The sequence below is a fragment of the Hyla sarda genome, chromosome 7, assembly GCF_029499605.1.
Source record: "Hyla sarda isolate aHylSar1 chromosome 7, aHylSar1.hap1, whole genome shotgun sequence".
NCBI classification, from domain to species: domain Eukaryota; kingdom Metazoa; phylum Chordata; class Amphibia; order Anura; family Hylidae; genus Hyla; species Hyla sarda.
Window position 1 is genome coordinate 48,253,048 of NC_079195.1, and position 72,089 is coordinate 48,325,136.

Genomic DNA, 72,089 nt, shown 5'->3' on the forward strand with positions numbered 1-72,089 from the left:
GTGAAGGGGTCGTTGACCCTTTTACAAGACTTTCAAGTGTTCTCATGAAGAGTATTGACTGACCACAGTGGTTTATTTCAGACCGAGTCCTAGCAAAACATCTATGGGAGGAATGTAGAAAATCAATGAAACTGTATAAAGAGGAGGATTTATTACAAGTGTCAGTAAACCATAGGGAGATTTTGAAATATTGTACAAATAAAACTACTAAAATGACTATTAGTGGAAAATAATAAAGTATATTTGGAATCATTATGGAGGGCGCTGAAATTAATATTAAATTGAAAATATGTTTAACCTAACAAAAAGCTTGCGTAAACCTAGAGAACCATAGAATAACCTTTTGTATGCCAGATAGGTACATAAGTAGTGCATTGGCTTCACTGATGTTTTACCAGAGCTCCTAAGGATATATATATATATATATATATATATATATATATATATACATATATATATATATATATATATATATACTGTACATGTATACCTTATTCTTTAGTTTTTTTTTGTTTTACATCCTTATGTGACTGTTTAAATGGGTACTCCAGCCCTAAGACATATTATCCCCTATCCAAAGGGGATAGGATGTCTGACCGCGGGGGTCCCGCCGCTGGCGACCCCTGCAATATTTCATTCGGCACCCACCTCTTTGAGCTGCACGCCGCGCTGCCAGCTCATAAACTGCCGACCACAGTATCGTGACATCATGATTCTGCCCCCGTGTAACGTCACGCCCCCCCCGCTATGCAAATCTATGGGAGGGGGCGTGCATTCGGCACCCACCTCTTTGATCTGCATGCCAAGCTGCCAGCTCACAAATTGCCAAGTGCAGACCAAGTGGCCGGAGTATTGTGACATCACGACTCCTTCCCATGTGACATCACCCCCCCACCCCCGCTATGCAAGTCTATGGGAGGGGGCGTGATGGCCGTCATGCCCCCTCCCATAGACTTGCATAGCAAGGGGGTGACGTCACACGGGGGGCGGAGTCGTGACGTCACGATACTCCGACTTCGTGGTCGGCACCCGGCAATTTGTGAGCTGGCAGTGCGGCGAGCAGATCAAAAAGGTGGGTGCCGAATTCAAGATTGCGAGGAACCCAGCGGCGGCACCCCCACAGTCAGACATCTTATCCCCTATCCTTTGGATAGGGGATAAGATGTCTTAGGGCCGGAGTACCCCTTTAAGCCTTACAATGACCTTGACATTAAAATCTTTTCAAAATTTCAAAAATATTTTTTATTCCTGACAAATGGTTTTATATTCATGTTATACGTTGAATTTAGTGGATTTTTGGATTTTTTTTTGCATAACTTTCAATTGAAACCTCAAACACCAAAGCCTCAATCAGTACTAAATGTAATATTTTATACGTGTTTAATGTTGCATAGCATTTTTCCTTGATATCTATGATATATATTTACAGTGGTTGTATTACCATTTTCCTAATACCGAGATCCAAAATGAATATTAAATTGGATGATATAACACTATAAAAGCCAAAAATGATTCACTAAAGAATTTTGGATCTATTTAGATTGTGGTGTGAACATATACATTGTCCCAAAGACGTTTTAGCCCAACCTAAATACCATACACAGTTCTAGGACTCTTCCACATATTGATCATGATGGGAATAACTTAAGAACACTTGTATAACACAGCAATGAGTTTTCAGTACCCACACATTACCATATAAATAATGTTATTCTAAATTACTTAAAAACTATTGCAATAAGAGGTACCAAATCTAGTTTAGATCTATAAACCAGCAAGACACTGTCATAGGACAATATATTGAACCATAGTGGATGAAATAATGTTTACAGCAAATACAGCGGAAAGCAGTCACACTAAGTAGTGAGTATACAATAAACCAAGACTGTGATGTGTCTGCTCAGATTGCTCCTACGAGCAGACATGCAGGACACACGGGCGCAGCAGAGAGTTCTCTTTATTGACAGTCATCGGTGCATCTGCAGCGTGAAATATGCTGCTGATGTGCTACGTGTGATCCTACCCTTACACTAACCTATGCTGATAACAATAGTGTGTGTCTGGGCGTAGTAGAGAGTTCTCTCTATTGACAGCCATCGGCGCATCCGCAGCGTGAAATACGCTACAGATGTGCTACGTGTGATCCTACCCTTACACTAACCTATGCTGATAACAATAGTGTGTGTCTGGAACCCTAAGGGGAAAAAAACTGAATGTCGGTGAACCTTAAAGGGAAACACTGGTGCTACAGCATTCTGAACATTTTGTTCAGATCGTTTGGAGCCGGAGGCCATGATCCTGGCGTCACAACCAGGAACCCCCCCCATGATGTCATAAATGGAGGGGGTGTGGCTGTGACATCACTACCACTGCTGCAGGAACCCAACATTTGTTTAGAACGCCAGGGGCTGTGGGAGATCACGGGGGCCCCAACAGCGGGCCCACCATGATCAGACATCTTATATAGGAGCTAAGATGTCTAGCAGCGGGTATCCGTTTAAAGGGGTACTCCAGTGCTTAGACATCTTATCCCCTATCCAAAGGATAGGGGATAAGATGCCTGATCGCGGGAGTCCCGCCGATAGAGACCCCCGGGATCTTGCACGCGGCTCCCCGTTTGTAATCAGTCCCCAGAGCGTGTTCGCTCCGGGTCTGATTACCGGCGACCACATGGTTGGCGGCGTCTGACGTCACGCCTCCGCCCCGTGTGACGTCACACTCTGCCCCTCAATGCAAGCTTATCGGAGGGGGCGTGACGGCTATCACACCCCCTCCCATAGGCTTGCATTGAGGGGTGGAGCGTGACGTCACACGAGGGCGGAGGCGTGACGTCACATGCCGCCGGCCGTGCGAACACGCTCCGGGGACTGATTACAAACAGAGTGCCGAGTGCAAGATCCCGGGGTTCCCCAGAGTTGGGACTCTCGCGATCATGCATCTTATCCCCTATCCTTTAGATAGGGGATAAGATGTCTAAGCACCGGAGTACCCCTTTAAGGTCTTGGTTGGGGATCAATGCTGTAGACAAACACAGTAGATAGTACAATAAACATTACTGAAATAAATAGTTATGAGGGATGTATTTTTGTGTCTGTATTACTAATGGGATCTCCATTAATCCTTACAGTCTCCTATGCTAAAAATCCATTACTTCCCTTACTGTAACCCTCTCAAAAATATGCTCATATTATCCTGTACCAGCCACTTATGTAGCTTTAAAAATAAAATAAAACTACATTTTCAGATTGATTTTAATACTGTCAGTATCCCATTTATAAAGCTATGAAAAAACATGGTGCGTCTAAATGTGAGGGAAATCTTTTGCTTTTGGGTTGATTTGTGTACTTTCTATGTGAACTATTTGAGACACTTTATTAGAGAGATTAGCTAAATCTATGGTATTATCTGGGAGCTGGGGTGTAAAGTTTACTAGAACACTATAACCTATAACTTATACAAAAAATCCATGGTTTTATTTGCCTGCGTGGCAGATTGGAACAATAAAAGTGCATACTGCAGCAATGTAAACCTAGTTATCATGACAGGACCCGTATTAACCCCATTGCGGTGCCTCAGAGCAGATATTTTTTTATTTGACAAATGCTGATATTCTGGATTACTTTCACAATACTAGGGTTCAACTGCTAAAAAATATGCCAATACAGTGCAATATTTCCCATCCTAAACATTATGTTTTGTGAGCAGCGAATGTAATTACAAACACATTTTCTGCATACGAGGAGGTGTTGCGAGCTCCAGCATTTGGCAGGAATTGTAAAATGTGTGAAAACAAACACTCTACACTTTTAAAATAACACAGCATGACTCATTGCATCTTCCCCTACAAAGCACCACAGCACCTACACTCAAGGTAAAGCCGAGCCATCTTATTATTCCTCCCGTAAAACGTGCCTAAGAGACGTTAATGTGATTTTTATAAATGACATTTTTTTTCCTCCCCTCTTGCAAATAACAGTCTTTCCATTGTACGTCTGTATTTCGCATCTTAGAACATCTGTGCCGCAGAATATAGGATTATGCCATGAAACCTTGGATAAAACACAATGTTCATTTTGTCGGTAACTACAGAGATCATAACAGATGCTTTAGAGGAAACAGATGATGCTCTTTTGGCTAATAATGACTTTATGCATTCTGTGTATTCATTAAATAATATTAAAGTGATCTTGTTAAGCCATCATTTCTTTTTTTTTATACCAACATTAGACATATGACAAACACACAGATATAGACATCTTTACATTGCACATATGTGGAAATGTCCAGAAAAAAAGATGAATAAATAAATAATAAATAAATAAACAAAACATTAGATAAGACAACAGAATCAGCAGGATGACGCTGTAGGCTGTAATGGAGCCAACAAATGCTAAGTGGAAATGGAAGACATTGTTGACAAGTGGATCTGGAATAGCCATGTTAACAAAATAGTGTAATAGGACTTCTGATATGGTCTTAAGGAAAACACATGCAGATGTAGTCAAACAAAATATGTGGCTAAAGAATTCTTTTATGCATTAAGGACAAACACATGCTGTCACATTCCCCTGCAGATTACAGTGGATTAGTCTATATCAAGGGAACCCTTCAGACTTAAATTAAGTATTCATATGACCACCTTCCCATAGGGTATTCCATGGATGTTTGATCGTTGAGGGTCCAACCTCTGGGACTTCTTGTAATCTACAATATGATGGTGCCCTTATTGTTTATCCAGACACATTTAGGTACATACTGAGAAGTGATGAGCGGCATTAGCCATATTCGAATTTGCGATATTTCGCAAATATATGGACGAATATTCGTCATATATTCGTGAAATTCATATATTCATTATATTCATTTTTTTTTGCACATATGCGAAAATATATGTGCATATTCGCGAATATTGAGCCCTCCCTTCTTTAATGGTATAGGGAACTAATGGGATAGTGCAGTGGTATCCAACCTGCGGACCTCCAGATGTTGCAAAACTACAACTCCAAGCTATCCGGGCATGCTGGAGTTGTAGTTTTGCAACATCTGGAGGTCTGCAGGTTGGAGACCACTGCACTAGCCCATTAGTTCCCTATACCATTAAAGAAGGGAGGGCTCAATATTCTCGAATATGCGCATATGTGAAGAGCAGAGAGGGATGCAGTGATCACTGTGATGGGTAAAACATGAAAAGCAGAAGACTTGAAAAAAGCTGCTCTCACCCACTGAGAAGTATTTGCCAAACGATGCTTTATTCCACGTGTCCATACAGCAGACGGCAAGTCAATAGCTGGAGGTGCGGGGGCCAAAGCTATCAGGAGCGGGGGACGTACCACTAGACATCACTGTCATGTGTACTGCGAACAAAGAAAAAAAAAGCGAATATTCGTAATTGCAAATATATAGTGCTATATTCGCAATTTTCGTGAATTCGCGAATATGCGATATTCACGATTAAAATTCGAATTTCGAATATGAGTAAGGTGGCCCAGTGTTTAACGCGGGCAATATTGCATGGAGTTTGTATGTTCTTCTTTGTCTGTGTGGTTTCCCTTCCATTATTACTGGATGATTTATACTGCACACAGGGGAACTTTTGTATGGGCAATATGATGAAATATGGTCAATCTGATATTTCTATGGCCTTTTATTTACACGCTATGTATTTTATATGGACCTAAGTACAACACTGTATACACTGTATTTATGAACGCAATATTGATCTTTTGTAAATTTTTACATGATTACATAATGAGTTGTGATGTCATAGAAATAGGAAAATGTATAAAAAGGAATGTACAAAAAAAAAACCTTCATCTCGGGTTACAATATTTATTCCATACGATGGTCTTTTCTGGACCATTTTAACTTGAAACCTGACTCACTATACAATGCTACGGGCAGTCCAGATTTAAGAAACGTGTCAATGGCTGCAAGAACTGACCAATCAGAATGGGCATTCACTGGTAAAGCCCCTGTATTACTTAAGTGCCTGCACTGAATTCCTGTCTGGTAGCACCCCCTACAGTACAGGGAGGTATTACATGTTCTGTACTACTCTTTACCTGTGCCAGTGTAATCTGCTCATTTGGACACCAGGTGAGGGCAGCTTGTTCTTACTTTTTGAGATACTGGGGGAGATATAAAAAAAAAAATTGCGCCACTTTTTTTGCTTAGGTGCGCCAAATTTTCTAAAAATGTGACATACACTATTAGTATAGGACCCTGAAGAAGCTCCTGTCCTCTACATAGACAGTGATTACAGCTCCCAGCAGATCTTTTTTGCTTTATCAGGGGGCCATCACTGATTTAGCTATGGGGCCATATAAAGTTTAGTTACGACCCCAGTAAAGAGGTTCTTTGATTCTGACGATGCCTAAAGATTCCAGTAGAGAGAGCAATGTGGCCTCTGATGGGTGTCTTCCCGGGGGTTGGACCCTTGTGATTATACATTGGGGAGGAACAGATATCAATTTTAAAAAAAAAGCCCCTTTAAAGGGGTACTCCAGTGGAAATCTTTTTTTTTTAAATCAACTGGTGCCAGAAAGTTAAACAGATCTGTAAATTACTTCTATTAAAACATCTTAACCCTTCCAGTACTTATCAGCTGCTGTATGCTCCTTTCTGTCTGACCACAGTGCTCTCTGCTAGCACCTCTGTCCATTTCAGGAACTGTCTGGAGCAGGATAGGTTTGCTATGGAGATTTGCTCATGCTCCGGACAGTTCCTGTCGTAGACAGAGGTGTCAGCAGAGAGCATTGTGGTCAGACAGAAAGGAAATTAAAAAAAGAAAATAATTTCTTCTGTAGTATACAGCGGATGATAAGTACTGGAAGGATTAAGATTTTTATATAGAAGTAATTTACAAATCTGTTTAACTTTCTGGCACCAGATGATTTAAAAAAAAACGTTTTCCACCAGAGTATCCCTTTAATATACAGTATAGTAATTCTCTATATACGCTCATCTCTATGGTAATTGCCAATACTCATTTTTGAGATTGTGGGAATCCCAGCCATTACCTTCTTAAATCAGATCTAATGCAAATCTCAGGGAAATTCCTTTGGGGTAACGACTGCAACTACTTGTTTTTGCTTGTTTGTTTAGATATTGATTTTTTATTTTATTTAGCATTCATGTTTATTTTAATAGCCAATACAAATGCCTATACTATCTGTATTTAAAAAAAACACATTTTCATTATAATGGGATTGTGACAAACCCAGCTAGCTCTGAATTGTGAGCGCACAGTCACTTCTGGTCAGTTGCACCCAGTAATCCCAGCGGAGCGCCAGTTCAAAATGTAGAATTAGCCGCTGTCTATGTAGAATTATGTTAAACATGGACTAGACTGGAAATCAATATTCTGTGTAAGTAGCTCGCCCTGGAGTCCCTTAATGAAGCTCCAGTTCATTTCATAGAGTGGAAGGAAGCGGATTTACTTTGTTTGAAAACATTATTTTCACATTTATTCTGGATATTATTATTACTAATGCTTTGTTTATTTTTGTTAAGCAGAATTTTAAGAGTATTAACTGTATCCTGCTGAGCACTGTAACAAAACATAAAACTATGCTGTGCACTGTATTTCTATTCCATTGGATAGCAGTGGGGTGAGTGTCCATTGTTTTCATGTGCTCTTCCTTACAGAGTTTTTTCCCATTTTGTAAAGTTATTCCCTATATGAATCCTATAAGGTCCGACTGTTGGGCCCCACATCACAATCTCAAGAATTGGGACCCAAATCTCCTGTTGGAAAAGGGAAGCAGGTTGCGCATGGTAGAGTCACAGGGAACAGATCCACAGCGTGACCCTACAGTTTGTCTCTAGCTTTGCCTGCTCGTAGCGGCAATCCATTGCTATGAGCAAACACACAGTGTGCGCGCAATGTATGTGCAGTGAACTCGCACACATCGCAGCTGCTTTCAGCCTAGCTCAGGGAGCAGGAGGAGCGGCCATGATGTCTGCGAGTACACTGCGCAAATTGCCGCTACAAGCAGGCAGGCACTACTGGTTATCAACGAATCCATAGCTAAAAATATGCTGCAGATCCGTTCCTTTTTACCCTACCCTAATACAGCGTTTGGCTGTCTCCATGGCAACCACAGAAAAGGAATTAAGCTACGTTGCGCATGCATGACCCACCACTCTGTTTTTTCTTTAAGTTGCAGAGAGCCAAAGCAGATAGACCCGCTGCAGCCAGATAGTTATTCCCTATCCTGTGCATATGAGATAACTTCATAAGATGGGAAAACTCATCGAAAGATGTTACTATACAGATGAAGTGGCCCTGACTTTGTCATTGAAGGGCATTTTGAGAATTTTTTTTAATGGAAAACCCAGTGATTATTATTAGAGTTGAGCTTTCTGTTGCTAAACTGAAACTCCCATCATTCCCATACATCTTTTCGCTGTCTGGGAATGATGGGAGTTGTAGTTAAGCAACAATTGGAGGCTCACTATTGCTTAACTACAACTTTCATCATTCCCAGACAGCCAAAGGGTGTCTGGGAATGATGGAAGTAGTAGTTAAGCAACAGCTGGAGGCTCACTGTTTGGAAACGCACTGGCAGAAACGGTCTGTTTACTTCATACATTTTAACCATACCTTTTTAAAACAAAAAAAGCATGCTAAAAATGCATACAGACCCATACTTACCAACCTTCTTCTTGGTCGTTGGCTCTTCTTCTGTAGCTCTGCCTCTAAAAACATGATCATTAGAGGTGGGGCTACAGAAGAAGAACCACAGACCAAGAAGAAGGTTGGTAAGTAGATCTTCTTCTGTATACTGTATACAACAAAGGCAGTATACTACATAACCCCCCCAAGAGTTAATTAGCACTTTTCAGTGCTAATTAACTCTTTACTTACTGAGCTGATGCATAGCACTCAGCCCAGAAAGAAACAACTTTTTACGTGTCAATTAGACATGTCAAACGTTGTTGATCACAGCGGGTATCAGTCCTTAGACCTGCTTTGATCGTTAATGACAGGCTGGGGAAGTGAGTGGCATTGCGCTCCGCTCCCCGGCCAGCACAGAGATCTATCATTTCTCTGCATAGACTTTTATGCAGAGAAATGATAAATCTCTCTGCTTGCCATGGAGCTGAGCACAATGCAACCCGTCTTCCCGGCCTGTCATTAACGATCACAGTGGGTCTTAGGACTAAGACTTGCTGTGATCACAGCAGTGCAACTTAACTCTTTAATTGCCTTGCTCGCCACAAGCCGAACACTTTCCATCACTGGGTAGGAAAAGCTGATGAATGTGCTGCCACATCTTAGCTTTTCTCTCTATAGATTGTAGACATTGGGCTTATCGAATTAACATCATTATAGATCGTAGAAAAAGCCCCCACAAATATCACTATTGAAACGGTAAAAATGGCTGCAGTAATAGCCTCTAGTGCTTCAGATCTCTGTCCATTTCATTTAGTAAGAAAAATCCAGCAATTCTGAATGAACATCAGTCACATTATAGGCACTTAGATAAATCAATACGGAACTGTTCATCAATTTACATGGATAAGTATTGATGTTGATAAGTGGAAATATGATATGCCTAAAGCAAAAGGAGAAAACCGAGGACTCTGCTATAACTTTCCAGCTCTGAACGGCATCCACCCAGTGAGGTCATACACTACATGTACATGGAAATGTTATGCTGCAACAATAATTTATAGCAATGTTATTTTCCAAACTGAATTGTTTTGTAAATGTCACAGTGGATTATACATGTTTCTGATATGTCTTTTTGCAGTACATACTTGGAAAGATCTCCGTCTCTTTCTTTTGTGGCTGTGGTTTGGCAATGGTAATACTGTGCATTTTTATTTAACTGTCAGTTCATTCTAAAATGAATTCAGGGAGACCATAATAAATCTCAAGATTGATATAATCATAATGCAATTCTACTATACTATGTACAGGCATAGAACACTACACCTCCCAATATGAACTAACAACTGAACATTACCTTATAGGAGTACTGAGGCATAGGGGATAAGTGTCTGATTGCAGAGGGTCCAACCCCTGGGACTCCTGTGATCTCCTGCCTGGTGCTCTGGCAATCAGCATGAGAGGAGCTGTGTTGACCACGGTAGGAAGCAGTGGTTGACACGCTCCCTCCATGCAGCTCTGTGGGAGAGCAGGAGATACAGCATTTGTGTATCTCCGGCTTTCCCATAGAAATAGATGGAGGGCGTATGTTGAACAAGACTTTGTGCGGAGGTCGCTCTATGCATGAGGAGAGCTGGGCACTGGGCGGGAGATCACAGGGGGTCCCCTCGGTCTGACCCCCGCAATCAGACACTTATCCCTTATCCTTTGCATAGGGGATAAATTATCCTACGCCTCGGTACTCCTTTAATCAGTTTTGTAGCTATGGAGGTCACAATGATCACAACTGCGACCAGGCCTAGTTGCCAGGGGGCTCACAGGGTGTGTCTGTCAGTAGCTGCATTGCTGTGTCACACAGACCTATCGATACAATGCGGGACGGCCTGCAAAGAGAGAAACTAAGGTTTGGTGGAGGGTGGGGGTTGAGCTAGGGACAGGGGTGGACTGACCCGCCGGTCCGTTCGGTCCGAGGGCCGGCTGGGTAAAGGGCCCGCTGCTGCTGTTGGGGATCCAGGCCACTTGTCCCGGATCCCCAGGCAGACAGCTCTTCTTTCGGCTGCATGTGAGGCTCACGCACATACAGCAGAAAGTCTCCTCTCTGTGTGAGCCGCATCTGCAGCCCACACTGAGAGAAGTGACTCCCCCACGCAGTGCAAACGCCGATGACGTTACTCATTGGCGTCTGCACTTTGCAAGCAGAAAAATGCGGCTGGCGGCAGTGGCATTGCAGTGAGGGTGCGGGGAGAGGGAATGCGGTGTGAGAACCTGACTAATCCTGTCACTGTTCTGCCCCATGTGTAACCATCCCCACAGAACTAAATTATTATGCTGAGGCCGATGTTGACATGGAAGTGAGAAAGCAGCACAAGAATCAGCAAGGCCTCAAGGAGAACCCTTCTGGGTTAGTTATTAGCCTGGATTTGGGCGGGGGGGGGGTTGGGGTGCTGCTGGGTGCAGGCAGGTGATCACAGTAATACAATGCAGGCATAGGCATAATAACAGAGATGGGCTAGGCATGAGAAAAATAACAGAGGGGGGGCACAGTAGTGGTGAGGGGGGGCAGGCATGAGACCCAACAATGTGGGGTCTAAGGGGACATGAGGCACAGTAATATGGAGGTCAGGGGGTTTATAATGTGACATAAGGCCCAAGGGTTGGGATGCAGACCTTTACACAGTATATAAAAGGGTGCTGTGTGTGGCAGTATTGTATACATAGAGCGCAGTGTGTGGCGATATTATATACAGAGGGCACAGTGTGTGCTCCAATATTATATTCAGATGGCGCACTGTATGGTAGTATTATATTCAAAGGGCACATTGTGTGGTAGTATTCTATTTAGAGGGTACAGTATGCAGTAGTATTATATACATGGGGCGCAGTGTGTAGCAGTATTATATATAGAGGGCACAGTTTGTGCTCCAGTATTATATTCAGATGGTGCTGTGTGGCAGTATTATATTCAGACGGTACAGTGTATGGCAGTATTATATTCAGAAGGCACATTGTGCAGCAGTATTATATACAAAGAGTGCAGTGTATAGTAATTATTTATTCAGATGGCACAGTGTGGCAGTATTATATTCAGAGAATGCAGTTTGGAGTAGTATTTGAGTCAGAGGGCACAGTGTGTCAGTATTATATTCAGAGGGTGCAGTGTGTGGTTTATGTTCAGAGGTCACATTGTGTTGTAGTATTATATTAAGAGGGCATGGTGTGTGGTAGTATTACATTCAGAGGGTGCAGTGTGTGGTATTATCATATTCAGAGAGTACAGTGTGGGGCAGTATTATATTCAGAGGGTGCGGTGTGTGGTAGTGTTATATTCAGAGGGCGCAGCGTGTGGAAGTATTATAGACAGAGGGGGCAATATGTGGTTGTATTATATTCAGAGGGTAGAGTGTGTGGTAGTATTATATTCAGAGGATGCAGTGTGTGATAGTATTATATTCAGAGGGTGCAATGTGTGGTAGTATTAAATTCAGAGGGTGCAGTGTGTGGTAGCATTATATTCAGAGGGCACAGTGTGTGGTAGCATTAAATTTAGAGGATACAGTGTGTAGTAGTATTATATTCAGAGGGTGCGATGTGTGGTAGTGTTATATTCAGAGGGCGCAGCATGTGGAAGTATTATAGACAGAGGGGGCAATATGTGGTTGTATTATATTCAGAGGGTAGAGTGTGTGGTAGCATTATATTCAGAGGGCTCATTGTGTGGTGGCATTATATTTAGAGGATACAGTGTGTGGTATTATATTCAGAAAATACAGAGTGTAGCATTATTATATTCAGAGGGCACAGTGTGTGGTAGTAATAATTAGAGGGCGCAGTGTGTGGTAGTATTATATTCAGAGAGTGCAGTGTGTGGCAGTATTATATTCAGAGAGTGCAGTGTGTGGCAGTATTATATTTAGAGGATACAGTATCTAGCTGTATTATATTAATTATTGTTTTTATGTTGATGATCAGAATCCACTGATGAAGTAAGGAGCCAATGCCATCTGGAAGTCAAGTTCTACTGAAAGAAGATTTAGCTGGAACAAGTCACAGCGTTATGTACTATCTGAATAAGATAAGGAAAGACTTTAGAAAAGACATCATCTGTGAGCAATATAATCATGTATTCTGCCAGATTGTGTCCCATCAGTGCTGCAGTCACTTGTAAGTTCAGCAGTGATGATGGGTGAAACAACAACTCCCAGCATAACCACTGCTTAGGCCATACAGGGAGCTTCTTTAGCACTGCCGGCTTACTTGGTAATTTGTATATTTGATTATTAAACCTGAAATAATTTTCCCTGACACACTACACTGTGGACACAACAGGCCTAAAAATTACTTGTGCATAAAGGGTGACACCATTTTCTACCGCACTGGGTGACACCAACCCTTAGCAACGACACTTGCACGGCAGTAGTGCAGAGGAGATCGATGCGTGGGACAGTTGAGTATCTTTTTTAGTTTTTTCCTTTTTTTATTACCTAACTACCTTAATACCTGGCCTACATACCTGGCTGCCTAACTATCTATCTAAATACCTGACTACCTAACTACCTACATACCTTGCTGTGCTGCCTACCTACCTAGATACTTGGCTACCTAACTACCTTCATGCCTGGCTTACATACCTGGCTGCCAACTACCTACATACCTAACTACATACCTGCAAACCAATATACAGCAGTACGCCCAATGGAGGTGATAAAAGTGTTGTGGTCTTTATTCACATTAACACTTTTTTCACCACCATTGTGAATGCTGCTGTTTATTGGTTTGCTGTATGTCGCTTTGGATCCCTGACCTAGATTTTTGGATGGAGTCTCACAGGGGGCCCTTGCTTTATTTGGTCCGGGGGCCCTGAGTGTTGTTAGGCCGCCCCTGGCTAGGGATTTTGGACAGGGACAGTGTATATAAGATACAAGGAGAAGAAATGAAAGGGGTACTCCGGTGGAAAACTTTTTTTTTTTTTTTATCAACTGGTGCCAGAAAGTTAAACAGATTTGTAAATTACTTTTAATAAAAAATATTAATCCTTCCAGTACTTATTAGCTGCTGAATACTACAGAGGAAATTCTTTTCTTTTTGGAACACAGTGCTCTCTGCTGAATATTTACAAATCTGTTTAACTTTCTGGCGCCATTTGATTAAAAAAAAAGTTTGCCACCGGAATACCCTTTGAAGTGCTGGAGCAGAGGGTGAGTGTTGAGCTAGGGACTACATTTCCCTGCTCTGGTTGTGTCATATATGGCATCTGATTTCCTATCACGCTCTGCTTTCTTACTGCAGTGCAATCTCATTTCATGCCAATGGAGAAGGGAGGGGTAGGGAACACAAGGTACAGGAATAGGAAAAGTTCTGTGCCTCATTCTCTAGTGAATAAGCATGTTATGTTTGGGCCACCACCCACCCAGTACAATTTTCTTTTAATTCTGTGGGGAGACATGCTAGGAAATGGGAGCTTGTGTGAATGAATAAGGAAATGCTGAGAAGGGGGGGGGAGGGGCATAGTGGGGATGGATGGGGGACATGCTGAGGAGAGGGTACATGGTGTGGATGGATGGGGACATGCTGGGGGGAATTAGTATGGATGGACAAGGACATGGTAAAAAGTGGGGTACATGGTGTGGATGGATGTGGGACATAATGAAAAAGAGGGCCACAGTATGGATTGGTGAGGACATAATGACAAGGGGCGGCACGTTGTAGATGAATGGGGGGACATGCCTAGGAGGGGACATGGTGTGAATGGATGGGGGGCATGCTTAGAAAGGAAGTACACAGTGTGGATGGATTGGGACATGCTGATGTTGGACATGGTGTGAATGGATTGGGACATGCTGAGGATGAGGGACACAGTATGGATTGATGGGGGAAATTAAAGGAAAGATGGATCATGGCATGGATAAACATTACATTTACCATCTTTGGAATAGTGGAACTATTGTTGACTCAAGGACTTGAAAGAATTTTATACAATTGCTGTTCAGAGGAATAAAGTTTTTACCCCTGAACCCTACAACATGACCCAAACACTGGACATAACCGTATTAACATTTTATTATACTCTATGCATACTGTAGAACTGGAACTGTTTATTGTTGGCTAAAGGACTAGAAGAAATTTTATACAAATGGGGTCCAGATGAATGGAGTTTTAATGTACTCTATCATCAATGTATTCCTTTATTCGCTTGGCTAAACACATAAGAAATCCGTCCACATACCTTCTACAAAAAGATATTTGACGTTTGGATAGATTTTAGAAATAAAGAACATTATTTATAAAAGCAAGAAATGATGTTACCTTTTAGGTATGTATTATATATTGCCAAATCTTCAATAGGGTTGACTTTATTTGATATTTAATATGTTTCCTTTAAACCTATGGCAAATACTGTAGGCTATACCTCACCATCAATATTCCATATTTACGTTGACCGCTTGGGATTAAATGGTTTTTGTGTGACTGCTCATTTATGTAAAATATACATTTCTCAAGGTAGAACAATGCATTCTTTTTCTTTTAATTGAAGAGATATAAATATATTATATATAAATGTGCAGTAGAGAAAAAATAGGTTTCACATTATACTGTAGGTTATGACTGTTGTGGGTGAAACAGAGGTCAGATACTGGCCTGAGATGAAATTACTTTTCCTGGCTGTATTTTCCAAGCACTTGCAGTTTACAACACAAAAGCAGCTTCATTCAGCAAATTTTTGGAGTACAGCAAGATGTCAGCAAGGTAGTAGATCAGAAATAAGCGAATAAGGAGTTGGACAAGTTGGCACCAGGGACCGCACTCATTCCATCTCATTATAGCCGTGCCGCCCATCATTTTCAGCCTAAAATTACTCAGGTAAGGGTTTCAGAATTATTGCCGGGCAATTTTCGGAGGTGATCATTTATAGCTACATACATGACACTTTTATTAGGACAATTTCTAATGAATGTTATCCAAAAATATCCATTAAAATTGAGAACTCCATGTCTAGGACCCGATATCTTATATTAACAGCGCAAAATCACTTTTTAAGGCGATGGGAGTCGAGTCATTTCTACAATGAAATTTGCTCAAAACGTAGTTTCTTAGAAATGTGTTATTTATTTTAAAGTGTATCTCTAAAGATGGCAAGAACAGAGTCCCCCACCAGCAGAAGGAGCTTTGTAGAACAGGATTTCAGAGTTGATACCCGCCACCAGTATAACACTTCTGGAAGGAGACTCAACACCCGACACCATTGGAGGTACTTTATTCCCACTTATCCATATTCTAGTAGCTCTCCACTTTATTGGATCCTAAGAGGTTGTCCTAAGGGTAGCCTACTGTAATGGGTTTATTATCAGGATACAATTGGTTAATTCAGAGTTAAAGTCCTTTTCAAACCATCTGAATTTAAAGAAGTGAATTTATCTATTCATTGGTCATTACTGACCCAACATATACAAAACAACAGATATAAATAAAGGAAAAATAAATCAGCTCACCGCTCAAAGGCATAGACTCCAGACACGAATAGGCAACGTTGCGGAAGCACGGATGCAGGGACCCGCCCGTCCCCGTAGCATGCAGACAAAAAAGGAAAGGAAATACAGCCTCCGCAGGTACAGGTGCGATAAAACTTAACATTTACTTAATTCCATTAAAATCAAAAAACATGGTGGAAAGGGAGTTGTGACATGTCACTCTAAAATCGGAGTGAAACTCCGACGGGTTTCGAGCATAAGCTCTTAGTCATGGCAATGACATTACCTTACTGAGAGGTTTATATACACATTTGTAAATGACATAATCCCATTTCAGACACGCCCTCTAGTCTTTTTCAGCCGGAACTGACATCATGTTCCAGAAACAGGTGCTGCATAGTAGCTACCTTTGAATTTCTATTGCACAATCAGGGAACATTCCATGATTCAAAAGTGGAGGTTGCTTGCCTCATGGTCTGAATGCTTGCCTAGTGTGAATGCTCATAGATATTTTATATTGGGACATCTTCTCCAGACATAATAATATAATGTACCAATTCGCCTCTTTAAGGGAACATTCACAATTAGATGTTGCATGCAAACATGTGGTTATTTTATGCAATGTGTGAAAGTACGTGAAGGTTCAAACAGAAGGTGCTGCTTCGTGAGTGCCCTTAATTTTCTATTGTGCTCTATAATGAAAGGAAGACAATTTTTTTTAATTATAGAGCGTTCTTCGACTGCGCAATAGAAAATTAAGGGCACTCACTAAGCAGCACCTTCTGTTTGAACCTAAAAAGCAACAGACTTACTCATTGTAAGTATTAAATAAAAATGCATGGTATTCAATTTTAACCATTTTGTTGAAACACATTTTTTTTTAAACACAGAGGTTAACATAGGTATGTAGAACTTTGCAAAATTACTTGAATTACAAAATCTTAAAATAGTCTTTCTTGTCAGGGGTCCTCCTTCTGCAGTCTGGCAGAGACAAAAATCAGGAAATGCAGGTGGAACCTCAGCTCAGCAAAGTATATAGAGTGTATAGAGCTGAATATTTCAGCAGTTCTCTTTGCTCTTGAGACTGTAGAGTTGTTATGCCTTTAGTACATAGTGCTAAATATTGTGCTGAATAACCATGCTGGATATTTCTGTTCCTTTTGCAGCTACTGGGCAGAGCGAACACACTGTAGAGTTCAGAGCTGAGGGGGGTGGGGTGTGCTGTCTCATCCAATCACAGCCCATCTCACACTGAACTGCTCTCAGCTGTATGAGAAAGGGAGGAAGTTCTTCCCTTAAGTACTTTAGATGATGTCACGCCTGCTGGGAAATGCCCCTTCCCAGTGTGTGGAGCTGACTGAAACTGAGCAGAAGGTACAGCACAATATCAAGGTAGAAAATGAAAAAATTATAAAAAATAAAGGCAGGTGGTTGTTTATCATGATGACACATACTCATTAAACTCTGGAAGCTGGTGACATGTTATGACATGTACTCTTTAAACTCTAGAAGCTGGTAACATGTTTTAATTACCTAGCATGTTCTGCAACAGGAATCAGCCTGAATTTTTTGAAAATTCGATTCGGACGATTTGCCAAATTTTCAGAAAATATTCAGTTTGATCCGAATATATTTGCGGCGAATCGCTATTAAAAATGTCTATTTCCAAGCTACAGAGAGCCTCAATTGGGGTGTAGAACACTTTTCCTTGCCGTAACACGCATAGGGAGTGTGCTGTGTTAGTGAAATAATACTGTTATTCAGTATGACATGCAGATTACAGTAGTCGCTATTAGAATCACTTCTGCAGAGCAGCACAATGATATTCTGGATGTAGCGTCACAATTGAAGAGCTTAACCCCTTAAGGACACATGACGTTCTCATACGTCTCGATTTCCGAGTCCTTAAGGACACATGACGTATGAGAACGTCATGTGTTTTACCGGCCCCCGGCAACCATCTGGAGCGGAGCCGGTGCCCGATGCCTGCTGAAATCGTTCAGCAGGCATCGGGGCATATCGCCCAGGGGGGTCATGATGACCCCCCATGTCGGCGATGGCCGCAGATCGCTGGACAATTCAGTCCAGCGATCTGCGTCAGATTCCGGGTCAATCGGGTCTCCAGTGACCCGGTGACCCGGAATTATTGGCTGATCGGGGCCGTCTCTGACAGCCAGAGCCAGCAGGGGTGAGGTGGCACTGGTGCCACCTCACGATCGCCCTGATTCGTTGGCCGGATTACCGGCCGACCAATCAGGGCGCCTGCTGCGGGTGTCACTCCCGCAACCCGCTCCGCCCCTCTTCCGGAGGACGTGAGCGGGTGCGGGACGTGCACCTCGGGTGCTGGGGTCCCCGATCCCCGGCACCCCTGTTGGGATCGGGGCCCCAGGAGCAGCGGCGGCGGAGACGACGAGGGACTGACCTGTGCGGCGAGGATCGTTGGAGGTGAGTGACAGCCTCCTGCTGTTGCTTAGCAACAGCTCCCAGCATGCAAAAAGGGCATGCTGGGAGCTGTAGTTATGCAACAGCAGGAGGCAGACCACCAAAACTCCCAGCATTCCCTTATGGGCATGCTGGGACTTGTAGTTTTGCAACAGCTGGAGGCACATTCTTTCTATGGAAAAGTGTACCTTCAGCTGTTGTGTAACTACAACTCCCAGCTTGCACAATCAGCTAAAGTGCATGCTGGGAGTTGTAGTGGTGCATCTGGTGGTTGCATAACTACAACTCCCAGCATGCCCGTTGGCTGTCGGTGACTGCTGAGAATTGTAGTTTTGCAACAGCTGAAGGCACACTGAGTTAAGTAGCAAACCAGTGTGTCTCCAGCTGTTGCATAACTACAATCCCCAGCATCCCCAGCCAAAGTAGTATGCCTCCAGCTGTTGCATAACTACAAGACCCAGCATGCCCTTCCGCTGTTCGTACATGCTGGGGGTTGTAGCTTTTGCAACAGCTGAAGGCACACTGGTTGCAAAACACTGAGTTTGTTACCAAACTCGGTGTTTCACAACCAGTGTGCCTCCAGTTGTTGCAAAACTACAACTCCCAGCATGCACTGATAGACCGTACATGCTGGGAGTTGTAGTTTTGCAACAGCTGGATGTTCCCCCCCAATGTGAATGTACAGGGTACACTCACATGGGCGGAGGATTACAGTAAGTATCCGGCTGCAAGTTTGAGGTGCGGCAAAATTTCTGCCGCTGCTCAAACTGCCAGCGAGAAACTACTGTGAACCCCCCGCCCATGCGACTGTACCCGAAAAACACTACACTACACTAACACAAAATAAAATAAAAAGTAAAAAACACTACATATACACATACCCCTATACAACCCCCCTCCCCAATAAAAATGAAAAACGTCTGGTACGCCACTGTTTCCAAAACGGAGCCTCCAGCTGTTGCAAAACAACTACTCCCAGTATTGCCAGATAGCCGTTGACTGTCCAAGCATGCTGGGAGTTTTAAAACAGCTGGAGGCACCCTGTTTGGGAATCACTGGCGTAGAATACCCCTATGTCCACCCCTATGTAAGTCCCTAATTTAGGCCTCAAATGCGCATGGCGCTCTCACTTTGGAGCCCTGTCGTATTTCAAGGCAACAGTTTAGGGTCACATATGGGGTATAGCCGTACTCGGGAGAAATTGCCTAACAAATTTTGGGGGGTATTTTCTGCTATTACCCTTTTTAAAAATGTAAAATTTTTGGGAAAACAAGCATTTTAGGTAAAAAAAAATATATATTTTTTTACATATGCAAAAGTCGTGAAACACCTGTAGGGTATTAAGGTTCAAACTACCCCTTGTTACGATCCCCGAGGGGTCTAGTTTCCAAAATGGTATGCCATGTGTTTTTTTTTTGCTGTCCTGGCACCATAGGGGCATCCTAAATGCGGCATGCCCCCAGAGCAAAATTCGCTTTCAAAAAGCCAAATGTGACTCATTCTCTTCTGAGACCTGTAGTGCGCCAGCAGAGCACTTTTCACCCCCATATGGGGTGTTTTCTGAATCGGGAGAAATTGGGCTTCAAATTTTGGGGGGTATTTTCTGCTATTACCCTTTTTAAAAATGTAAACATTTTGGTAAAACAAGCATTTTAGGTAAATTTTTTTTTTTTTCCTTTGCAAAAGTCGTGAAACACCTGTAGGGCATTAAGGTTCACATTACCCCTTGTTACGTTCCCCGAGGGGTCTAGTTTCCAAAATGGTATGCCATGTGGTTTTTTTTTTGCTGTTCTGGCACCATAGGGGCTTCCTAAATGCGGCATGCCCCCAGAGCAAAAATTTCCTTCAAAAAAGCCAAATGTGACTCCTTCTCTTCTGAGACCTGTAGTGCGCCAGCAGAGCACTTTTCACCCCCATGCGAGGTGTTTTCTGTATCGGGAGAAATTGGGCTTCAAATTTTGGGGGGTATTTTCTGCTATTACCCTTTTTAAAAATGTAAAATTTTTGGGAAACCAAGCATTTTAGGTAAAAAATATATATATTTTTTTTACATATGCAAAAGTCGTGAATCACCTGTAGGGTATTAAGGTTCACTTTACCCCTTGTTACGTTCCCTGAGGGGTCTAGTTTCCAAAATGGTATGCCATGTGTTTTTTTTTGCTGTCCTGGCACCATAGGGGCTTCCTAAATGCGGCATGCCCCCCAAAAACCATTTGTCCCTCCTTCCCTTCTGAGCCCTCTACTGCGCCCGCCGAACAATTAACATAGACATATGAGGTATGTGCTTACTCGAGAGAAATTGGGTTTCAAATACAAGTAAAAATTTTCTCCTTTTTACCCCTTGCAAAAATTCAAAAATTGGGTCTACAAGAACATGCGAGTGTAAAAAATGAAGATTTTGAATTTTCTCCTTCACTTTGCTGCTATTCCTGTGAAACACCTAAGGGTTAATACACTTACTGAATGTCATTTTGAATACTTTGGGGGGTGTAGTTTTTATAATGGGGTCTTTTATGGGGTATTTCTAATATGAAGACCCTTCAAATCCACTTCAAACCTGAACCGGTCCCTGAAAAATAGCGAGTTTGAAAATTTGTGAAAAATCGGAAAATTGCTGCTGAACTTTGAAGCCCTCTGGTGTCTTCCAAAAGTAAAAACTCATAAATTTTATGATGCAAACATAAAGTAGACATATTGTATATGTGAACCCAAAAAAAATATATTTGTAATATCCATTTTCCTTACAAGCAGAGAGCTTCAAAGTTAGAAAAATGCAAAATTTTCATTTTTTTCATCAAATTTTGGGATTTTTCACCAAGAAAGGATGCAAATTACCATAAAATTTTACCACTTAGTTAAAGTAGAATATGTCACGAAAAAACAATCTCGGAATCAGAATTCCAGGATTCCAGAGTTATTAATGTTCAAAGTGACAGTGGTCAGAATTGCAAAAAAAGGTGTAAAATGGCCTGGTCCTTAAGGGGTTAAAGAGATTTTTTTTTTTTTTTACAGTAATACACCCCAGTGCAGTTGCAATAGAAAAAAGGGTACTCTCTCTCTCTCTATGAACTGTCCCTGCCTGCACTATGGTTGCTTGCAGTCTTTGAATGAGGAGTGCTCCCTGTTATGATCTCAATTGGCAGACTATGAAACAACTTTGAAACTATCCCTGCCTACCTGCCTGCCTGCCTGCATTGATGCGGGCTTGAGGTCAATGTTTTCCCACTGTGCTGATCTGTATTGTCAGTAACGCTGATTAGTGACCAAACAGTGTCTGCTCTCTCTCTAGCCATAATGAATGCGAGCTTGAGGTGAATGGATTTGCCGCAGTAAAGATCCGTATTGTCCGTCTTCGGCAATGGCTGCCGAATATATAGGGCTGTGACATCACAGGGGTGATCCCACCTACCCGCCTTCCCACCTTTCCAGACTTCCTTGCCCCATGTCCTCACATGTGTACCTGCCATTTTAGCCCCCCGGCCCGCACAAAATGTAGTGAATGAAGTGATTAGTTACCACGAAGCGCGAGGAAATTTGAATTAGTTCATAATGTAATTTTTCATGAAATTCGGAGCGAATCCAACTTCGTCCTCTTCTATTCACCCATCTCTAGTCTGAGCCTTTGGATCTTTAAATGCATGTTTTCCGGGTAAGGTGCTTGATCAGACTGGTGGTGTACAGAGTAGCGGCTTTTTTTCCCCCTTTTTCTTTTGTCATTAAATAGAGAATGTATTTCACTGTCGATAGAAAGTGCTGAAAGTCTAATCTAATTTCACAGTATTTTACAGTATCAAACAATTACCCTGTCACCTGACATTTCTACGTAGCTTTAGATTCCTCCCACTATAAATTAATCAAAATCTTCTTCAAAAACAGAATTCAGATGTGGATTTTAAGGGCTGAGTTAGTCACCTCGTAAATTTGTGTGTGGGTCCATGTTGCTTAAAGATAACTGATACCAATGCACCTCAACTGAATATTGTTGATTGTATTTGAATAGTATGATTCAACAACATGAAAAAGAAAATTCAAATTTGCTGTGAAGCGTCAATAAAAGAGTTAAGTTTGTCACAGTAAACCAGTGACTATGGATCGCTGCTTTACTGTAACCCCTTGCTGTGCAACAGCCTGACATTACCTGGGTGGGAGAGGACCATTGTTATTGGCCCTCTCCAGCCTTTATAATGGCAGTCTGTTTCTGTCTAGGCCCAGTAGCACCATTTTGACTCTACAAGCCTGTTGGTACCGGCTCTTTCCAGTACCCCTGTGGCAGTGGTTACCAGGGTGATAAATGGAGGTTAGCGCTGGCTGTTCTGGTGGCTAATGCTAAGTCCTGACTTAGTTAATGAGACAGTTTCTACTGCTAAACCTTAAAAATAAATTAAAAACACATGACACGTAAAATGATAATAATAACAAAAGCATTGAATCATTTTTCTACACCTTTTTTGTGTGTGTGCTGGTAATATGTAGGAGCACCAAATTTATTAAATGATCACAGAGCATTTGATAAATTTTGTCCAGGTCACATTTTCTGAAATTTCTCTCTTCACATACATCAAAAAGCTAAGCTAAGTCAGGGCTGGTGCAGTTTTAGAGGCTTTTCAGAGGCTTTGCGCCTTTTTTGCGCCTTTTCACAAAAAGGTGCAGTTCATAAAACCTTTTCATATCATGTGTAATGCCAAAATCTGTGGATTGCAACTCAAAAAAGGCGCAAATAAACCCTGCTTGCGCCTTTTTTGCGCCTTTTCTAGACACAAAAAAAACTGTCTAAAGACAATGATAGATGTCGGCCTTTATATATATGGATTTTTTAATACTTTGAGGATATGTATGAACTTTATATTCTATGAATTTATGTAAAATATGAATTTATTAATTGTGTGATGTACTAATTAAGTGATGCCATTGTGGCTTTTTATGAGCCAGTGTTTGTTCATTGCACTATGCCTGAGGATGGTGATGTGAGATTACCAAAAGCATTTTTTTCTTGCTGAGTATGGAATAAATTTACCACTTTTTTTGCACTGAAGACACTTTGTGTGCTGCAGTTTTTTCTACTTTTATTGAAGCTGGGGTCCCTAACCAAGCCTCATATGACTGCGTGCACCTTAATACTTGTGACTGTGAACTGGCGGATGTGTTGCTTTTTCGGATTTCTAGATAGTTAGATAGATAGATAGATAGATAGATAGATACAGACAAAGAATAAGTTAGCCAGCACTTTAGTTGATACCAAACTATTATATGGACCTGGCCTACAGTGGCTACCTCCATGTTGGCCTTGCACCCCACCCACCTCTATCAGGTGTGTATATAAGGTGTCTTGGATGTTCCAGACCCTGCCATGCTTACTGAACTGTTCACACAGAGGCACATTCACAGTGTAGGGTCCGTCCCAATGAGGCCACCTTATTGCGGTGGGACGGTCCAAGCTATTTGACTGCCGGCGGAGACAAATTTGCGAGCTAAGTGCCTCACTATTTCATAGTTTCACATTTGCATCTATTACACCATAGCTGTATAGCTCTCCATGTTTTTTCTGGATGTTCATGTTTCACCTATATCTTTGTGCTGGCAGTGTGCTGCTGCATTCTTTTGTTGCTAGATAGATAGATAGATAGATAGATAGATGGATAGATTTGAGATAGATATATAGATAGATTTGAGATAGATAGATAGATATGAGATAGATAGATAGATAGATTGATAGATAGATAGATAGATAGATAATATTTTTGTTAGTGTTGAGTTTTCCTCTCTGGTATAATAAAAAATGTCATGAACTACTTCTCTTGGATTGCTAATAGGGAAGTAGATTTTGTCCTAAAATACTTTGCTTTGGTTCTCAGAATTAAACACTAATGACAATCATGTAATCAGTTCTATAGTGTCATTACCAGCGATGCTTCTAGATCTGTTCTTAGGGGAGATAAACCAATAGGGAATGTGTAGCTCAGAGGCACTGACTGTGTAATTGAAGACTTCAAGGTTCTAGTCCTATATAGTCATTTTGCAGCCTTTGATGTTGTTGAAGCCAAGTTCCTCTTACAACTACATTGTAAAATTGACCACACTGACTGAGTTGGCTGTAAAATCACTAACAGGAAATTCATATTTCCTGTCGAAACATACAGTGGGATAAGTCTGCAGCTGGAAGTCGAAGGGAAAATGCAGACAGCAAATCTGTAACCAAAAAAATACACGGGAATTAAAGTTGTTGTCTTATTAATGACAAATCCTTACAGATTAATTCTGCCATCTCCTGACACCACCAACAACAGTTGCTATTTCCAGAGGAAGTTGTGGCCATGCAGGCAATTATCCTGTAAATAGGCATTTTTCTTCTGAACATCTTCCCCCATGTCATGGCTTATGTGATTCCTAACAGATTTGTAAATCACCTTATTTACCAAAAATGACTACTACTCCAGAAAAATCTTGGCCAGTAGGTATCAAAATTCCCTGCAAAATGCTGTTCACTGTTGTTAGGTGAATTAGATGTGGGGCTTAGCATGTGCTATGTGCAGGAGAGAGATGATGAAAGCCCGAGCTGTGTAAATGCAAGCTGATCCTGTCTGCCTTATTAAGATGATCCTTACTGTTTCTAAAAGATAAATCAAGGGTTATCTCTTATCTCTAATTGGCAATAAAGATTAGGATACCTGTCCCTTTTGTAAATACATTTTACATACTGTTGTATGTCCACAGTTCTGCAGGGTAATCTTCTCATCCTCCCTCACTTTAGGTTTTAGCAACCGCAGTATAGTGCTTGATGTAACCCAGACCTTGCTGTGCTGCTGTTTCTTTTATTTCTACTGAGCTAGCAAAGCCAATGAATCAGTAAACTCTTCTCCCCCACTTCCTATCTAAAGTACTGAACTGTGTAAATCATCCATCCCCCAGTAGAGTGAAGCCTATTTAGTACAACGCTCTTTTACCAGCACTATGTCATGACATAGCAAAAACGAGTGTATACTATGCTGTGATTGGCCAAAGAAGTAAGGGAAAAGAAGTCCCTGTGTGTGAATTACTGGTAAACAGTTCAGCTCTGGTTCAACCCACGGGAATGGAAAGAATGATAAATAGCTGTGCACCATGGAAGGGGCTCTTAGGGGCTCAGTAAAATCAATGAGAGTCCTTGAATCATGGTTATGTTATGGTTCATCTAACAAAACCTTGCAGGTTTTCAAAAATCTTTTGAAATAACAGGTGGGCTTTAAATCAAGTACTCCCTGGAAACCATTTACATTTCTTGAGAGAATTGCTTTAAATGTTTTTTTTTGTTTTTGTTTTTTTTAGGACCTACAAAATTCATAGCTTATCAGATTGGTACGGTTTAACTCTCAGTGCCAGGCTGTTTGAAGTTGCAGTACCAGCTGTGCTGTTTTTTTGTAGCTGTGACTATGCCATCAATACCGTAGTACCAGAAAACTCTTCTAAACACTGAATCTTCATTGTTGTTTGGGGTACAGCTGACATCATGTGATCAGTTTATGGTCAGAGACAAGAAATTAGTGAAACACCTAAAAATTTGTTTTGGAAATGTCTTCTACAAATTAGCTGTCAATTCAATACTAATTCAATGGCCAACTCTGATTTGGCTGTAGACTCGCTGGGCCAGGTGCTCAGCAGTGCACTTGGCCCAGCCAATATGCTAGTAAGTTTAATCTGCATTTCATAGAGTAGTGTTTTCCAAACAGTGTGTCTCCACCTGTTGCAAAACTACAACTACACGCATGCCAAAGGTTGTCCAGGTATTCTGTGAGTTGTAGTTTTGCAACAGTTGGAGAAACACTGTTTGGAAAACACTGCATAGAGCATCACCACTTAACTCTGACTGGTGTACAGGACAGGGACTCCTGTCAAAGACAGGAGTGCCTGCCCCTGTATGTACTGAGCAGTGAGGCATACACTTCATGCCTTGCTGCTAATCCCCTCTAGCTGCCATTTTGTTTGTACTGTCTCAGCACTCAGTCTGTCAAACATTCAGGACAGACAATTTGCAATCCCATGATTACATCTGTGCCCACCGTCATCATTGATCACTGTCCTCACTTTATCGCCACTAAAAACATCTTTCTGTCACATACAGTATGCGCTTTGCCACTTGTGCATAAATTAGCAAAAAAATACAATTTTCTTTGAAAGGGAGTCCGTGCTTTAGTACAAGCCAATATTTGGTTAAAACAAATCCCCCAAAATTCAGATTTTGGCAAATCTCTTTTATTTTGAGGAACTTCTTACCAAAATTATCAATTAATTTCTAAAGCAGTTCACACATCTCTGTCAAGGACTAGATAGGAATTGTTAACATGCGAAATTGATCATATACACTAGGAATAAATATTGGCCAAGTAGTCAACCTTTGTGCCAATGTAGTATCTCATTGACACAACTGCATGGACAGTTCATGTACATGTCCAATCCCTTTCCCCCAACATCATCTCTTGGGGGAGAGTTTGCACATTCCATATACTTAAGATAGTCTGCCTGTCAAACCCTTGTCCACTTAGGCATCTTTAGTCCTTGAGCCCACTTTCTTATGTTAAGGACAAAGAAAATTCTATGTTACTGATTGTAATTCCCTACATTCTGACATTACATAAAAAGCTCGAGTTTTAAAAATCTTAAGCCTAATAGTTTATTCTTGGGAAATATGTTTTAGTAATTTTTTTTTATATTTCTCAATTATTCCTCCAGAACTGTGCAGCACATTGCTCTGTTCCAACTATTTGTTTGGCACTACGTCTTAACCTGATTCACTGTAAATTCATCCAGAAAATGCTGTCATGAATGTATGAATAAGCCATGTGCATAGATACACTGAATTGATTGCCCATCTGCACAACCAGGTGACCACTGAGATGGAATAAGTAAATCTGGCATTTCAAATAGATATAGAAGTAACAAAATAAACCTCAAAAAGGCTCAGAATTCGCAGAAATGGAGCTTTAAATTATCAACATGAGAAAAGAGATACTAAGTGTATATCGCTTACTTGCTGATTGAGACGGTCAAAATGTTTTATTAATTTCATAGTACATAGAGATTGTTTCCTACTACTGTAGATGAATATAGATCCATTCAACGCACTAATGTCTTTAGTACACTTCAGAACTTCTCCACACTTCTCCACACAGTTAAATGATACAATTATGGTTGCCTTCCATCAACACTAGGGGGACCTCACTGAAGACAGGTTAATGTAGGTGACATTGAATCTAATGATATACCTGTGTAAGAGTTTTTCAAGACATTAACCCTTTCCCGACCCAGGACTTACTAGTACGTCCTGGGTCCTTTCCCTTTCTATAACGCACGGCCACGGCGTTGCCCTGCGTCATTGTGTGTCGGGCCGGACACCTAGCCGGGACCCATGGCGAATAACGTGTGGCACTGATCGCTGTGCCCCGTTCTATTAACCCTTTAAACGCGGCGTTCAAAGTTGATCGCCGCGTCTAAAGTGAAAGCTAATAAGTGCCGGTTTGCACAGTGGGCTGTTCGGAAACCGCCACTGCGAAATTGGCATCCTGAACAGCTGGAGGACATGAGGAGGGTGCCTTACTTTCTTCTTCCGTGTCCGATCGTCAAATGACTGCTCAGTGCCTGAGATCAAGGCATGAGCAGTAAAGAGGCAGAAACACTGATCAATGCTATGCTATGGCATAGCATTGAACAGTATGAGAGATCAATGTACTGCATGTTATTGTCCCCTATAGGGGACTACAACATTGCAATAAAAAAGTGAATAAGGAGCATTTAACCCCTTCCCTAATAAAAGTAAGAATCACCCCCCTTTTCATATTTAAAAAAAAAAAACTGTCTAAATAAAATTAAACATATGTGGTATTGCCACATGCAGAAATGGCCGAATTAAAAAAAATATATGCAAGTTTCAAGGATTCAGGTACAGGTGTCGGCACTACCTAGCTTGAGCTGTAGTTAACTTCCAGTGTGCAGTCACGATCAGTGCATAGGAGAGACAAATGGGAGCTTCTGTGGGGTGCACTTAAAAGGATGATAGTCCGTGCAATATCAAGTATCATGTAGAAAAATTAGGCACTCACCACTGTAGATGCTTGCTTCTTTATTTCTTGTGCATGCGGTAAAAACAGTCAGGTCGGGTAAGGACGCCAACTAGAAGTAGTGACAATATTGTTTCACACCATCTGTTGTATCATCAGACTACGCTCTTCACCTGGCCAGGAGGAGGTGTATATCCTCTTCCTCTCCTGACGTAGGTGAATGGGGCGGAACGTTTCATTTGTGTTCCGTGTAGAAAATTGTATGTGAAAATCAATACAAATACCGTATATTAAAAACATTAATAATTTACATAATTGCGGTGCAAAGTTTACATAAACATACTCAGATCTCGCCTATCGTTTAAACCAAAATCACCTAAAGTGTTAGTTGCGGAGATCCATTTAGCTTCCCTTTGTAGTAGCCATTTTTTTCTATCTATACCTTCCTTTGGGTAGATTTTTGTATGCCACAAAATTTAAGGTGCTTTGGATCTCCTTTATGTGTTTCTTTAAGGTGTTCTATTAACCTTGGGGCTCCTTTATCAGTTCTTAAGGAGTATACATGTTCTCTGAATCGAGTGTGTAATGCTCTGGTTGTGCGAGCAGATCGGCCGCACGAGCAGATAATAGCATTTACTAGCCAATTCGTTCTGCAACAAATACAATCTTTTATTGTTATTTGCGTACCCCCTAGATTTATAGTTTTGGTAGCTAGTGAATAGGTACACCAATTACAAGAGCTGCATTTTAAATTTCCTCTCGGCAATGCATTTTTTAACCAATTATCTGATTTATGTTTTTCTGAAAATTTGCTTCTTGTAAGTGTATCTCCTATACTTTTGCATTTTTTAAAAGATATTAGTGGTTTTTGTAAGTTAAGTTTTTGTAAGTCTGCGTCATTTTGGATGAGATATTAGTGTTTATTGATTATTTCACTAATTTTTTTCGCCATTGGACTATAGCGAAAAGTGAATGCAATGCGGTTCTTATTTTCACTAATATCCCTTTCTTCCTTAGTTTGTGTGTTGCCTCTATGTTTTTTATTTTGCAGAAGGAGAGATCGATTCTTTGATTTTGCTCTTGCTAGGGCTTTATTCAGGACATTAGGAGGGTAACCTGTGTTGATGAGCCTATCATATAGCTCCCCTGCTTTCAAATTAAACATTTCTTCATTCTTGTTGATACATCAAAGCCTAAGGAATTGGCTGTAAGGGATAGAGGTTTTTAAATGTGTAGGGTGGTAACTATTAAAATGTAATATGGAGTTACCTGCTGTATTCTTTCTGTAGCCAATTACATTAATGTCAGTTTCATCTCTGATGAGTCTGACGTCAAGGAATTCAATTTGTTGTGCGCTTACCACTGATGTAAACCTTAAATTCATATTATTAGACACATTGAGATATTCTACGAACTCTATGAATGCAGATTCAGTGCCTGTCCATATAATATAGACATCGTCTACAAAGCGCAGGTATTTGGCAATGTGTCCAATATATGGATTGTTGACTGTATGTATTCTCTTTTGAACAATGCTACATAGATGTTTGCTAATGTGCAGGCGACCGGCGTGCCCATTGCTACGCCGCTCACCTGCGCATACAAGATGTCATTGAATACAAAAGTGTTACACTCTAGAATGAAACTCAAGACTTCCCCTATAAACTCGACCACCTCATTACTTTTGCTTGCCTCGACTAGGAGCCCCTTCACACCCGCGACCGCCCGATCTTGTGGTATGCTCGTGTAGAGGGACTCCACATCGATGGATGCAAAAATAAAATCTTCTGGCAAATAGGAGTGTTCCACTGCTTTAAGTAATTCACCGGTGTCTTTTACAAGACTAGGTATCTCTTTTAGTAGGGGTCTCAACATCCAGTCTATGAATTTAGACAAAGGTTCGGTGACAGAGCCGATCCCGGACACGATCGGGCGTCCGGGGGGTTCTGTCACCGACTTGTGGACTTTTGGAAGGAAGTACCACTGGGGGGTCTTGGGGTGCAAAGGTAATAATTTTGTGGCTGTTTTTTCTGAAATGACTCCCCTTTCAACTCCGATTCTTAGTAGGGATCTAAGTTTAGATATTAATTTTTGTGTGGGATTACTCGATAGCTGTTTATAGATATTTGTGTTATTTAATTGTCTCATGGATTCTTTAATATAATATTCCTTAGGCATTAAAACCACATTACCCCCCTTATCTGATCTCCTAATAATGACATTATTATTATGCTGTAATTTTTTTTAAAGCTTTTAGTTCATCTGCGGATAAGTTCTGAGCATCTGAGGGGTAGATTAGTGCCTGCATTTCTTCTAATACTTTTTTCTCGAAGAGGTCTATATTAGATCCGGGCTGGGTAGGTGGACAAAAGGTAGATTTAAGTCCACCCCTAAAGTCCATTACTGTGAGGTATTCTTCCTCTATATCCTGTTCCTCCTCTTCGTCCAAAAGATCCATTAAAGTGGATAGACAGTTCATTTCTTCGGTTGAGGCATTTCTCAAAGAGTTTTTTTAGATATAATTTACGAATTCCCTTAAAGAGATCAATTTCAAAGTCTGTTTTGTTGAATGTCTCTGTTATACAATAGTTCAATCCCTTTGTTAGTAAAGAGATGGTGGCATTCTCCAGTTCTAATTCTGTAAGGTTAATGATGGTAGGGTTAGGTGTTTCTGTTGCCATGGGATTATTCAGGATCTCCATGACACTTTCTTCCTCTTTATTTGAGCGTTTTGTTTTCCGCCTACGCCCTCTCTGGATTTTCTTTCTTCTAAAGGGCCGTCTCTACTGGTGGAAGGTGCGGTTTTTTCATGTGCGTTCTCATCTGAACCGCTTGATTTTGTGTCAGATGTCCAGTAGTCCGAATATTTCATTTTATTTTTATTGTTATTTTTCCTTTGGCGGGGTCTACAGTTAAAGTTCTGAAAGGAGAAAACCCGGTCTGAATCGTAATCCACTTTGTCACTAAGAAACGTGTCTCTTTTCTGATCTTTAATAACTGATTGCAGAGAGACAAGTTTCTTCTCGAGCTTTTTAGCAAAATTCTGGTATTGTAAAAAAAATATATTGTTAATTAAACCACACGGTCAATGGAGTGGGTGCAAAAAAAGTTGTAAATGAAATAGCGTATTTTTGGTCACTTTTTATATAATGAAAAAATGAATAAAAAGTGATCGAAAAGTCCGATCAATACAAAAATGGTACCGATCACGGTGCAAAAAATTAGCCCTCATACTGCCCCATATGTGGAAAAATAAAAAAGTTATAGGGGTCAGAAGATGACAATTTTAAACATATACATTTTCCTTCACGTAGTTATGATTTTTTCCAGAAGTGCGACAAAATGAAACATATATAAAGTAGGGGATCATTTTAATTGTATGGACCTACAGAATAAAGAGAAGGTGTCATTTTTACTGAAAAATATACTGCATAGAAACAGAAGCCCCCAAAAGTTACAAAATGTTTTATTTTTTATTTTTTTCACTTTTGTCGCACAATGATTTTTTTTCCATTTCGCCGTAGATTTTTGGGTAAAATTACTGATGTCATTACAAATTAGAATTGGTGGTGCAAAAAATAAGCCATCATATGGATATTTAGATTTGACAATGAGGAAAAAACGAAAGTGCAAAAACGGGAAAACCACAGGTCATGATGGGGTTAAAGGGGTTTTTCGGGGTTTTATGCAAAACTGATTATGGCAAAGGGAATGATCTACTCACCTCTCCCAATCCTGCACTGCTGCTGCCCTAGAAAGCCTGGTGAAGATGCCCTGGTGGCATCACTGTACACTATTCACAGGAGGACCCTGTAAACAAAAACAGACCGGTGTATGGTGATATATTTTCCAGGCAGTCTGGAACAGAGACAGCGCAGAACTCGGAGCAAGTGAAGGGGTGAGTATAGTTTTTTTTTTTTTTTTTTGTTCACCCATTCTGTTCCCCATAATCCATTTTACTAATAGCCTTGTAAACCGAGAGCACTGCAACCTCTTTTTCCATTCAAGTGAATGCGATGAGCTCCATTACCATAAACAGCCACTATCAATTGTACCAGTGGTGACTGGCAAGCAATAAGAGACTATAGTACTTACACAAGTGCTGATCATCTGATATTGATGGGTATTATCCTATTGGTAGGCCATCAATATTAAGGTTTCAGAAAAGCCATTTTAATGACAACATTTTGGTTACCTGCAGTTGTCACTGGAAGGATCTTACTAAAGATAAATTTGTACCGTTCTTATTGAGCTCCAAAATGCATTTGTCTGCAGTACCTATGTTCCTATGCTTTTCTTCACACAATCATAAATGGTAAAAAATCTGGTTGTTTGCTGCCATAAATGGTTGCCTCCTGCCATCAGCCCCATAAAGATAAAACAGGGTGTAAAAGAACATGCTCAATTCATTCTAAATGCCACTTAATTCCAATGGGGCACTTGGGACCCTCATTGCCATGATCAGTGGAATCCCTAGCAATCTGACAGTCTTTCCCTATCTTGATAATAGGTGTTAGGTGTCTATCTTGGGACAAATCATTGCCCCACACAAAATCAGCACAGCTATTGAGTTGTTGAGAATCTAAATATCACCTGTAGAGCCCTGTACGACAGAATTTCCGCAAGGAAATTTCGCATGAATTCTGCTTGCAGCCGAATTCCATGGATCTCAATGGGATTTAGCTGCTTAGTTCACACTACAGAAGTTTTGTAACGGAATTAAATTCCACCAGAAGATTGAACATCCCAGACAAGTCCAAGGACTGCTCTGTAGTGAATGGCATGGTGCCTACTATCCACGGCACAACATTACAGGGGTACTGTGGTGAAAAACATTTTTTTTTTTTTAAATCAACTGGAGCCAGAAAGTTAAAAAGATTTGTAAATTACTTCTATTTAAAAATCTTAATTCTACCACTACTTATCAACTGCTGTATACTACAGAGGATGTCGTATAGTTATTTTCTGTCTGACCACAGTGTTCTCTGCTGGCTGCCACCTCTGTCCATGTCAGGAACTGTCCAGAGCAGGAGTAAATCCCCATAGCTAACCGATCCTGCTCCGGGCAGTTCCTGACATGGACAGAGGTGTCAGCAGAGAGCACTGTGGTTAGACAGAAAATAAATTTAAAAAAAAGAACATTCCTCTGCAGCATACAGTAGCTGATAAGTACTGAAAGGATTAAGATTTTTAAATGGAAATAGTTTACAAATCTGTGCAACTTTTTGGCACCAGTTGATTTAAAAAAAATAAAAAAAATTCCACCAGAGTACCCCTTTAAGCAATGATTCTATGATTCTAGTGGTTGGGGCTCCTGTAAGTGGAATCTGCCTAAAATTTCCAAAAGGCAATTCTGGGTGAAAATTCCATAGTGTGAACAAGCCTGTAGAATTTTTCAATACTGATAATCTTTATTTATATAGCACCAATACATTCCATAACATTGATAAGTACTTGGGACATCATGGAAAACAGAAAAAGATTTCTTATACAACATAGTGCGAAGCCTGTGGTCATAATGCTGCCCAATTTCCAAGCGTCAACATGGAGTTAATTCTATTTCCTTGTATTCCTTACAGTACATTCAGCACCGACCTGAAGGAAGTTCCATTGTTGACATGATGAATCTTATTTACATTTTCTATGTAGAAGTAATAGCCCCATTAAGGTAAAATGGAAAACTAATCGCCTGGCCCTTCTGAGCTATCCAAACTGTTATGTATTATTACAGCCTGGTGAGTCATTTTATCAGTGGATGTTTCTTACTATTGTTAAAAAATGTTCTGTACAAAGCAAAAAGCCCCTTTCCACCATATGGAAAAACTGAATAATTTCATGAAGAATTCCGATAAAGTTAAATTATACAACTCAACTTGGCTCCTGAAGCTTTTTCAACACTCTAGGTTTCTTTTTAATTTTGACTCATGATAGCGTGATGTCATTTTTGAATACTCAAATTGTTATTTAGCAGGCACAGCTGGACGAATATTATTCTGTCCAGTAACTAAAACCAGGAATGACTTCATTGGTGAACTTTCCATGTAATGCAAGTCACTGGTCTGACAAAGGAACATGGTTTGAGGAGAAGTGAATTAATGATGTGTCTAGATTGTGAAACCTTTCAGGAGGATTCTATTGTAAAACAGCCATAATTTCACCATAATTTCTACTAAAAGACCGGGGCCAAGCCAGACAATAAGTCACAAGACCAGATTTCTAATCAAATTAAAATTTATCTTCAGAAGAACATTATCTATATTTCACAATCAGAGCCAGACCTTGGAATGTTGTCAATTGTTTGTGTTCATTTTTAGAAATGTGGCAATGTGCTATTGCAAACTTACTCAATAGTGCCGGCTGCCATGTCTGATTATACTAGACTGTGATATCTGGGTCATCACTCAAGGCACATAGGGTGCGGTGCCTTTCCCAGGTTAATGATTTGGCAGGACTTGGTATTCCTATAGGCTCTGCCAGATTATGGAGTATATATATAAACTGTTGTTTAATAGCTTTCCTGTTTAATGAGGATTCGCTCTGCTGCTTCCAGCCAGAGTACCCTGCAGTACAAAAGCATAAAGGGTTCCATATTATAGCTTTTAAGGGCCCTTTGGTTATCATTGTTGTTGGTTTCTTCTCTTTAAAGGGTTTGTCCAGTTCAGAAGAACCATTTTTATACACACAATTGTGTAAATCTAATTTAAAGTGTTCCTGTCATTAACAAAAACTTTTGATATAATGTAGATAATACCATGATATGTATATTTGTAATATACATTGATTAAAAAATGTGTATATTTTTGGGTGAAAAATGCTGTACCTGCAGCTATTGCCTTTGTGTCTCTATTAGGAGACCACATACAGAAAGTTAGGGTGGGAAAATAAGGAATCTGTGCAGGCTTCTGGCTTGTCAATCAGCCTGCTGTGTGATGCTGTGCATATCAGAGCCTCAGTGTACAGAGCCCTGCTTTTCCTCAGTGTACAGAGCCCTGCTTTTCCTCAGTGTACAGAGCCCTGCTTGTCCTCAGTGTACAGAGCCCAACTTGTCCTCAGTGTACAGTTCCCTGCTTGTCCTCAGTGTACAGAGCACTGCTTGTCCTCAGTGCACAGAGCCCTGCTTGTCCTCAGTGTACAGAGTCCTGCTTGTCCTCAGTGTACAGAGCCCTGCTTGTCCTCAGTATACAGAGCCCTGCTTGTCCTCAGTGTACAGAGCCCTGCTTGTCCTCAGTCTACAGAGCCCTGCTTGTCCTCAGTGCACAGAGCCCTGCTTGTCCTCAGTCTACAGAGCCCTGCTAGTCCTCGGTGTACAGAACATTGCTTGTCCTCAGTGTACAGAGCCCTGCTTGTCCTCAGTGTACAGAGCTATGCTTGTCCTCAGTGCACAGAGCCCTGCTTGTCCTCAGTGTACAGAGCCCTGCTTGTCCTCAGTATACAGAGCCCTGCTTGTCCTCAGTGTACAGAGCCCTGCTTGTCCTCAGTGTACAGAGCCCTGCTTGTGCTCAGTGTACAGAGCCCTGCTTGTCCTCAGTGTACAGATTACTGCTTGTCCTCAGTGTACAGAGCCCTGCTTGTCCTCAGTGTACAGATTCCTGCTTGTCCTCAGTGTACAGAGCCCTGCTTGTCCTCAGTGCACAGAGCCCTGCTTGTCCTCAGTGTACAGAGTCCTGCTTGTACTCAGTGTACAGAGTCCTGCTTGTCCTCAGTGTACAGAGCCCTGCTTGTCCTCAGTGTACAGAGCCCTTTGTTCCTTACTTTTGACCAGAGTAGAACACATCTTCCTCTCTGGAGGATCTTTCTTGTCTAGCATTAAACAAACAACCCACGGATTTAAATAGTAAAGGTATTATGCTTTATTTCCCCTTTGGTGGTGCTGTAGGAAAACTTAGCGCTTACTTCCAGGGTATCTCACAAACTACAGCGGGTCTCTAGATTAATGGACCCATCTAATAAGTAGGGATTAAGAAACCTCATATGTGTGGGTCATGTTGAGGCCTCCAGAATGATATAAAAAAATCTTACCAACAAACTGCAGAAAAAAAAATCTACACTGAATCTGCATAGAAATTGACCTGACCCACAGGTCTACTTATGGCAATGTTGCTATGTGACTTATCTAACTTATTTTACCAACACAAACTCCTGGGCTGCAATCCCTGATTTACAAAAAAAACCCTGTTTGATTTTTAAAATGTTACTTTCATTATATTGTAGAATAATAGAAAAAAATTATAATAAAGATACTCTAAAAAAGATTCAAATGTAATACTGTGAATTGTCTACCCCTGTAGTTGAAGGGGATACTATGGTGGCTGGGATGCTACACCTCCACTATAAGACTATACGGCAGCGTATGCCCACTGCCAATTATTGGTCATGGCAGGGTCCTTCTTATCTTTATTTAAATTTTTTTTTATAGATTTTGGAGTATATGTAAGTTCTTGATCCCTTTTTATTTAACTTTTATGGTAAGAGGGCAAAAAAAATTTACATTGTTCATTTTTCTTTGCTGTGGAATAAGGAAAAATATATTTGGTATTGATGCACTCTTAAACATTGAAACTATTTAAATATGGTTAAAACGGGAAAGGATGTTTTTGAATATTTTGAATATATATATATATATATATTTTTTTTTTTTTTTTTTTTTTTTTTATGTGTTTATATTGTTATGTACACAACACACTTGACTGCAATGACAACCCAATGGCACCTCCATTTTCCCCTAATTGGAAGAGCTTATAGGGTGACAAAGAAAGGCTTCTATGTTGATCTTGTGGTTGCTATTAACCATTACATCTATATGTTTAAAGGGCCAGTATCAGATTCATTATCTACTAATGGAAACTGCAGCAAAGTGTCAGATGTAGAAGCTATATATGCCACTGTGAGAGATGTCATATCATCTGCAACACTGATACCAGTATCAACATAATACACATCTGTAATGACCTCTGGTAGAGATCACATAACCGGTCGTACCGATAATGACATACAGAGTTCGTATACACACACATACCCACACATGAACTAAATATTATACATAAAACCTAAAGCCAATAAGCTTCTTATGCAATTTGGCGTGTATTATTCAATTAAGTTATGTTGCTTACAAAGTGAATTCAGGCCAATGAAACAATCAGTTCCTAATCATCACATACAGAAAATATTTTAAATCTATCACAATTAGAGTGTTCCCTTTTGCCAGCACTGTTTATTATGTATGCTTGTGTGCACATGCCGAATTCTACTTTCCCAATTCTGACTCAGGATGTGATACCCTGGAGAGGCCTCTTCCTTTCGAAATTTTGACCCAGTGCCTAAATTAGCAGGAGGGACTAATTAAAAGACTCAGCGCTCATTGTAGACGCTGGACTCAGAACGCAAGTCAAGAAAATTACTGGAGATAGCATCTGCGTGGAAATGAATGGTAGATAAATCGGGTGTAATAGCAATATCTGGTCGACTGCTTCACAACTGCTAATGTTATATAATGTAATGAGAAGAAGCTAAAGCGAAAAGATTCAGTATGTAGATTTTGATACAAACGGCCCAATTTAGTGGCACGTTCTAAATCACTTTGTTAACACTGTGACTTTTTAATCCTCCACAGTCTTCAGAGAAATTGGAAATAGCTTTGCATATTTTCTAATGTGTCTTTTATTGCTCTGCGATTTGCATTGTTCTAAGTACTGTACTGCACTCCTAAAGTTTAGAGTTGACATGGATTTAGCCTTTTATTTGGTTATGCATCGTTTTTTGTCATTTGCATTTAATAGAATTCATTTATTTTTATAGAGGAATATACATATACAGCAGGCAATAATGCGGACAATGAAATATTGAAAATTGGCAATCGGGAGGGCTGGCAGAACATGTGACCTGGGTGTTGGGTGCCAGGTGTAGAACCAACAAGACATACTGGGGGTATTTATAAAGAGTCGCTGTGGTATGTGTTTGTTTTACTGATTTTTTTTTGTATCCTTGCTTTTCAGCTAATTGTGCCAAATTTTCGTAAACTCGCACGTTGGGCTATAAATTTGGAGCAGTTTGAGTAATGCCTATCATCTGTGGGAATTTACTCACCGTTCAGGTGATAGTCCCAGGAAGCTGCTTCAGAGGTGATTTCTTGTGTGTTATTCCAAGGAAGGTTAGTAGTTTCATTGTGAATGTCCATTAGTTCACATTTTATCTCTTTTAGCTATGATAATATCAAATTTCAAATTTTTTATTGAATGAGGTGATATGCTTCTTTTAAAGGGGTACTCCACTGCTAGACTTATTATACACTATCCAAAGGATAGGGGATAAAATTTCTGATCGCAGGGAGTCCTGCCACTGGGGCCTCCTGCAGTCTCCCACAGAACCTGGCGTTCTAAACAAGCATCCACTCCCCTCATGATGTCACGCCCCACCCCCTCCATTCATGTATATGCGAGATGGCATGATGGCCAACACACCCCTCCCATCTCCCATAGACAGGAAAGGAGGGGGCATGGCGTGACGTCACGATCACGCCTGCCCACTCTCAGTGCTCTGAACAAAATTTTCCAAACGCTGGGGCACGGGAGTACCCCTATTAAAGAGGAATTCCAAAGCTGCATTGTAATATGTGTTTTGTAAGCTATTTTTAATTTGGTGATGATTTTCACCCTATTAATGGGACATTTTTTTAAAGTCTCAGTTTTGTAAATCCCTTACCACTGCAAAAACACAACTCAAAACATGTCTACCACAGCAAAAAAACAACACACGTAAATGAAAGTCACACAAAAAATGTACTGCTCCAAAAGATTGCACAAAAGATGCCAAACAAAAAATGAGTAACATTCTTCATAAATACTCCCACTGTCCTTGTTCAAGGTATTGAGATAGAGGACTAGGGCAGCAAACTGAATATTTGTCCCAGATGAAGTAGCACCAAGCTGTGTCTGTTATAGGGATATCTATTGTGAGGACTGACATACTATTAAGTTAATTGATTTTAAAGAAAAAATTACCGTGAGTGCCGGGAATCTGGGTAAGGGATAAAAACCTCTGTACAGCACTGGGGAATATGTTGGTGATATAAATACAACAGAAAACAAACCTATGGTATATTCATTCAATTTAATCTCTAGGAGGTTAACAATCTCTAATTATGGCAGGTAAAAATATCTGTTAACACCAAGTACAAGAGTATTTCTAGCTGCTTCCTGCTTCCTATATACTATGGTGCCCTCTTACACTCCAAAAACATACTGATAGGTAAATTTATATTGTAAGTCCTCCAGGGGATAGGCACTGACTTAAAGGGGTACTCCGCTGCCCAAGAGTTTAGAACATTTAGTTTCGAACACTTGAAGTGGGCAGAGGGGGTTGTGACATCACGACCACTCCCCTTGTGACGTCATGCATGTCGTCATACTTTACTATATAATTTAAAGTTTGAAATTGTTTTTTTTATTGTCTTTTCTTGTTTCACTACTTTTATAAAAATGTAAACATTAATATAAAATAAATATATATAATTTATTATTATATTTATACATTTAACATTCATAATTCATTATTACATTTATACATTTATAACTTTTTTCTGAAGGTCAGCACACTTTTTTGTGTTTTTATTAAGTTTTACCGCTTTTAAAAAATGTAAAAATATTTAACTAGAAAAAAATTTATTTGCAAAACCATATTTTTTAGAATTCAAACTTTTACTATAATTTTAAGTTTTTTTTTCTTATTTTATGTAATTTTTTAGATGTTAATTAAATATAAAACTGTACTCCATTTATAAAAACTTTTTTTTTACTTCAACTCCCCCTAGCTTATTTAATATACTGCAATTATTCTGTATTTCAGTTACCTATGTTTTAAAAGCACTCCTTGTACACCTTTTGGCAAAGACTAGAAGCACAAACATGCTAGGGCCAATGGCTTCTAGAGGGCTAAATGGCTGGGATCTGAGTTTTCTGTATCTCTAACCTCAGCTGCTGTCAGTCAGTGTCAGTTGTATTTGACATTACAGTACAGTCATTTTAAATGTTGAGTAGGCTAAATGGGTCTCAACTCATATATATCTACATCTGGATGTACGGGACAGGGCAAGGCAGTATGCAGTTTTTCTAAATGGAAGTCAATAGTAACGTACCCAACTATATAGGTATCCTGTTGCATCCTGTTATTTCTTTTGATTTTCAACATGCCATAAAAACACTTGTTTCAACTGTGCTGCATTAATGTAGAGTAAACCCATCTTTATTTTCAGACTCTGCCAACAGGGTAGAAAATAAAAACTCTGACTACTGCTATGGGCACATATCTGGCTCAAAAACATAATTGTCACTTTCAAAGTCCATGAAGTAACTTTCTAGTGAATAATAACTTTACCATCACTATCTATTGTAATATTGTAGCATCTGAACAGTAGTGTTGAGCGCAAATATTTCGAAATGCTAATTTTTACAACAAATTTCGGGACTTAGCGATTTCGCGAATATTTAGAATATAGCGCTATATATTCTTAATGATGAATATCATTTTTTTTTTTTTTTTTTTTTCACCGGATACATCCCAACAATGATGTGTACTGTGTTAAAAAAAGTGATCACTCCTCCCTACTTCCAGCTTGTGGTCCAAAGAAGGCTCCAATATTATTTACTGTGTGAGTCGGTGTGGAGGGCAAATATTTTGTATATGCAAATATGCATATATACACAAATATCGGCACTTCCTGAGGACACTGATCCCTCCCTTCTTTTAGCTTGTGGGCCATTGAGAAGGATGCAAATACAGTTGTCAGAGGTTATCAACATCCCTAGCAACCAATAGTAAAGTTGCCCACCCCTTTACTATATAAGATTCCTCCCAGCAGCGTTTTTTTTGTAGTTTCATGTGGTTGTGGGAAGAGATTGAGCACTGTCTGTCCTGTGTTTATTTTAAAAGCAAATCAAATTATATACTGAATTGATAGTTAGTGTAAGGTATAGTGTTAGTTAGTTGAAAGATATAATCATGCATGCGCACTATACGAATTTCATTATGGTTTTTGCATGGAAAAAAAAGTGAACGAACATAGCAAATATGCGAATTTCGCGAACATAGCACAAATATTCGTCCATATATTCTCCAAATATCGCAAATTCGAATATGGCCCCTACTGCTCATCACTATTGAACAGTATTTATCAAAACATCTGGACTCTCTCTTTTGGAACACAGGTTCATACACTTTCTATAGAGCCCAAATTCAGCGAGCAAGAAGAGGCGGCACTCAGCTTCACCATTCAGTTTAGCTATTGATGGGTGTTTCAGCTCCCTGGCATCTGCCAATCTAACGTTCTGACATATCTCTATGACCTGTTAAAACATTTCTGGAACAAGAGTACAACAATAACACTTAACTGGACAGTGAGAATGGGGTGGGGGGAGGGAATTATAAAGCCCAATAAATCCCTTACCCAAAAACTAGCATACATGCTGTACACCTGCTTTATTCTACTTTTTACACACTAGACTAGGTTTTTTTTAGAAGTGTTTATACAAGGGGGTGTGGCTAAGTGATATTATAATGTGTATCATATTCATTTAACCTAAATATTGTGATGTCACGACTCCGCCCCGGGTGACGTTACCCCCCACCCCCGCTATGCAAGTCTATGGGAGGGGGTCACGCCCCCTCCCATAGACTTGTATAACGGGGGCGGGCAGTGACGTCACACGGGGGGGGGCGGAGTCGTGATGTGACAAGATACAAGATTGCGGGGGTCCCCAGCGGTGGGACCCCTGCGGTGAGACATCTTTTCTCCTATCCTTTGGATAGGGGATAAGATGTCTCAGGGCCGGAGTACCTCTTTAATGCAGTGTCTGTCCGTCTCTAGTTTTCTACTATATAAATTTTAGATAAATATTAATCTCTCAATGTTTTTAGTGTTACAAGAAATGCAGACACCCCCCCCCCCCCCCCTGGACCAGTGAGTGTAAGGAGCTAAATGGCAGTGCAAGGACAATTATAACCAATGCATGGCACATCACTGCTTATTATAGAGGATCAAGGACTCCTATCAAATCGACAGGATTTCCTCCTCCCCCTCTGTTTGTGGGGGAATAATTCTCACCTGCTCCCCACTCCTGTGTGCGACAAGGCCCAGATCACAGGTTTGCCACATATTAGTCAGTAAAGCGATGCAGTGGCCACAGACTGGAGTGGAAAGCTAATGAATAATATATTACTTAGAGGTCTAGCTTCTGTGCTAAAATCAACAAAGTGAATCACAACTTTTTTTTTGGTTACTTGAACAAACTGATTTTCTCATTACTACTTATTACAATAGCTAAAACAGTCTATCTAAATCAAATCTTTTATCGAGTATGGATTGCTCATCTCATGTCAAATTCTGTTATAGCACATGCATTAGGCCACCTACACCTATCATATGGCATAGTCATATCCATGCAATACTGGTCCAAAAAAGGCATGAACAAAATGATAGAGCCTATAATATGCCTCTATGAGCATTTGCCCCATGCCCTATAACAGAAGGAGCATATAAACTTTACATATGTAGTGGAGTCTGCTTTGGCTTTCTGACACAGGTTCTGTTTTGGATTTTTTTTTATATCAAATAACTCATTATAAGTTATGACTAGAGATGGGTGAATTGAAGCTGACAAAGTCGAATTTGTTCCAAATTTCATGAAAAATTTGATTCTGAACGAATTTGAATTTCCTTGCACTTCATGGTAACAAATCACTTCATTCACTACATTTTGTATGGGCTGGGGGTGCTAAAATGGTGGCTACACATGCGAGAACATGGAGCAAGACAGTCTGGGAAGGTGGGTTGGCGGGATCACCCTGAATCACATGGCGGCATGCAGCCTATCAGCAGCCAGCCAGCCCTGTGATGTCACAGCCCTATATGTTTGGCAGCAATTGCCAAAGACGGGCATTTCCCGTTTTGCTAAGAGGGCAGAGATTGTGTGTGCGCACTAATCATCATTACTGTCAATACAGATCTTTACAGTGGCGAATCCATTCACCTCAAGCCCGCATTCGTTCTGGCTAGAGAGAGCAGACACTGTGTGGTCACTAATCAGCGTTACTGACAATACAGATCAGCACAGAGGAAATCCATTGACCTCAAGCCTGCATCACTTGAGGCAGGCAGGCAGGGATAGTTTAGAAGTAATTTCATAGTCTGACATCTCAAAAATCTCTTTCACCTCTTCAATTGTGATGCCATATGGTCTCCAGACCCTGCTGCCACATACAGACTCTGTGCCGCTCTAATAGCGACGCCTGTAATCTGCATGTCATACTGAATAACAGTATTATTTCACTAACACAGCACACTCCCTATGCATGCTAGAACAAGGAAAAGTGTTCTACACCCCTATTGAGGCTCTCTGTAGTCCCAAAATAGCTGTTCTTAACAGCGATGCGCTGTGAATATATCCGTATTGAATCAAAAATTTTCAGAAAATTCAGTGAATCGGTTAAATCGAATATTTGAACAATTCATCCATCTTTAGTTATAACCACAGACAACCATTGTATCTAACACTCATTGACAAAATAAAATGCATGCAAATAGAAAGGTCAGATCGCTGCAAAACCCGGCATGCAGTTAGGTAAATGATTACAGGTGTGTTCTGATGAGACACTGGGTCCTGGCCCAAAAAGGTGTAAAAGTGCTTCCTAAAGTAGCTATCCTGAAGTGGCTCTCAGAGGCTACTTTAGAAACATAGAATGTGTCGGCTGATAAGAACCATTCGGCCCATCTAGTCTGCCCAATAATCTGAAACCTATCAATAGTCCCTGGCCCTATCTTATATGAAGGATAGTCTTATGTTTATCCCATGTATGCTTAAACTCCATCACTGTATTTGCAGCTACCACTTCTGCAGGAAGGCTATTCCATGCATCCACTACTCTCTTAGTAAAGTAATACTTCCTGATGTTACTTTTAAACCTTTGCCCCTCTAATTTAAAACTATGTCCTCTTGTGGTAGTTTTTCTTCTTTTAAATATTGTCTCCTTCTTTACCGTGGTGATTCCCTTTATGTATTTAAAAGTCTCTATCATATCTCCCCTGTCTTCTTTCTTCCAAGCTATACATGTTAAGGCCCTTTAACCTTTCCTGGTACGTTTTATCCTACAATCCATGTACTAGTTTAGTTGCTCTTCTCTGAACTCTCTAGAGTATCTACATCCTTTTGTAGATACGGCCTCCAGTACTGCGCACAATATTCCAAGTGAGGCCTCACCAGTGTTCTGTACAGCGACATGAGCACTTCCCTCTTTCTACTGCTAATACCTCTCCCTATACATCCAAGCATTCTGCTAGCATTTCCTGCTTCTCTATTACATTTTTTTCCTACCTTTAAGTCTTCTGAAATAATTACTCCTAAATCCCTTTCCTCAGATACTGAGGTCAGGACTGACCATTCTTCTAGTTTGCCTTAACCCTTTTCCATTTGGCGTATCCCTCCAGGAACATCAACCTTGTTACATATCTTTGTGTCATCAGCAAAAAGACCAAAACCTTACCATCGAGACCTTTTGCAATATCACTAATGAAAATATTAAACAAAATTGGTCCCAGTACAGATCCCTGAGGTCCCCTCTGGTACTTTAGGATAGTGTATGTCATGGTGAGAGACCGTTAACTGTTAGACATGCCTCTACAACGCACTCAAAGACATTTTGCCCAATTGACAGACTTTGGAGTAAAAGAAGTAGGATCCAACACAAACGAATGTCCAGCACCAGGTATGCGGATAAAATCTTTTTGTTTATTAGAATTACGCAGGACAAACAGGTACAAGTAGTCTTTCTGACGCGTTTCGCGCTTAGATGCGCTTAGTCATTCTATGACTAAGCGCATCTAAGCGCAAAACGTGTCAGAAAGACTACTTGTACCTGTTTGTCCTGCGTAATTCTAATAAACGAAAAGATTTTATCCGCATACCTGGTGCTGGACATTCGTTTGTGTTGGATCTATTGTGGAAGCCGGGGCGGTGCCGGCGGGTCCGAGACACAAGTGTGCGCACAGCAGGAGTGAGCTGTACCTTTCTTGGATACTTCAAAAGAAGTAGGATGGTTGCATTAATTAATTTACCGCCATCTAGGCTAAGTTGGCCAAGATGTTAGAAGGTGTAGGGCACGATGGCTGTGTGAGGACACACGCAATAAACAGGCTCTTGACGGCCCAGACAGATCACTAGTAGAGAGGATTGTTCGATCCACTGACAGGATAATGTTTGCCCACATAAAGCATAGGTTTTCCAGGAATCTCACACTTCCTTGGCCTACTTAGTCCCCCAGATTTATTGCCGATCGAGCATTAATGGCAGCCTACGAGTATGGAGAAGCTACAAGTCCAGCAGATACATCTGTGGGCAAATGTCCTGCATGATGCCATATTGAACCTGTATGCCTCCAGGTCCGAACGTTTCTCATTGTATATTCAGGCTGGAGGTGCCCAGCAGGGTATTGGATCCTCCTTTATATTGCACAGTTTGCCCCCCCCCCCCAAATGTATCCTTTCCCTCTTATATTGTAATCACTGCCATGTATTATTATTACATTCACACATAGAAAGTTCCTACAACTCCTTTTTGGTGCATTCTTTTTTTATTAAATTTTTTGTGTATTTTCAATTTTAAAAGAGTCTTCAGTGAATATTTAGCATGCACATTCTTTTAGTTCTGTCCATCTATATGATCCAAGTTGCCGTAACACTTTTCCAGAGTCCTAATTATTTAAACACGTTAAAGAAGCAAAAAAAAAAAAAGAATATAATTCAAATCAGCTCTAGCATGACACTGAGACTGAGGGACATTCAAACAATCCTGGTTAATGTTACATAGTAATATGGAGATGTTTATCTATTCAAGTTCTTTTCTTCGTCTTCTACAAAAATTATGTAGAAGGTTCTTCAATTACAAAAACAACAGATCGAAAGAAAACTCAGTCACTCTGTCTATACAAATCAGGAAATGAATGGGAATGGGTCACTGAATGGCAGAACAGAACTTACCCACCTCCTTAATTAAAATCAGCAGTTTTTGCCGTGATATGCAAAAACCCTGTCAGAAATGGAAATTACACATTTTTCTGGTTTGCTTTAGTAAAAAATAGGATGATTATTTTTTGAAAATTTTAAATTAAAAATAATAGTCAAATAAATATTGACAGTCTCAGTCTTTATTCTGGAATTCTCATACTCAGACCATTTTAAATAATTGGAAATATTATTAATTAATGGCAGTATATAGAGATGAGCGAATCGAAGTTGACAAACCCGAATTGTTGCAAAATTGATTTGCAACGAATACGAATATCGCAGCGATTCTATTGCGCGAATCGCTTCATTAAACTCCATTTTACAGTGTTCCAGGCTATTGGAGACCTAAGATGGCAGATCCACATGTGAGTACATGGGGCAGGGGATTATGGGAGGGCGGGAAACAGCGGCGGGAATGAAGGTAGGCGGGCTGACCCTGAATCACATGTGAGATGCAGCCTATCAGTGTTCACTGACCCTTGTGATGTCACAGCCCCTATATAATCGGCGGCCATCTTGCCTCTCTTCATTTAATCTATGCACTCAGATGGAGAGGACGGGACTGCATGTGTGTGAATAGCTCATACCACAGCGTTACACTGCAACCGCTAGTCACATCAGCATTAGGGAAAGGCAGGAGTGCAGAGTGCTGTGCTGTTACACTGAGAAGGATCATTGATTGCTAAACCTCCTATTCACGTTATTGAGTATTGCAGCAGAGAGGGGCAGATAGCTGTCAGCTGTCTCATACAGATCTCCAAGCTGCCTAAACTTTCTGAAGCATCTTATCTCCTCATTGTTCAGCCCAATTGAGTTTATTTTTTTTGGCTCGACAAAACATCTGCTGCTCAGAATTGTGTGACAGAGTGCAGTTTAGGGTTTAATCCCTGGATTTTTTTTTTGTGGTGCTGCACTGTTGGGTCCTGCTGCTGTTCAGAAATATGTGATTGTTCAGTGGACTGTAGTGCATTTGCACCATTTTGTACCTGTTAATCTGTCAAGGGGCTGGCTACATACTGTGCAAGTCCAAACAATACTATTCACCGGCTGTTTTTTTTTTAAACAGTTTTTTCTGCATATAGTTACGCACATATAACTGCCCTCATCAGTGCATACCGCATAGGTACATGCAAGGATTGTACCATTTAGTACCTGTTAAGCTGTCAAGGTGCTCCATACCGTCAAAGTCCAAACAATAGTATCCACCGGCTGGTGTTTTACAAAAATACAGAGTTTTTTCTGCTAATAGTTAGGCATATTACTTCCCTCATCAGTGCATACCGCATACGTACATCCAAGTATTGTACTATTTAGTAGCTGTCAAGGTGCTCCAAACCGTCAAAGTCCAAACAATAGTATCCACCGGCTGGTGTTTTAGAAAAATACAGAGTTTTTTCTGCTAATAGTTAGGCATATTACCCTCATCAGTGCATACCGCATACGTACATCCAAGTATTGTACCATCTAGTACCTGTTAATCTGTAAAGGGCCTACATACTGTTCAAGGACAGCCGTAAGTAATCACCTGCTACTTCTAGACAAATACTGTTTAAAGAGTAGTGTAGCGTATTGTAATACCCTCATAAACGCACTAAGTATGTCAGGCAGAGAAGTGCCAGAGGCCTAAATACTTCAGGCAGAGTTGGCAGCAGACTTGGGGCGAGTGGCAGCAGGAGTCGCAGCGAGAGGCCTGAGCTCCCGTTATCAGCCAGCGGTCGTGTCTCCACCAGCAACCCATCTGCCGTCGTCGATTGGTTGACACGCTCATCCACATCCTCACAAGTGACATCTGACACCCCCAGTCAACAGTCGGTAGGTTCCTCAGACACAACCCTCAGTTGGCATGGCACGGCACGGGAGCAGTCTGTGTCCTCCCATTGCCTTTGTCCTATGCTGTTCCCTCTCCTAAAGAAGTATCTTATGCTGTGGGTTCAGCTCCACTATTTACTGAGGACAATCCAATAGAGGACAGTCAGCAGCTACTGGACAGCTAGGCAGCCAAGTAGTGATGCGGAGAGTGACGTGGGAGGCGTCGTGTTGCAAGTGTTCAGGGTCCTGAAGCAGACACTGTTGGGGAACCTGAGGAGGACATCAGTGACGTGCACACAACTGTTGATGATGATGAAGCCGATCGCAATTGGAAGCCGGGTGCAGAAGGGGCTTCATCATCATCAGGAGAAGAGAGTTGCAGGTTGCCCTTGAGGCAGCAAGGCGGTAGCACGGTTGGCAGTCAGAGTGGTGGCAGTAGTGGAAATTCAGGAGCCAAACGGGCTCGGGGGAGACCACCTGCTTCGCGGCAGCCTACCTTTCCGGGAGGTAGTGGAACAGGGGTTCCTGGAGACGGCGCCAGTAGCAGTCAATTAGTGCAGACTGCGGGTGGGAAAATCAGCTACTCGGCGGTGTGGAAGTTTTTCATAAGGCATCCGGAGGAGGTTCACGTAGCCACATGCAATATCTGTCGACAGAAGGTGAAGCGTGGCCAGGGTCCCAATGTCGGCACCACGGCCCTGCGTCAACACATGCTTCGCCACCATAAAGCGGCCTGGAAGAACCGTGGCTCCGATGTAGTGGTCCAGCCTGCTGCATCACCCAATGGCCATCCGCTCCCTCCTTCATCCAGCCAAGGCTCCACCACCTCAGCCGAAGGGAGCTGTGTGTCAAACCCTCCTTCTGTCGCTCCTGCTTCTCCCGCTTTTAGTCAGCCATTCCGCCAACAATTCATCAGCAAAGCCATGTCCAAGAGACAACAGTATGTGCCCACTAGTGTTGAGCGGCATAGGCCATATTTGAATTCGCGAATATTCGCGAATATATGGACGAATATTCGTCATATATTCGCGAATATTCGCATATTCGTAATGTTCTCGTTTTATTTTCGCATACGCGAAAATTCGCGCATGCGAAAATTAACATATGTGAAAATTAGCATATACAAAAATTAAAATATGCAAATTTTCGCATATGCGAAAATTCGCACGCTGGTCTCACACAGTAGTATTCGAGCCTTCTTTACACCACACAAGCTGGAAGCAGAAAGGGATGATCACTGTGATGTGTATTGTGAAAAAAAAAATAAAAATATTCGTAATTACGAATATATAGTGCTATATTCGCGAATATTCGCGAATTCGCGAATATGCGATATTCGCGAATAAAATTCGTATTGCGAATATTCGCGAGCAACACTAGTGCCCACTCATTCAACGACACAGAAGTTGAATGTGCTCCTGTCCAAGTTGCTGGTGTTGCAGTCCCTCCCTTTTCAAGTGGTGGACTCTGCACCTTTCAGAGAATTGATGGCTTGTGCCGAGCCGAGGTGGAGAGTCCCAAGCCGTCATTTCTTTGCGAAGAAGGCAGCACCAGCCCTGCATAAGTTTGTACAAGAGAAGGTGGGCCAGTCCTTGAGCCTGTCGGTGTGTTCAAAAGTGCACGGCAGCGCCGACGTGTGGAGCTGTAACTACGGGCAGGGACAATACTTGTCTTTTACGGCTCACTGGGTAAATGTGGTTCCTGCACAGCCACAACAGCAACTTGGACAGGTCACACCGCTTTCTCCTCCATGCTCTCGCTCCCAGGCAGTTGGTCCTGTTACAGTGTGCGACGCCGCCTCCTCATGCTCCACCGTGTCCTCGGCCTCCACTGCACGTCCGAATCTCGGTGGCCATTCATCGTACCATGTGTGTAGGGCACGGCGGTGTCAAGCTGTTCTTCACATGGTTTGCCTTGGCGAACGGAGTCACACAGGGGAGGAACTGCTAAAGTTCATTCGTAAAGAAATCCGAGTATGGCTTACTCCACGATATCTTGAAATGGGAACCATGGTGACAGATAACGGGAAGAACATCGTGTCTGCGATGCGACAAGGAGGTGTGAAACATGCGCCCTGCATGGCACACGTGTTGAATCTGGTTGTCAAGCACTTCCTCAAATCTTCACCCCATTTGCAAAACATCCTGAAAATGGCAATGAAACTGTGCATGCACTTCAGCCACTCGTCCACTGCCAAGCACACCTTCCTTGAGCTGCAGCGTCAGAACGGTATCCCACAACATAGTCTTATTTGTGACGTTGCCACACGGTGGAATTCCACCCTCCATATGTTAGACAGACTATATGAACAAAGAAAACCATCACCGATTTCTTGATGATCCAAGCAGATTGGAGTACTCCCCTGTGTAACTTCAATGTGAACCAGTGGCAGCTCATACGTGACACCTGCCGTTTGCTGAGGCCCTTTGAGGAAGCCACATTATTTGTGAGTCGCCTGGATTACGCCATGAATGACGTAATTCCACTCCTTCATTTCCTACAACAAATGATTGAAATCATGGTTGGTCACGGCAATGAAGACGTTGTGCCTACATCTCAAGGCTACATGAGCCCTGTGGGGGCTGAACTGGAGGAGGAGGAGGATGAGGGGCAGAGAGGAGCATAGTTTAGGTTGGATGAGATGGCCGGTGTTTCTAGTCTTCGGACAGGAGAGGAGGAGCAGGAGCAGCCAGAGGAGCTGGAGGGTTATGAAGAAGTTGAGACAGAGGACCCAGACACACCGTGGCAGTATGCAGTGGAGATGGAGCCAGGTAGTCCCTCCGAGTCACTGGCGCAAATGGCACGATGCATGCTCAGTTGCTTGCGTAGTGACCCCCGAATTGTCAAAATTCGTCAGCGGGATGACTTCTGGATCTCCACCTTATAAGACCCTCGCTACCGTCCCAAAATGGGGGCCTTTTTTACACCCACTGAGAGGGAGGACAAACTGACCTACTACAGAGAGATTCTACGTAGTCAGTTGGCTGATGCCTATCGGCCATGTGGTCCATCCACTCGCAGGTCTGACTCGGGGGGCCCTCTGCGCTCATCTTCCACTGCCATGGCTGCTGGGGAGGGGAGGGGTGGGAGGAGCAGTACTAGCTCAATAAGCAGCAGCTTGAGTCTACAGTTGCTGATGAGTAGCTTTCTTCACCCGCATAGTGAAGCAACTCCTCAGCAGCAGGTAGACATGGAGCAGGACCTGAACCAGCAGGTGGTGGCATACCTTGACATGGCCATGCCAACAACCATTGAAGATCCGCTGGACTTCTGGGCAGCCAAACTTGATTTATGGCCACAACTAGCAGAGTTTGCCCTGGAAAAGCTGTCCTGCCCGGGCCAGTAGTGTGTCATCAGAGCGGGTGTTAAGCGCGGCCGGGGCCATAGTCACCCCAAGGCGAACTAAAAATGTGGAGAGACTGACGTTTGTCAAGATGAATCAGGGATGGATCAGCCAGGATTTCCAGCAACCAATGACAGATGGGTCTGAGTAGATTGACCATGCTCCTAATCTGGGGGACAATTATGCTCCTAATCTGGGGGACATCTATGCTGCCTAATCTGGGGGACAATTATGCTCCTAATCTGGGGGACATCTATGTTGCCTAATCTAGGGGACATCTATGCTCCTAATCTGGGGGACATCTATGCTGCCTAATCTGGGGGACATCTATGCTGCCTAATCTGGGGGACAACTATGCTCCTAATATGGGGGAAACTGATGCTTCTGGCCTTGGGCCTGTGATTTTTTGAAGTTTAGCAGTAGCTAAATACATGCTTAATGCAAATGTAAACATTGATCTTTAAATGTAAGGGGTTATGAAACCCTCTTGGGTACTGCAAATGACTGCTCCAGACTCATTCTGTGTCTTTCACAAACTACTTGCCTCCCTGGTGCCTCTGGCCTTGGGCCTTACATTTTTGGATGTTTAGCAGTAGCTAAATACATGCTTAATGCAAATTTCAACAATGATCAAATTCTCGGCGCTCTGCCAGGGCCTTCTCATACCCCGCCTGGGCCGATCCGAGGCCGTCACTAACCAATCCAATTGGTTTTAGTGACGGGCGGTGTGTACAAAGGGCAGGGACTTAATCAACGCAAGCTTATGACCCTCACTTACTGGTAATTCCTCGTTTTAAGGGTAAATAATTGCAATCCCAGATCCCTATCACGAACTGGTTTCAGCGTGTAACACGCACCTGTCCTTGAAAGATAGAGACGCGCTAATCCGTTCAGTGGAGCGCTAGTGCGGCCCAGGACATCTGAGGCCATAACACACCTGTTATTGCTCGATCTCGCAATTGATCGGGCAAGGTAAGGGGTTATTAAAGCCTCTTGGGTACTGCTGAGGCCTACTCCTGACTGTTCCTTGTGCAATGTAAGGGGTAATTAAACACTCTTGGGTAGTGTTATTGTTAAATTTACTAATAATTTTATCAGTAATAAAATTGAAATTTGCAGAATGCTAACCGTTACACAACGGAACGCTTGTTGCGTGTGATTTTTTAATGAAAATAAAAATAAAAAAATCCGGAGAGGGATTAACTCTGCTTAATCATTTTTGGCGAAAAAAAATCCTTTGGTGATCTGATCTTTTGGAGACAGATGCAATAATAACACATATGTAATAATTTTTTTTAAATAATTTCAAACATTGTGTGGTTTATTATTTTTGAGAAGAAAGTCTTTGGGTGGTCCACCGTCCTGCACTATAGAGTCTTCTGAAATGTTGGATATGCGCTTGTTCTTACACAAAGGTATACACTTTAAAAAAAAAATGTATACAATTTTGTTGATTTTGGGGCGGATTGTGAAGCCCTGTGTGTACTGGTGCATCAGCCAACTCCAGGCTGTGTCCTTCAGGCAATATATGGGTTCCTGATGCCGCAGAGGTGGGGCCTGGGTCTGGGAATTTAAAAATTTTGAATAGCGGGTGCTACCTATGAGAAATCTTTGTCAAACATTTCTCATTTTGTGTTGTTTTTTGGGGGGGATTGTGAAGCCCTGGTGTGTAGTGTACTCGTGCATCAGCCAACTCCACGCTGTGCCATTCAGCCACTATATGGTGTCCTCATGCTCCAACACCTCCATGCTGTGCCATTCAGCCACTATATGGTGTCATCATGCTGCCAACACCTCCACGCTGTGCCATTCAGTTGATGGTTGACAGCATTTATTTGCATTCCCTTAACTCTGTTACTAAGACCTGGGGTAATGGTTTTCTGCTGTGAAATCTGGATGGTCTTGGTAATGTTTATGGATGGGGACCATTGAGCCATGGCGGAGTTCATAGTGATGGCCGGAGCGCTCCTCTTTAGGCTGATATTTTCCCGGGCGTCCATCAATTTTGGCGGTTTTACTGCAAAACCCACCTGCTGCTTTTTAGAATTCAACATCTCTCTGGCATCTTGCACCTTACCCTTTATTCTGAAACATGCATCTTTGGCACCATTTTCTCGCGGGCATCCTTCATGCATAGCTTCAGACGGGCATCTGTCACGCCAATCTTCTGATGGGCATCAAACGTTCTCTGGAAACTTTTTTGCAGGGATGCACGTTTCAGAATAAAGGGTAATGTGCAAGATGCCATTGCAAGCCAGCTTGTTCTGGTATGGTATAGTAAGTTTTATCTTCTGAGGATGTCCTACATTTGGGGAAACAGGATAATAAATTTGAAATTTCCGGAAGGATAACCATTACACAACGGAACGCTTGTTGCGTGTGATTTATTACGTAAAATTTTACAAAAAAAAATACAAAGAGGGATTAATTCTGCTTCTTCGTCCTTTTTGGTGAAAATTATGATTTCTGGTGGTCCACCGTCCTTAATTTTGGGGCCTCATCAACGTGTTCATTTGAGATTGTTTTTATCAAAAAAAAAAAAAAAAAATCTTTGTCAAAAAATTATCATTATGTTGTTCTTGGGGGGGAGTTGTGAAGCCTTGGTGTGTACTCTTGAATCAGCCAACTCCAGGCTGTGTCATTCATGCAATATATGGGTTACTGATGCCGCAGAGGTGGGGACTGAGTCTGTGAATTTCAAAATTTGGGATAGCGGGTGCAACCTATGAGAAATCTTTGTTAAAAACTTCTCATATTGTGTTGTTTTTTTTTTGGGGGGGGGATTGTGAAGCCCTGGTGTGTAGTGTACTAGTGCATCAGCCAACTCCACGCTGTGCCATTCAGCCACTAAATGGTATCCTCTGGCTGCCAACATGTCCACGCTGTGTCATTCAGCCACTATATGGTGTCCTCATGCTGCCAACACCTCTACGCTGTGCCATTCAGCCACTATATGGTGTCCTCATGCTGCCAACACCTCCACGCTGTGTCATTCTGCCACTATATGGTGTCCTCATGCTGCCAACACCTCCACGCTGTGCCATTCACCCACTATATGGTGTCCTCATGCTGCCAACACCTTCACGCTGTGCCATTCAGCCACCATATGGTCTCCTCATGCTGCCAACACCTCCACGCTGTGTCATTCTGCCACTATATGGTATCCTCATGCTGTCAACACCTCCACGCTATGTCATTCAGTCACTATATGGTCTCCTGACACTGATGCCACCACCAGGCTCTGTCATTGTGCTGCTGTGCGGCAGTGATTCTAAGAGCGATGCCGGTAATCTGCATGTTATTCTGAATAACAATATTATTTCACTACCCCAGCACACTCCATATGCATTTTAGGACACAGCAAAGTGTTCTATACCCCTATAGAGGCTGTATGTAGGCTAGAAATAGCCTTATTTAATATTGATTCGCCGCGAACAAATTCGGATCGAAACAAACTTTTTCAGAAAATTCGGCGAATCGTCCGAATCGAATTTTTGAAAAGTTCGCTCATCTCTAGCAGTATACATGGTCATTTAGAATTTTCATTCTAAGGGGCATTACTAGGGTGGTATTTTTTTCAAGTAACTGTACTAGCCCCAAATTGGACTTAGCTGCAATACCACACAAAGCCTACCTACAAAAGTGGTGTTGAAATAAGACATCCAACCTGCAATGACCCACCCTGCTCAGAGAAGAACTGCCCGTTGCAATGCTGATAGCCCTGCTTACTGATTAAGAACTGGAGGGGCAAGGGCAGTTAACTACTGATGCCTGTGATATTGATATATACTCTATACTTGCATTTTGTTCTCTGTCTATTGCTACTTAATCTTCATGTATCTGACCGTTGGCTTGTTTATTAACTCTTCTCCTGCAGTAATTTTTGTATTACGCTTCCCTATAGGTTTTACCCATTGATATCTTGACTTTACTCTGTGTGTCTGTTTGTGTATTTTACCATAATACTGTGGCTAGCTTTTTGTGAACTGGTATTTCCTGTTTGACTTTTCTTCTTTTGCCTAAAAATCCCAATATTCCATTTTCCTTCCTCCCACACATCAGCTACTCCACCCATTGAAACATAAATGAGCTGCATCCATTCAAAAGACCTGTAGTTTTCAATCAGGGTGCCTACAGCTGTTGCATTTGTTGCAGATTGATCTCTCTCCCACCAAGCGATCGCTCCACCCATTGAAGCAGACAGGCTCCCTGTCATCAGCTGACTCAGGTCTCAGGCTGCATTGCAACCTGGGAAAAGTCTGAGACAACAGTCATTTTGTATGCTGTTGAAAATAAATATTGGGGTGAAAATCAAAGAAGAATTGTGAGAAACCCATCACAGACAGTTACAGAAACTATATTATGAACTACACTAACTTTACAGCCCCTGTAGCATAGTCAAATTTAAATAAAAAAAATCCTGGAATACCCCTTTAAGGAGTACTTGCCATTTGGAAAAAAAAACTTTTGATATGTGCTTGCGATATGTAAAAAGTATCGATAGGCAGCGGTCATGAGTGTCCAGACCTCTGCCGATCAGAATGCAGTGGGAGAAGTCTGCACTGCCGTGCACTTCTCTTCCTACTTTGTGTCACATGATCGATATACGCTCCATAAACCTACATTGCAAGTGTTTCTGGATCATGTGACACAGACTCGGGAGAATATGCGCTGAGCACAAACTGCTCCAGACTAGTTCTCCTGATCAGTGGAGGCCTGGACAGTTTGACCCCGCTAATCCAAATTTCTGACAAAAACTTAAAAAAGCTAAAACATATGAGAATATAACATAGAATAAAAAAATAAATAATGTTTTTATAAATAAATATATATATATATATATATATATATATATATATATATATTTAATCTTTTCAGTGAAATTTCATATTACACTCAGTACAGAAACAAGTTAACAGAGTCCCATGGACACTAAACATGGTGACTATAAGGCAGGATGTTTCATGAGCTGAGAATCTAGGAATAACAGCAGTGAAAAGGCAAGTTAGAAATTTGTTAATAAAATGTTATAAATAAAATGTCTATAAAACAAAATTTTATATGCAAAGTGTTGTAAATAAAATACTAATTTGCATATTTTTGCTTACATTATTTGCAAAAATTCCCCCATTACCTGCAGCTCTCCATAAGACTGCAGGTAAAACCTACTACATTATGAACGATTATATGCACAAGCGCGGCTCTACTACATCTACATATAGAATAAAGATAGGAAAAATAGGCAGAGAATTAGTGTAATGCAGTCTGGAGTTAATAAATCTGTCTCTTACAGGTATCCCATATTCCGAAAACCTTGTCTCTCGCCCTTATTTCTCAGTGTAATGTTTAGAAGAAGCAGGCAGCCTCATGTACTCAGGCATTATAAAGGTTCCCATGTGAGGACTGTATCATTTGGCTAGCTTTCTCAATGCAGTCCCTTCTGTAGGCTCTGCCAGATTGTAAGAGCTGAGCGCAGCTGCCAGAGGGCTAAGCACAAGGTTAGATCTAGCAGAGTGGGTGGGTTGCGAAGACAATCTCCCGAGACCCTGGGAGGGAAGCAACTAGAAACAGCCACTTAATATCTATTTAGAAACAGGGAGCATTCACGAAAAGCCGTCCCCTATTACTGTTAAAAAGATGCAAATTTGGGTGAAATAATCATATGTATGTCTGGAGGCGATTTCTCGAGTTCCTCCTGTTACTTTACAGAAGTGAAGGTATTAGTGTAAGATGCACAGCAAGGCCCTGGCTCGTGATGCTCAGAGGAAACCCCTAACCAAACTCCACCAAGAGTGGAGAAACTTTATGCTGCGAAAAGGACTGACAGCTCCACCGGTCAGGGCTGCACACGGAATCCTCAAGGCTGGTTACAGGACTGCGGGAAGAAAAGTCAGTGTAAAAATTAACATCTGCAGCAGCTTCTCACCAATACAAATTATTATTTTTGGTATTTGTTATCATTTTTATTTTGAGTAATAAAGTATTTATTGTTCCTGAAAAAAGGTTTTGTTACAGAAACTTCTTAGAAAAATAAATAAATTATTATTTGCCTAGTTATTATTTCTTATTGTTTTTATGTTGAATGATTTGTTCTGTTTTTTGATAAAAGTTTTCAGTTTTTATACAAAAACTTCTTAGAAATAAAATGTTATGGTTATGGTTGAATTGGTTTCTGTAAAAGCCTTGTTTTATAAATATAAAGGAGTACATAGTATGCACATTGATCGCAGAAGATATCGCCAAAACAGCACCACGGAGCAGTGTTTTCCAAACAGTGTCTCTCCAGCTGTTGCAAAACTACAACTTCCAGCATGCCCCTACAGACTTTGGCTGTCCAGGCATGCTGGGAGTAATAGTTTTGCACAACTGGTGGCACCCTGGTTGGAAAACACTGCCCTAACTGTTACATTTGCAATGAAAAAAAGCTGAGTTTTTTTCAATGAAAAAAAAAGTTTTGGGTTCTGTTACCAAAAAACTTCTTAGAAAAAAAAATGAAACTATTCTTTGTCTTGTTATTATTCATTATTATTTTTTAATTTTGAGCAATTTTTTATCTTTATATTTCAGATTTTTTTTTATAGTTTTGGTACAAAAACTCCTTATTTTGAATAATTGGGGAAGTGGGTGGCATGGCACTCAGCTCTCTGGACGGATGGGTAGCTCAGCAATGCCACCCGATTCCCCTGCCTGTCATCAATGAATGCAGGATTGCGAACAATGCAAACAAACCAACTTTAGAAAAACAGGGGGAACCCTATGTGTTTTTTTTTTATTTTATTTATCTATTTATGGGGAAAAAATGCACAGGGTTCCCTCTATTTTTATTCTCAGCCAGATACCAACCAAGCAGCAACAGCTTGACATTACCAGGGTGGGTGAGGGCCATTGTTACTGGCCCTCTTCAGCCTGATACCGCCAAGGCCCAGGAGTGCCATTTTTGATGCTCTGTGCTCTGACCAGCACCCTGTGGCGGTGGGCACCAGGATAATAATAGGAGGTTAGCACTAGCTGTCTTTGGCAATAACACAAAGCCCTGGCTTTGTAATGGATTCTGTTTATGAGACGGCTTCCACTACTAAACCTGTAAAATCAATTTTAAAAAAACAACACATGTTTTAAGAACTTTTATTACCGGAGGCACTGCCCCACACTCCTTTGTTATCCATTTTATTTAAATAAAATTAAAAAAAACGCTGGTCATCGTCGTAGTCCATTGAATTATTTTTGGTTTATAATGCATAAAGTACAATCCTCTCCACATTAGCTGATTCATTGACAAACTTTAAAAGAAACTTCCAGTTTTAAGCAACATTTATCACTAATGTGTACATAAAGAAGTCAGAATTTTCTGGCTTATTCTATACTTGTTTCTTTAAAAAAAAAAAAAAAAATGGATTAGATGACACTTGCGGTACATCCAGGAGGACTATAAAGGAAACCTGTCATTACTCTCATGCCATTTGAACCATCAGTCTTGAATGATAGGTATCTCACTATCCCAAAACAAGGCTGGTGGGCCAGAGAGAAGCTAGCATGGACCGTCCAGATGACTCTTGGTTCTAACAGCTTGATAGTGATGACAGGTTGGAAGTGGTATAATCTATTAGGACAGATGTATGTCCTAGATGGAGTCTCTTGTTCAGGATCCTCCACTTCAAGATAGAACAGAGAGGACAGTTCTGGTCATTCACACATTACATGCAAACCATGCCCCCCTCCATTCTTGTCTATGGGAGGGGAGTGGCGGCCGTCACGCTCCCTCCCATAGACATGAATGGAGGGGGGGCATGACATCATGAGGGGGGCATGGCGTGACAGCACAACCATGGCCACCCAAACCCAGTGGGTGTCTGCACGGAGATCAAGGCTGGTCCCAGTAGCCAAACCCCCACGATCAGGCATCTTATCCCCTATCCTTTCCATAGGAGATAAGATGTCTAGGGGCAGAGTGCCCGTTTAATCCATCAGTTTTATGGGTCAGCATTGTCTTTGCATTTAAACAGTACAGGGAATAGTAATTTTTTATTTTCTTGATAGATTGATTAATAGATAGATAGAAATCAGTAAGAAATATTACAGTAGCACATCCAGATAGCGATTAAAGTGTGGCTTTATTCAGCACCAGAATGTTGTGGAGACGACATCTTGCATGGCCATTGTCAAGCAAGGTATATAACAAACTGCCAGGGTTAAATAAGGTGTATACACGTGTGATATCATAATATCAGAAATCACAACAATTATGTCATAATATCACAATATGTACATATAAGACCACTGTAGTAGGAATCGCCTAACACAAAAACACATGTAAGGGCGCCTGATAACAGGGATAAAAAAAATCCAAGTGAAAGAATATTACAAACATAATTAGACATAACTTATTACAATCAATAGGTGCAGGGGAGGTGAAGGATTAATTTACCTCATAGGAACAGGGAGGAGCTCCTTGGGCACATGCGGTTGTCAATAGTAACTGTCAGGAAACTCCATGGCTTGCAGGGAACAAACACCCGCGTGTGGAGCACTTCCTGCTCAACAGGAAGTGATGTGGAGCACATTGGTCATGTGACTGGTCACCTGACACTGCAGGACTATAGGCTGGTGGTCGGACCTTAGATAAATAGATGATAGATAGATAGATAGATAGATAGATATGAGATAGCTAGATAGATAGATAGATATGAGATAGGAAAAGAAGAAAGCAGCACTCCTGGAGCATAGGTGTAGGGGTGCCTCCTGCTGTAAACCTTGGTCAGAGGTCCGGCTGAATATGTCCAAAAAGAAACAGTGGCACTCCCCTTGCTTAGTGCAAAGTGATGTCTTTTATTTCACTCCACTGTGAGTGATGTTTCAACAGCCTCTCGCTGTCTTTATCAAGAGATAGATATGAGATAGGTAGATAGATAGAAGATAGATAGATAAATATGAGATAATAGATAGATAGATATACATGAGATAATAGATAGATATATATGAGATAATAGATAGATAGATAGATAGATATGAGATATATATAGATAGATAGATATGAGAGAAGAGATAGATGTGAGATAATAGATAGATAGATATGAGATAGATAGATATGAGATAGACAGATAAATAGATAGATAGATAGATAGATAGATAGATATGAGATAAATAGATAGATATGTGATAGCTAGATAGACAGATATGAGATAGATAGACAGATAGATAGATAGATATGAGATAGATATGAGATAAATAGATAGATATGAGATAGATAGATAGATAGATAGATAGATATGAGATAGATAGATAGATAGATAGATAGATCTGAGATAGGTAGATAGATATGAGATAGATAGATAGATATGAGATAAATAGATATGAGATAAATAGATAGATATGAGATAGATAGATAGATATGAGATAAATAGATAGATAGATAGATAGATAGGTAGCAGATAGATAGATAGATAGATATGATAAATATATATAGATTTATGATAGACAGATAGATAAATAGATTTATCAGATGTATATAGAGTTCTTTGAAACACAATAAACAGAACAGTATCAGGGCATGTGTTTTCAAACAGATTTCTGTGCAAAATAGATAAAGATTCTGCACGGCAATACGTCAGGTGATCCTGCCCTTCACATACTTTGCCAGGTAAGAAGCCTCAGGCGGTCAATGCAGCAAAGTTGAACTTGTCATTCGGAAGAGTCCATCATGTGATAACATTTTTTTCAGATTTGCATGGGACTGCAGGCGATGTGCCATAGTGCATATACATATATATATATATATATATATATATATACTTTTTTAATTATTATTATAATAACAACTTAACCGTTTTAAGAACTACAAGCCCAGGCAGTGAATAGTCAAGCTGTCATAGGGATGATTGGGACATGGCGGTTGATGCGAGCACGTTGTCATATTAGAATGTAGCTCTAGGCTGCAGGGGGGGAATGATGTGTAGGTTCAAAAGAGATTGCACTCTTATAACACAACAGCTCTCAGAAGCAAAGCGAGGGAAAAGGAAATTCCCTACATATCCAGTGTGAGGGTGTGCAGTCCCAGCCAGGCACGGCTGTCAACTCAAAGTGTCTCACTTGCTATAGCAGAAAGCAGCTTTGAAATGCAACATCACGGTAAAAAAATAAAATCACCGAAAGTGCCTGGAGAGCGATTTAACACACTGTGCAAATGCTGCGACAAAGCACATCCTACTGCAAAACAGGGACAAAATTACTGCTGGAGGTAGATCAGGTTTCCAGGTACTGCGGAAAATACTTTTCAGTAACATTTTACTAGGCTGATAAAACGTACAGATGTAGCAGAGTGGAATTTGTCATAGGCAACATTGGTTAGGCATCGGGTCTGCCGGCATTCCTATGTAAGACCGCAGATGACTCCTTCTGGTTCCACACTGAGCAGAGCCAAACGGCATTCTCAGCTCTGCTGCGCATATATATATATATATATATATATATTAGGCTGCATTCACACCCCGTTTTTTGCAATACATTTCCCATAACAGGTTTTTGATGAAAAAAGGATTCCTCAAAACCAGACTAAGGCTGGGTTCACACTACGATTTTCAAATACGGCAACCGTATACGGTTTTCTTTTAACATTGTTGTCTATGAGAACCGTACACAGAATTTCAGAATACGGTTGCACACGATTTTTCTAATCCGTTTTTGGAGTTGACACATGCGCAGATTGGAATTTCAATAAACAATAGTAACTTTATTAAATTGCTGAAAACTAATTCCAACAAAATAGCAAAAACGGATGCAAATGGATAGAACCGTACTTACGTTTTGGAACCGTATACGGGGAAAAAACGTATTTGGACTCATACGGTTGCATACGGTTTTTGCCAATAATTTTTTTTGCGGAAAACCGTATACGGTAATCGTATTTGAAAAACGTAGTGTGAACCCAGCCTAAACTGTATCAAAACATGTGTACAAATTCTAACCCGTATACGGTTTGAAAAGTGATGTCCGGTTGCATCCGTTTTTTAAGAAAAAAACGTATACGTTTTTGACTTTTCACTCCATTATGAATAAAGTTTCACTTGTTTGATTGAAATTCCAAGAAAAAAACTGTGTAAAGTCAAAAACCATATGGTGCAAACCGAATGGAACTGTACGCATATACGGTTCTCTACGGTTCCCATTGACTCCCATGATAAAAATAACGTATGCAATTTCAATGCGGTTTTTCACCCGGACCAAAAACTATGGCAGGCTACGGTTTTTGAGTACGGTAAAGAAACGGACAAAACTGTACAAGACGCAAAACGGATGCAACTGGCTCAATACGGTTCCATACGGATTTCAAATTGAAAACATATACGGGAACTGTTTTGCAAAATCGTGGTGTGAATGCAGCCTTAGACAGCGTATGCCACATCTGCTTAGTTGCACTAGTGTTCAGTTACGTAGCAGAATGTTTTGCGCTGCCGATATTTTGCAGGAACAACATAGATTTATTAGATTGCCTACCGAGGTGGATTAGAAACCTCTACCAGGGTGCCTCCAGCTGTTGCAAAACTAGAGCTCCCAGCATGCCCTGCTCTAACTGCTTTGATACATTTACTTTTATATTTGCAACAAAAGAAAAAGTTGTCCGCGCATGCTGGGAGTTGTAGTTTTACAACAGCTGGAGGCACCCTAGTTGGGAAACACTGCTTTAACTGCTATGATCCATTTCCTTTTATTTTAGCAACAAAAAAAAGTTGTCCAGGCATGCTGGGAGTTGTAGTTTTGCAAGAGCTGAAGGCACCCTGGTTGGAAAACACTACGCTAACTGCTGCGATCCATTTACTTTTATTTAAAAAAAAAGTCTGTCAGGGCATGCTGGGAGTTGTAGTTTTGAAACAGTTGGAGGCACCCTGGTTGAGAAACACTGCTATCACTGCTTTGTTCCGTTTTCTGTTTTATTTGCCATGGAATGAAACGGCTGTCTGAGCATGCTAGGAGTTGTAGTTTTGCAACAGCTGGAGGCACCCTAGTTGGGAAACACTGGTCTGATCCACTTACTTTTTCATTTGCAACAAAAATAAATAAACAAATAAGCAATCCTTCATTATAAGCAAATCCAAAAATAAAGAAATAAATAATAATAATAATTATTATTATTATTATATATTCAATTATTATATATTGCAAAATGCAAAAAACATGTAGTTTTTTTTATCTTGATAAAATAGAAGAGTTGTCAAATTTTTGTTTTCTTCTTTCACGCAAATTATAAATGGAAAAAGTATGCAATAGAAGTTTTGATCCCCATTTTCTCTGTAATCACTTATTATATAATATATTAATTTATTCATCATTAACCCATCGTAAAACAATACCGAAAACAACCTAATTAGGAAATTAAGCAACGTGATATTTCCGGACTCATCAGAAATAATCAATGCAAGAATTTTCTAAAGTAAATTAAGTTCTATGAATAAAAAATGTAAATTGTAACAGTTCTGATTTATTCGGGTTTTTTTTAATACTTCATTTGAAACTACCTAATTGTGTTTTTAAGCTTCAAATCCTGTAATTTTGCAAGACAAGGCATTCCGGTGAGAAAACATATGGTAGGGGAGTTTTAAATCACATAGCTGAAGTGCATCATAGACTTATCCACTGCTTCTGTGTCACAAAAAATACACGGTAGAATATATCCAGTCACCCATTAAAGGAAGCGAAGTATTAAAGAGGAAGGAGTTCAGAAATGCAATAATGTATCGGGAATTATTGAGAAGTGGAATCAACCAGGTTCAAGACATAGAGAAGAGACCCCGCAAGAAGGACACGTCACAATTAAATGTCTCCAGTTCACTAGTTATATTAAGTGACGAAAAAAGATACAGACATAGCAGAGCTGAGGTTGTCATTTTACTGTTTCTTTTGTACAAAATGAAAATTGAAACATCTATCAACATCCTATAATGCATCTATCTATCTCTGATATCTATGTGTCTAATATTTTTTTCTTTCTATCTGTCTATCTCATATCTATGTATCTATCTCATGTATCTATCTCATGTCTATATATCTATATATCTACAATCTATCTATCTATCTCATATCTATCTATCTATCTCATATCTATCTATCTCATATCTATCTATCTATCTATCTATCTCATGTATCTATCGCATGTATATATATCTATATATCTACAATCTATCTATCTATCTATCTCATATCTATCTATCTATTTATCTCATATCTATCTATCTATCTATCTCATATCTATCTATGTATCTATTTATCTCATATCTATCTATCTCATATCTATCTATCTCATATCTATCTATCTATCTATCTCATATCTATCTATCTCATATCTATCTATCTATCTCATGTATCTATCTCATGTCTATATATCTACAATCTATCTATCTATCTCATATCTATCTATCTATTTATCTCATATCTATCTATCTATCTATCTATCTCATATCTATCTATGTATCTATTTATCTCATATCTATCTATCTCATATCTATCTATCTCATATCTATCTGTCTATCTATCTCATATCTATCTATCTCATATCTATCTATCTCATGTATCTATCTCACGTCTATATATCTACAATCTATCTATCTATCTATCTATCTATCTATCTCATATCTATCTATCTCATATCTATCTATCTCATATCTATCTATCTATCTCATATCTATCTCATGTCTATATATCTACAATCTATCTATCTCATATCTATCTATCTCATATCTATCTATCTATGTATCTATCTCATGTATCTATCTCATATCTAAGTATCTATATCTCTATAATCTATCTACCTATCTATCTATCTCATATCTATCTATCTATAATCTATCTATCTCATATCTATTTATCTATAATCTATCTACATCTATCTATCTATCTATCTATCTATAATCTATCTCTCTATCTCATATCTATCTATCTCATATCTATGTATCTATATATCTACAATCTATCTATCTATCTCATATCTATTGATCTATAATCTATTATCTATCTATCTTATATCTATCATCTATCTACAGTACCTTAAATATATCTATATATCTACCTTCTATCTATCTGTCTATCTATCTATCTATCTATCTATCTATCTATGTCTTTCTCCTATCTATGTAGGATCCTATAGAAAAGCAGCACAATGTGAATATAATACATCTATACATTTCTCTATGCATCTTTCTTTCTAATCCAGATTTCTCTTGACCCCATTATCAGTCGTTTACAGATATATCAGAGCCAAAACGAACTTGTCTTTGGGGTTGCACTGGTTATGACAATTATATGAGTTAGATGGATGCATTAACTTTACATGTAGCCCAATTAAAGAGTGACAGAGAACACCTAGAAAGATGATATTAATACGTGTGCCAGATGACAAAGTAAGCTTTACTGCATCTAGAAAAAAAAAGTGTAAATCAAAAAGGCGCAAAAAATAGCCTTAGGCGCAGCACTGCTACTAAATAGAGACAAAAACAGCTCTAAAGACAATGATAAATGCCCCCCAGTGTTCCTGCTCTTGAAAAAATGCAGGAACTCAGTTCCTGTGCGTTCCTGCAGGCCTTGAACCATCTATATACAGTGATCCCTCAACTTACAATGGCCTCAACATACAATAGTTTTAACATACAATGGTCTTTTCTGGACCATCGTAACTTGAAACCAGACTCAACAAACAATGTACTGACAGTCCAGATCTGTGAAAAGTGTCACAACTGGAGGAACTGACCAATCAGAATGGGCATTTTACTGGCAAATCACCTCTATTACTGAAGTACATGCACTGAATGGCTGTCTGGTAGCGCCCCCTACAGTACAGGGAGGAACTACAAGTTCTGTACTACTCCTTACCTGTGCCAGGGTTAGCTGCTCCTTTGGACACCAGGTAAGGCCGGCTCCATTTGGGACACTGTGTACTGTATAGGACCCTGAAGAAGCTCCTGTCCTCTACATAAACCATTGTTTCCCAACCAGGGTGCCTCCAGCTGTTGCAAAACTGCAACTCCCAGCATGCCCGGACAGCCAACGGCTGTCCGGGCATGCTGGGAGTTGTAGTTTTGCAACAGCTGGAGGCACAGTGGTTGGGAAAAACTGACATAGACAGTGATTACAGCTTCCAGCAGATCTTTCTTTCTTTTATACGTAAGGATTTGCTTTATCTGTGTTAGTTATCTACTTATTTTTCTTTAATCCTCACCTTTTCCTATTTTTGGATGACATTTTGTTGGCTTCAGAACCAATTACCAGCTTTCCATAGAGTTCTGGTCTCAACATACAATGGTTTCAACATACAATGGTCGTCCCGGAACCAATTAATATTGTAACTTGAGGGACCACTGTATATGGCTCAAGTCCTGCAGGAATGCACAGGAACCGAGTTCCTACATTTTTCCAAGAGCAGGAACACCTGGGGGCCTTGCTATATTGTAGATGGGGAAGCAGCACAGAGTAAGCGGTGATCTTAGAAGAGGGTTGGAGGGTGAATGATATCAATAAGTGTTTGGGATTTTCTGGCCGCTGAATAACTTCTTAATAAAGCAGACGTCTCCGAATTCATCTCCCAAAGTGCTGCTGATACAAGGGAATGGAATATAGGAGAAAAACAAAGCAGGGGGCCAGGTTGACTAAGCTGTGAGAAGTGAAGGAGCGGTCATTAAAAAGGGATAAGAACTCTCCAGTTTCCAGTCTTATTCTATGGGGTCTCATTTTCAAATAGATATGGATTTACCACACTGGATGGAGGGAATTTACTCTCTGGGGGGGGGGAACTAAACTTCATTTATAGGGCCGGACCAAACAGGCAGCACATAGCATTGAGTTCATTGTATATTAACATAGTAAATCTCCATAATGGACACTAGATGGAAAACAAGGGATCATGTAGCAGAGGTGGATTTGTCATTTACCTGCATTGAATGTGGATCTTGAGACTAACACAATGTAGAAGCTTTACCTGCAGTTTTATATCAAGTCCCGCATAGAATGAGTAGAATGGATCCAACAACTCGAGATTCTGAACCAGTAAGTGGTTTTACATTAGAGAACTGGTGGAGAATGGGATTTTACGAAGATCTCCAATTGTAATATTACTTTTGGATCTGTGCCAAATCATAGGTGACAAATACAACTCTGCTACAAGAACAATGAATATAACTAGAGATGAGTGAACTTACAGTAAATTCGATTCGTCACGAACTTCTCGGCTCGGCAGTTGAGGACTTTTCCTGCATTAATTAGTTCAGCTTTCCGGTGCTCCGGTGGGCTGGAAAAGGTGGATACAGTCCTAGGAAAGAGTCTCCTAGGACTGTATCCACCTTTTCCAGCCCACGGGAGCACCGGAAAGCTGAACTAATTTATGCAGGAAAAGTCATCAACTGCCGAGCCGAGAAGTTCGTGACGAATCAAATTTACTGTAAGTTCGCTCATCTCTAAATATAACTGTATGAGTCTTAGATTTAGTTTTTTATTACTTTTGCGGCCCTGATTTACTAAGACGGAAGTGTAGTTTTCTTTTGTGGCTTTTCATTCCCTACAATTTTTTCCCATGGTATTTACTAAGGTTTCCCTACATTTTACACTTTTCCTACATTTTACACTTTTCCTACATTTTGCATTTATTTTTTAAAAACTGTTCTGATCTGTCGGGTTTTCCTCAGCTCAAATCCATTACATTTTCTGTGGAAACCTTAGTGAATATGTTGGGTTTTTGTTCAAACATCAGGGACAAGCCCCTTTTCTGTGGCCATGCCCCCTTCACCCGATGACCACGCCCCTTTTTCCGGATTTGTAAGTAAAATGGAGAGTTGGTCAGGTTTTTTTTCAATTCTGGTGCACAACCTGACAAAGCAGCTCGGGTTTACAATAGTAAATCATGGCCTATGTATTGGGGAAAGAAAGGTAGGAAGGAAGGAAAAAGGATGCATAACTTAGACCCTGGTCCCCAATATATTTAACATATAATGATGGGGGCCCAAGCAGCTGCAATACATCTTGATCAATAGACATACAACAGAAAGAACAATGGATAGATGGATAGATTTTAGATAGATAGCTAATCCCCCCAAAAAAAGATAGATATAGATAGATAGAGAGATAGATAGATAGAGATTAGATAAATAGATAGATAGAGAGATAGATAGATAGATATGAGATAGATAAATATAGATAGATAGAGAGATATGAGATAGATATGAGATAGATAGATATAGATAGATAGATAGATAGATAGATATGAGATAGAGAGATAGATATATAGATAGATAGATATGAGATGGATAGATATAGATAGATAGATAGATAGAGATATAGATAGTACTATTAGCCTGAATGCCCCTGCAGTCATCCAGTAATTCATGGACCTGCAGGCGATACAACCCTATTCAGATGTACAGGACTGATTTGCAGTCACAGACATTTCTGTCATGTGTGAATATGCACTTACAGATGTAACATACCTGACTTTACCAATGAACTGTTATTTGGCTTGTTCGGCATATTGGGTTTATTCACATGTTGTGGGCAAAACAAGATAAGACTGTCACATTTGAAGAAAACCTATGGGTACAAACAGTGCCACATAATCCTGTCAAGATTTCCATGCTGCCTAAACGACCTCAGGACAATCCCTGCTGGCCTTGATTGACAGCTCTCACCCTCACTGTAACAAAACAGGATGAGATCTATCTATCAAGGCTGATGGGGCAGGTAGAGGCCTCCGGGGACCTCCCCAATGACTTACGCTTTGGGCAGCATGAAAGTGATGATATAGTGATATTATGACCAGCAATGCCAAAAGATATCGTATTTTTCGCCCTATAGGACGCACCGGCGTATAAGACAATTTATAGGTGCAAAATCTAAAAAAATAAAGATTTTGAACCCAATAGTGGTCTTCAACCTGCGGACCTCCAGCTGTTGCAAAACTACAACTCCCAGCATGCCCGGACAGCCAACGGACAGCCATCTGGAGGTCCGCAGACTGAAGACCACTGCATAGGAGGTAATACTCACGTGTCCCCGCCGCTCCGGACCCGTCACCGCTGCCCTGGATGTCGCTCCATCGCTGTCGCCGTGTCCCCGTTGCTCCGGAACGTCTCTGCTGCCGGCCGGGTATCCTCGCTCTCCGTCGCCGCCATCACGTCGTTACGCACGCCGAAGCACATACACGACGACGTGATGACGAGGAAGGAGAGCAACGGCCATACAGGAGATCCCTGAACGGAGAAGACACTGAGGAGGCAGGTAAGGTCCCTCCCGGTGTCCTGTAAGCACTAACCCGGTTATTCAGTCGGGCTGTTCGGGACCGCCACGGTGAAATCGCGGCGGTCCCGAACAGCCCGACTGAACAGCCGGGTTAGTGTCACTTTCCCTTCAGACGCGGCGGTCAGCTTTGATCGCCACATCTGAAGGGTTAATACAGGGCATCATCGCGATCGGTGATGTCCTGTATTAGCCGCGGGTCCCGGCCGTTGATGGCCGCAGGGACCGCCGCGATAGGGGTGTATTCACAGTATAAGACGCACCGACTTTTTCCCCCAGTTTTGGGGAAGAAAAAGTGCGTCTTATACGGCGAAAAATACGGTAAATTCAACTCTGCCATGTAAGACAATCTGAGCACTACTATGCCAGAACAGATATCTGCCGTATTGACATTGGGGGAGATTTATCAAAGCCTGTCTACAGGAAAAGATTCCCAGTTGCTCATAGCAACCAATCAGATCGCTTCTTTCATTTTGCAGTGGCCTTGTTAAAAATGAAAGAAGAGATCTGATTGGTTGCTCTGGGCAACTGGGCAACTTTTCCTCTGGACAGGTTTTGATAAATCTCCCCCATTGTGTTTGCATTTATTGGCTACATCTTTGTTTTTTAGTTCTACCTGCTAAAAAAAAGGTGTGACAATAATGGTATCAATGAAGGTCTAGTGAAAAGTTAATGGACATTTCCACCATATACGAAATATATGAATAGTGAAAATTGATCTGGCTTCTTTCTAATTAAGGGTTAAAATATCCCATTAGGCAATGCTGTGTTAATAGGGTGTGTCCCGTATTCACAACCAAAAGCTATGGAGGCTATAAAGACATTCTATCTTGAAAAGCAGTCATGTCCTTGTATGTAATGCTTCATTTCCCCTGTGGGGGTGCTGTGGGGAAGTGTCTCCTATAGATTCCCAGCTGATTACTGGGACTTCCAGTTAAGGGACACATTGTGACAGGACACTGGTAAGACGTTCACTTGGCCTGACTATTTTCTTATTACCCCCAACTCTTATCCACCATATACATATAACTGCATATAATCTCTGTAGATCACTTCTACATAGCCAGATACATTCAGATGCTCCTATATACAGGCTCTGTTGTTATATATGTGATGAACAGGAGCGATATGTTTACACCAGATACACAGAAGTGGATTCAATATTATAGGGGTTATGCAGGATAAAAAATAAAAAAAAGAGCTGATTTCTTCAAAAAAGCTGAGTTGTTATACCAAACACAACCTGAGGACAGGAGTGGTGCTGTTTTGTGTAGAAATTGACTCTTTTTTTCTCTAATTGTGGTAATTGATCCATACTATATAGATGATGTTCTTGCTATGTTGCACATTTACCACAAAGACTCCCATGGGGAAGCTGTAAATGCAACAAATCTATGCCTATATAAATCTGCATGATTTTGTGCTGTGGATTTAAGTTCTATGTGAACATGGCTTTATAGTGAGTTGGAAATTATTCCATGAAGCTACGGTGTGCAGCAGTGGTCTCCAAAGTGTGGCCCTCCAGATGTTGCAAAACTATAACTCCCAGCATGCCTAGACAGCCCTTGGCTGTCCCGGCATGCTGGGAGTTGTAGTTTTGCAACATCTGGATGTTCACAGTTTGGACACCACTTAGGTTACATAAACACGGGGAGGAAAAGGTAAGTAGAAGCATAGTAGTGTCCAGATAACACTATAATGATAATGTAGTTGATGTGAAAATGAATGAGAGCTGAGCTGCAGTAACCAAGCATGGCCACTACATGTGTACGGCGCTGTCTTTTTCCTGCTTTGTCCACTGTGCATGCAGGCACTCTAGCTCTGATTGATGGAAGACATTTTGGATGCTGCTCCACCAACCACAATCACCTTGTATTAGCAGGGAGCACCCAAGTTTAAGATGAAGCATTCCACAAGGGCCACTTAACTTGCTAATCCATAAAATGCACAGACACCAGGAGTCCTCCAGAGGGTGAATCCTTGCAACTGCCTTCTGCTTTTTTATCCATCACCTCCATACGCCCTTACAGAACACATGAAAAATGATGACTTCACTGCTTTCAACAATAAA

At 40.8% G+C, this 72,089-nt stretch overlaps 2 long non-coding RNA genes across 2 annotated transcripts in view; one reads left to right on the forward strand and one right to left on the reverse strand.

Annotated features, from left to right (window-relative positions):
- Positions 1 to 30,655: 30,655 nt before the first annotated feature.
- On the reverse strand, positions 30,656 to 60,289 carry LOC130282365 (uncharacterized). The gene is made up of 3 exons (XR_008846360.1): positions 60,180 to 60,289; positions 32,278 to 32,363; positions 30,656 to 31,473 (listed from the first exon to the last, which is right to left on the reverse strand). It is a non-coding gene; the product is annotated as an uncharacterized LOC130282365 (long non-coding RNA).
- An 11,568-nt stretch (positions 60,290 to 71,857) lies between these two features.
- The window catches only part of LOC130282366 (uncharacterized), a 31,087-nt gene continuing 30,855 nt past the window's right edge, over positions 71,858 to 72,089 (forward strand). The window contains exon 1 of the long non-coding RNA XR_008846361.1: positions 71,858 to 72,089. This exon is cut by the window's right edge and continues 2 nt beyond it. This is a non-coding gene — a long non-coding RNA (uncharacterized LOC130282366).